The sequence below is a fragment of the Lissotriton vulgaris genome, chromosome 9 (genome assembly GCF_964263255.1).
Source record: "Lissotriton vulgaris chromosome 9, aLisVul1.2, whole genome shotgun sequence".
Classification (NCBI taxonomy): Eukaryota; Metazoa; Chordata; class Amphibia; order Caudata; family Salamandridae; genus Lissotriton; species Lissotriton vulgaris.
The window spans coordinates 480,536,620-480,608,708 of NC_141697.1; the positions used below are offsets into that span (position 1 = coordinate 480,536,620).

The 72,089-nt window shown below is 44.9% G+C and overlaps 1 protein-coding gene across 1 annotated transcript; it reads left to right on the top strand.

The window, feature by feature from the left end:
- The first annotated feature begins 22,194 nt into the window (after positions 1-22,194).
- On the top strand, positions 22,195-44,195 carry GPHB5 (glycoprotein hormone subunit beta 5). Its single transcript, XM_086936665.1, has 3 exons — positions 22,195-22,307; positions 23,442-23,711; positions 43,896-44,195. Exons 2-3 carry the CDS (start codon positions 23,508-23,510, stop codon positions 44,082-44,084), a joined length of 393 nt encoding a protein of 130 aa, XP_086792791.1. The 5' UTR covers positions 22,195-22,307; positions 23,442-23,507; the 3' UTR covers positions 44,085-44,195.
- Positions 44,196-72,089: the final 27,894 nt, after the last annotated feature.

Sequence of the window (72,089 nt, forward strand, 5' to 3'; positions counted from 1 at the left end):
CCCTAGTGCAGCGCCTCAGCAACACCGGAATCCAAGAGAAGGCACTGGAATGGATCATCTCATTTCTTGCCGCAAGAACCCAAAGAGTCCGCCTCCCCCCGTTCAGATCAGAGGCAACTGAAGTCATCTGCGGCGCACCACAAGGATCATCACTCAGCGCCACTCTCTTCAAAATCTACATGAGCCCACTCGCAGCCATCGCACGCCAACACAACCTCAACATCATCTCCTACGCCGACGACACCCAGCTGATTCTCTCCCTCACCAATGACCCCGCCACCGCCAGAACCAGCCTACACAAAGGGATGAAAGATGTTGCCGACTGGATGAAAAACAGCCGCCTGAAACTGAACTAAGACAAGACGGAAGTCCTCATCCTGGGATCATCTCCCACCACCTGGGATGACTCCTAGTGGCCCCCCGCCCTGGGCACCACTCCCAAGCCAACGGACCACGCACGCAACCTGGGCTTCATCCTGGACTCCTCCCTCTCGATGATCAGACAAGTCAACGCCGTCACATCATCATGCTTCAATACCCTGCGCATGCTCCGTAAGATCTTCCGATGGATCCCCACCGATACCAGGAAGACGGTCACCCAGGCACTCGTCACCAGCCGACTCGACTACGGAAACACCCTCTATGCCGGAACCACAGCCAAACTTCAGAAAAGACAAGAACGCATCCAGAACGCCTCCGCACGTCTCATCCTGGACATCCCCCGACACAGCCACATCTCCGACCACCTGAGAGACCTGCACTGGCTCCCCGTCAGCAAGAGGATCACGCACAGACTCCTCACCCACGACACAAAGCTCTACACGACCTTGGCCCCAAGTACCTCAACAACCGACTGACCTTCTACACGCCCACCCGCCTGCTAGGATCGACCAACCTCGCCCTCGCCACCGTTCCACGCATCCGCAGAGCCACCGCCGGAGGAAGATCCTTCTCCTACCTGGCAGCTAAGTCATGGAACTCCCTCCCCACCCACCTTCGGCGAACCCAGGACCATCTCGCTTTCAGGAAGCAACTCAAGACCTGGCTTTTCGAGCAGTAAACGGACCCCCCCCCCAGCGCCTTGAGACCCGCCTGGGTGAGTAGCGCGCTATACAAATGCTATGATTGATTGATTGATTGATGACGGACAGAGCGGGGCCTCATAAATTCCTGAGCCTGGTCCAGGAGAGGTGAGGTCTAGTCCCCGGTCAATCTGGGTGTAAGACACATCAATTGACATGTAGGAATAGTAACAGGTTCCGGTTTATTATATCCTTTTGAAAATACTTTTGAGTTACTCACCAAATTTTAGATTAACTTTATACTTTGGTTGTGAATATCACTTGCAGTGGCATTAAAGTTTAGAACAGAGGCCCTGAAGAAAGCCGAGGGTCCTTTCCCTGACGCCTGAAACATGTTTGCCCATATGCAGTTATTTTGTTTAAACTGCGTTTTTTTGCACTGTTCTTCCTTTTAATTAGGAAGAGGTCAAGCTTTAATAAAATTATCCCCTTTTTTGGCCCTCTATCCTATTTTCAGTCACCACTTTTGTGTTTTTTGCACTGCACATGGGCCCATCTATATCAAGTTTGCATGGTCTGAGAGTGATTGAGGGACGGAACCCAACTCCGCCTGAGGGTATGGTATTTTGTCTCAATGATCTAGAGACACACTATCCCTGATGGATGACCAAGTGATACAATTGATCATTACAAGACTTTGATGGGAATCCAATGTACTTTTATGGGTTTCACCTACATTCACTGATGGTCCTGTGTTCTGTGTTAATGCTCTACTTTCACGGTTAGACTACATTGTCTGTTGGTCATTGATGAACTTAGAGAGGCATCAATGACCGTTGATTGAGGTTTCTTTATATCCTCTTTTGTAGACCCATAGGGTTTCTTTGTTGTGAATATAGTCCTTGGGGGATTGTAAACTAGGCAGGTCTTTAAATATCCCTTAGACCCTTCTTTTACTGTATGTTGTTTTGTTCACACTTCAACACTGCCTCCCTTGCACAACCATACCCACTTCTCCTGCCTTATTGATTGGTCTTTGAACACCACAACCATATCCCCAAATGACACAGATCCAAAGGCACTTCCTCGTGCATGACCCCCAACTCTGTCCTAGACCCCCAACAATTCTGAAACCTGAAACGCCCCATAGAACATCCAAATCCTGCAAAGACAAAAAACAGCTACCTCAAAAACATCATAACAACACACAGGTAACACTGCCAACAATTATTTTATTAGGTTGAACGTAATGGCTTCTCTCAATGCCATTCACTCCCTCGCTGTTTACCTTACCCTTTCAGAACCCGCTCCAGAATCTCATCATCGGCAGGGTGGAAACGCCAGTACAGTTTACCATAGAATGAGACCCCTGCCAAATTTCCTCCAATAGTTGTGGGTGTTAAACCTTTGTCGATACAGAACAAAACAAAGAGTAACACACTCCTCTCTGCTGCCTCCTGATCTGGTTCCCAGTGTCACTGTGGACCGTTCTCAAACTCCCTAAACTCGCTCCAGGCCAATCTGTAACATCTTCTCGTGGATTCAGCTAACGAGCCCTCAACCAGACCCACTATTCTCATTTGCCCAGCGCCCAAATATCTGCTGGTAACAGCCTGTTGACCATATCTTCTCCTGGCGCCAATTGCAAAAATGATGCCACTGCAAACAAGATGATAAATCAGCAATGTCATTCACCCAGGGGAATGTTTTTCTCCGAAAACAATATTCAAACGTAAGCATGTCAGCATGAATTTCCTCAACAGGCGCACCACCCTCAGACCTCTAGCCTTCTGTCGGTTGACCAGTTCAACCACCATCATGTTGTTCACATTAAACAACACAGTCCTGTTTGCCAGCTCTGTCCCCCACATCTCCAGTGCCACCAACAGTTGGAAGAACTCCAAAAAGGGCATGCTATACCCTTGACTCAACGAGTGCATCGATGAGCGCTCTGCTCACCACCTCCCATCCCAAAACAGACCAAAACCCCGAGCATCTGCCACATTCGAAAACATCTGGGCGTGCCAGACAGTATTCTCATCCAGAAAACACAAGGCACTCCATCAAAATCTTCCAAAAAGTCCTCCACACCCACAAATCTGCCCTGACTGGCAATTAGATTCACACTGTGCTGTGGCAAAACCGCTCCCGGCATAGCCTTACCCAGGCGCCTACAGAATGTCCGTTCTGCCCTGACCACAAAACACACAAAGTGCAAGAAAACTAGCAACTTCTGCACACATCGCAATTCAATCTTGCGTTACCCCATCACCTCCAACAGAAAACCCTGAATCTCCTCCTCCTTTGCTTGCGGAAACCTCTCCAGCATCTGTACCGTATCTAATTCGATGCAGAGAAAAGTTGAAAAGCCATTGCAAAAAGGTACCTAAAGTTTCAAATAAAGGCACAGGAAATGGCACACCCCTTCGCCAAACCTTGTCCACATATATGGCCCCCCTCCAGTAGTGGAAAATCCGCAGGATGAATCAGTAACAAACGGAAAGGTGACTTAATGTCACATTTTGCCAGCTGTGCTCCCTGGCCGCAGTTGTACCAGGTGAACAGCAACATCTACCGACCCTTACAACACCCTAGAGTCCTCCTTTGAGATGTAGTCCTTCAACAATGCTTCCTCAAGCTATGACAGATGATGGATCAACTGACATTCCCACGCCACTTTTTTTAGGCACCACCCCCAAAAGAGAAATAATCATGTCGGATATGGACCAATCCAATAAGGCCCGGCTATTTTCCCTTCTGCCACCGCTTTGTCCTGTTTCACCACCACCCCAGAAAACTCCTTAGCAGACCGTAAATTGTCCGCCCACCTTCGACTCCTGGCACCCAATCCTGACACCTTTTGTCAAAACCCCATTCCAGCTGCAAAGCTTCCTCCCTGCCAGGATATATCTCTAGCCAAGACCCTAAGATGTCAGCCTTAATGGGAGTGATTGACATTTGTACCAGGGTGCCCCTGTTAATCCCTTCCCCTGAATCCCTTCCCCTGGATGCCATCCACTGTTCAGCTGGACTGGACAGTGTGAAGCATTGAGTGATGGGACATCTCCCCTGCACTTGGAGCACTTGTGCCTAAATTTACACGGATGACGGGAACAGAAATCTTTAGTAAAGTTCCAGCACGCCCCAACAGAGACCGTGGATTGCGTGGATAACATCCATTGCATCCAAAGTTCACGGTCCACCTCTCCCCAGGGCTTCAGACTCACACGAAACTCTTCATTGTAACTGAGCCATGCAAAACCTCCAAAGTGCATCTGGGCCTTCCTGATAATGCACATACATTTGTACTGTGCTATCCCCTTGTCCCAGTGTTTCTCACAGTATATACTGGCATATATCAAGAAAATGGACATGCAATTCTCTGAATTAATTAGTACACTGGGCCTTCTAGTCAGTTCCCACTGTTCCTCCTTAGGCCCCTCCTTCGTCTGAATTTCCCAATGTAAAAGTTTGAAAACATCCACATATTAATGTTTCCAATATCTGTTCTTGGTCTTCTCAGATAAATGAGACTCCAATGGCATCACCAGACCCATGTAAGGTAACCGCTTCTCATGTTTGTTATCGTCTGAGGTCTCAGTCCCTATTGCTGCCTCAGAGTCATCTGAACTATCAGACTGACACCTCTTCCCCCGCAGATTTCTTTCCGCTAGATCACTTGAGCGTCTCATTTCCCTTCATAGTTCCTTTAACCTTACCCACGTCAATGACTCCCTCTCCAACACCGACAGACCTGCTGGTGGCTCTCCTTTTCTTCTGCTCCCCCGCTTCTCAAATGGACCGCCAATACCCGTACCTGAAGGCAATTGCTCCGAATCCTTCTGCTCTGTGCGACGCCTGCCGCTCTACTTTGTCCCGGTGCTCTTAGTGCCTTCCCTGTCCGCACTTGACCTCTGCAAAACACCAACTGCACCACCAGTTGCACACCCTTTTCCTTTATGATGCACCTCTGTCATCTCTGTTTTGTTTTCCTCCCGAAACTCTTCTTCTTCCCACTCATCGCTACCCTCAACATAATCCAGCACCAGCGTATCCTCGCCCTCCTCAAACTCACTCATCCTTGCCAACACATCACACTTCTGCACACACTTTGTCCCACGGGACCCTTGATCCTGTGAAGTAAGAAATGCATGAGCCCTCAGTGTAGGGGTGGCAGCCGTAGACCTCTCCACCTCTTCCAGCCAACATCTTGATGCCGCAGTGTGCCCGGCGGGCTTCCCCGGCTGTCTGACAGCCTCTTCTGCTGACTTCGGCCACATTTCCCCCACCCAGCTGCACCAACAGCGAGGGTCCTGAGCACCACTGGGCACCCAGCAGCAAATGCTCCCTGCCTGTCTGGGCCCGCACCTCTTCTCCCATTCTGGCATTGGGAGTAACCTTTGACACCCTCCTCTCTGCCTCAGCCTCTTCCTGGCACTAGATAGCCTCTCCAAGCTGTCCTCAGTCTCCTGGACCAAATGGTGCTGTTCTCTAATCTGGGCCTCTATGTCTACCCCCTACCATCTGTTGTCAGGGGTGCTGCTTTACATCGGGCAACTGGCCACCAGCCTTATCTCAACACCCTTGCAGGAATCCCCCTCCCTTCATGACCCCCCACAGGCCTGTCCCTCTGCAGCATTCTTCAGTTTTTTTTAAGTTAATGTCCCTTTGGCCCAGCCTGGGCTTTATACACCCCTCTTGAAGCAATGACAATGGAAAAACCCAGCGGGCCTCCTGCCCATCTTTTTGTCTATCCGCTGGCTAGCACGAGCACATTGGGGCTAGGCCCGCCTCCTCAGGCTACCCAGAGTTGTCCTGTTTCCCAGCGGGAGCAGGGCTTGCAAGTGGGCCTGGGAGGCTGCAACGCCTCATACCCAGCCTCGCATTACCTGTGGAGCGCCGAGCGCTCCTGCCCAACCCTCGCGTGGCCTACACACTGCGCCTCACCCCCCTCGGTGATTTGCATGCAGCAACAGCCACGGCTCCACTGACCTATGCAGAACGCATCGGGTGGCTCAAATCAACCTATGCCTGCCCCTGCACACCAGGCATCAGCAGATCTTCACGGCTGGCTGCACCCAGTGAGTGCAAAGTGGCCCTGACCTCTGCCTTTGAAGGCATGGCCATGCCTTTTGTTTTGACAAAATATTGTATAAACTTCACAAACTTCATACCTACCCTTTTCCTCCCCAACCGGTGATGCTCAGAGTCAGGAAGAGGCCGTACACACCCTTCCTAATTCTTATAACCCCCTAACTCCCCCTCCATACCCCCTAACTGCCTATCAGCTGCCAAGTCCTGTTTGGGCACGAAGCACCCCGGGGGAGGAAGAATCTGCAACCTGCTTCGCCGGTGGGCCATCAATTCGCCAAATTTACTAACTATTTGCACCACTGCCAACATCACACAAATCGGCAAAAAGCAACACATTGGTGGTTACTTTACAGTGCAAAAGATATTTTTAGCTGGAAAAGTGCCCTTTTTTCTGTGCCATCAGCGTTTTGCACTGACATGCGCTGCACTACTTCAAGGAGGCATTACTGGGATAGTGAAAGCACCTTTACTTTTGATGCAAGTCCTGATCTACTAATAGATTGAGACTGGGCAGTGTGTCAAAAACATACAACTACTTGAAGCAAGTGCTAACAAAGAGAATGTTTTACTTTCTCAAAACACCTACATGGTGTATATGTTCTGAAGTTCACAGAATAGCTCCAGTGTGTATGATCCTTACATGTTTTACTATAATTTGTGCTGGAAGGGTATGCTTTCAAAACAAATTCTATGCTAGACAGCACACACTCACCTCTGCAAAGCTGCCTGTCATACAAGGCAGCCTTTAAGAGCACCACTGTAGGGGAAAACAGCAGCAGCAGGTCAATCTTAGCACACATGGCTGTGCACTGTTTTACCCCTTGCACAACGTAGTTGAAAATGAGTAAATTTCCCTGCGTCATTGTTAAAAATGGCGGGTCCAAGTAGGGACCCTTGCTTCTGCTCACACAGCTTTGCATGAGCAGACATGCTTATCCCAAAGGCAATGTCCCAAGTATTTGTACTCCAAATACACATTAACACAGTGAAAACACCACAAATGGACACCACACCAGTTTCGAAAAATAAAGTATCTTTATCTACCCCAAACAAGTCCAAAACGACAAAAATCCAATATACATGAATCAAGAATATAAGTTTTAGAACAGTTTGTTGTAGAAATAAATATCTCCACCTGGGGCTATTACGACTTTGTGGCAGGCGTAAATCCAAAGTACGGCACCGACCGTGTGGTTTACAACGTCAGCCATATACTCAAATAGACTCCCAAACAACAGTACCTTGGAAACGAGCGTCTATGGATGATGCACGGCGTCGTGGAGGTGAGGCAGTGGTGCCGAGGCAAAGCCGTTTCAATGGTTGCCACGGGGAAGGTGAGGCTTCGAGTCCATGAGGAGGCAGGGTGTCAAATCCAGGACAGGGGAAGTTAGGTGGCATTGGTGGTGAGACATCGGTTCCAGTGAGGCGATGCGAAGTCGAAGAGTTCTTGGTTACCCTCATCTGTTATCGGATCTCCAGTAATGGGATGCAGGCACTGGCTGTGACCGCGTCGGTGCAAGCACTGGTGTCGGGAAAGCAGATAACTGCAGGCGTCTGCAGCTATTGAAGAGCGTCGGAGCTTCCATGCAGGCAGGGCAATGCGTCCTGCACTTCACAAGCGGTGCCCCCAGCCTCTGTGAAGGTCACGGTGTCACTGGCGGCAGAGCTGACGGCATCAGAGTTGTTTTTATTGCTTTGCAGCACCAACAGCACAATTCTCAGGGCCCAGCAACAGGAATTGGCACCCTTTTGAATGCAGGGGTCCACAGAGAAGTGGAGGTACTGGTCAGTGGGTTGGAGATGAAGTATTAGTGGCCCTGAGACTTCAGAACCAGAGGCAAGCACACACAAGTCCTTGGATATTTTTCTTCAAGCAGGTTCACAGCAAAATTCCAGTCTTTGTCCTATTCTTGGCAGAGGCAGCAACAGCAGGCCAAACCAGCAATGCACATTCTGCAATGGGGCAGTACTCCTCCTTTCAGATCTCCAACTCTTCTCCTTGGCAGAAGTTCCACTTGGGTCCAGAAGTGATCTAATTCACTGGGGTTTAAGGTCCAAAACTTATACCCCATTTTCTCTTTGTGGCAAGTTTCTCTGAACCCAGTCCAACCCAGTTTTGTCCTCTCTGGTGCAGCATCACTACAGGAAGTACAGACAGCACTGTGCAGAGGAGACACTGCCTATTGAGGTGCTAGTGCAATCTTCTGCCACCACTCTAAATGCAGCCAAGGTCAATTCAGCCCAGCTATGAGTCACCCAGCAAAGGCAGGACACACCTCAACCCCCTTGTGGCTGTCTAGAGTAAATGCACATCCCCAGCTCCTGTCACGAAAACAAACCAGACAAGCAATACACAAAACTGCAGAGGCACACAGAATGGTTAAACAAGAAAATGCCTACGTTTAAAAGTGGCATTTTCAGACACACAATTTAAAAACCATGGGGCTTATTTATGAAAACTGTTGCATTGCTGCGTGAAAACAGCGATGCAACAGTTTTCACTGCAACCTCCCTGCAACACGATAGATGCGCCGTATTTACTGGATGGCACTCCATGTTGCAAGGAGTGTCAGATACGTCAGGAATTCTGTACGCCTGCCTCAAGGCAGGCGTAAGGTTTTGATGCAATGGTGTCCTAGAAGTGACACAGTGTAATCTAATAGATTTAACTGCGCAACTCCTATGAGAATTTGTTGCGTGGGAATGCCCACCCTGCATACATTATACCTTACGCAGGTATAATGTGGCGCAGGGCTTTACAAGGTGACGCATCTGCCTAGATGTGTCACCTTGTAAATATGCCGCAACACGGCGCATTGTTTACGCTGCCGCCTCTGCGTCGCGAAAAGTGACGCAACTGTGGTGCAAAAGTGTTGCAAGGGGCTCATAAATAAGCCCCCCATATTCCTAAAAAGATGTATTATTAAATTCTGAGTTCAGAGAGCCTAAACTCCATTTCTCCATCTTGTCCCAATGGAAAGTTATACTTGTAAGGTGTTACAAAGCAACTCCCCGGTTAGCCTATGGGACAGATAGTCAAGTCAAGCCAACCAAGCTTTGTTCTATTTCTTTTGAAATAATCATAAAAGCACACAATATTACACATCGTTATAATCATAGAGCCAAGTGTTAAAACGTCATGTATAAAATCTATTCAGATATATTGAATTCAATTATATTCTTGATTTCATATTCACATTAAGTTTTTCTACTATTAAGTACACTTTTTAAAAACAATGATAAAAACCATATAAAATATTCATTTTCTAAAAATTGTAGGGCTATAAATGCAGGGTGGCATTGCCTAAGACCTAGTGACTTTAAAATTGGTAAGATCCATCTCTTTCTATGCACCAAGTAATATTTACAAAATAAAATGACATACAGAGTTGACTGTTCGGAGACATCATCACAAGGACATATGTTCATAACTCTTGCCCAATCATTCATTGTTGGAAAACTTGTTAGTCTATGTAAAATCCCTAGTCTAAATCTGGTCAATAGAAATCTATCATATCTGCCGAGAACAATTTAGAGATAGGGCTGGATGCTATGGATTGTTAAAATATTTTGATTTGACAATACTGTTGGCTTCACAATTTCCCTGGATAGTTTGAGCGAGTCCAGCAATATCAAACACTTTTCCTTAAGAAATTTTCTTGTAACAACAGTCATTGTACTGGGCTCATTATGAAAATCAGGGTGGCCAATATCATTTATGAAGTTTTTTAACATACTTTAGCTACGGTATAGTAGATACCTGTTCAAGTTTAAAACTATCATTTAAAATGTCCGATTGAACGTAGTTTTTGATGATGTCCAGATCCTATGCCATAGTAAGATAGTTTCCATTGTTATAAGGTCTGATCTGTATGGAACCCCTAATTCGGAAAGGCATACATAAGAAGATCTACTACTTGGGACTGCTAATACAAATCTTAAAAAAGCATTCCCAACTAATTGTAATGGGTGCAAATCAATGTGGCCCCAGACACCTGAGCTGTACATAGCTGTAGAAACACACTTAGCCTGATAGATAAGTAGCTCTACTTGCAGTCGTCTGCCCAATTTTCTGGAAAAATTATATAAGGCAGCAGTCACTTTCATAAACATTAATTTCCTTTCTTGAAATGCCTGAGTCCATGTTCCATTTTGATCAAACAAAATGCCAAAATAGGAAAATCTTTTTGTTAATTCAACCTTTTTCTTATCAATATAGATATCTCTACATTTAGAACTACCAGCACCTCATCTCATAATAAAAGTCTGTGACGTATTTACACTAAGACTCAGGTCATGCATGAATGAAGACTAGTCACAACCCTTTGAAGTCCCACTTGGGTGTGTGACATCAAAATGGCATCATCCCCATACAGTAAGGCGGGTATGGGCCGTCTGGCAATTTGTGGGAGGTCCTGGCACTGGTTCACCAGCGCTTGGCTTATCCATTGATATATAGTGTAAATAAAAAGGGGGCCAACACACAGCCTTGCCTTACCCCTCACTGTATTTTAAACAAGGCCGTACCTCCCCCCCGGCGCCATAGCGCACCCTCGCCTTTGCGTCACTATATGGTTTCCTTAAAAAATGTATTATTGGAGATTTCACACCAAGGTCCTCCAAGATCCTCCATAACTTGTCATGAATTACACAATCAAAAGCTGCTGTGAGGTCTAGGAATGCTAAAAACAGCCTGCCCTGCTTTGTCAGCGTGTACTTCCCTAAAATAATATTCAAATTTAGACTCTGCACAACAGTACCTAGACCCTCTCGGAAACCAAATTGTAATTCAGAAATTATCCTATTGTGTTCGGCCTAATCCAGTAGTCTTTCGAGTAAGATTTGCCCTACTACTTTAACCAAGAAATCTAATAATGATATGGGGCAATAACAACCCGGATCCTGGCAATCACCTTTTTTGAAAATGGGAACCAGGATTGATTCAGACCAGCTTTCTATAAAATGAGAAAAACAGCTTGCTGTTACTACCTGAGTTAAAAGTGGGCCCTATAGCAGCAAAATAGATTTATATAGATCTGGGGGGGGGGGGGGTAACTGGGCCTGGGTCTTTCCCACCCATACTTGCCAAAATAGCACAGTTAACTTCTTCCAGTGTAAATTGGAGATCAAAAAGGACAAGTTGGAGATAACAATGCGGTGTCATGTGGTGTTGAATTCCCATAGATTTGTCTTGCATGGTGTTAAACATAGTAGAATAATGCTCCACCCACTGTTCTTCTTCTATTGCCATCTCAATGGAGAGAACATCCCAAGTGACCAGAAAAGGGACTTTGACTGCCTTCAAGATAAAGAGGCTTCCTGCAACGCTATCCATGCTTCTTTTCTCAGATTTTCTTTGCGCTCTTTAAGTGCACACTTATATGCCCTCCTAGCCATTCTGATATCATTGGTAATTCTCAGTGATTTATATATCTCATGTTTTAATCTGGAATATGCCTGGGTGCATTTGGTATCAAACCACACTTGCTTTCTTCTACACAATGTACTTTTCTGCACAAATAGGGTCTCTTTTATAGCTCCAGATATCTGCTGGAATGAATTTAGAACATTATCATCGGCGATTGTTTCATCTAGGCAAGCTATAAAGGCAGATTTACATTTGGTCAGTACTTTCTTTGTAATTTCCAGTGGATCCACCATCGACCAGCGCAGGGAATAACCATTTACTTTACTTGGGGCTATATTTGTGCTGCATGTAAAAGTTTATCCTTAGAGTTTGACTGTTTATTTAAAAGTGTAAACGAAACACTTAATGGAAAGTGGTCACTCAGGGCATTTTTATGGGTTGTAAAAGACTTAACTCTAGTTGAATGTATATTTGACATTAATATACAGTCTATAATCAAAAAGCATCCTCTTCCATTACAGGTATGCCTGAGGGGGAAAGGCGGAATGGCTAACTTATTGGCAAACCGTAAATACAATCCAAACATAACTTCATTTAGGAGTTCCCTGTATTTTGTATGTGGGAAATATGTAAAACTATTCCCATCCTCAGATGCAAACTCACACCCCCCCCCATTTTTTTAGATGGACATAGAACAGAGTTAAAGTCCCCACCCCAAATTATAAACACATCTTTTGCACTATCATTTTGAGTACATTTTAAATCATTATCTAATTTTTTCATTACCACCCTAATCTGTTCAGCTGGCACATTATTGTAAAAATGTATCAAAACAATACAATGCAACCTATCAACATGGAATACGATTAATTGATGATATATTTTCTCCTTTTTTAAGTTCAACTTTTCTCATATTCACAAGATTTCATACATATGTCAATTGGGACAGATAGCCTTTTAATAGAGAAAAACGTAATTTGCAGGATTTCACTATCACAACATGTAAAGCTCACCATCACAAGTCCTACCTTTAACATACACTGCACCCTGCCCTTGGGGATACCTTGGATCTGCCTGAGGTGTGTCTTACATGTCAGAAAAGGGAAAGTTGGGTCCTGGCAAGTGGGTGCACTTGCCAGGTCAACATGGCAGTTTAAAACTGCGCACAGAGATACTGCAGTGGCAGGTCTGAGATACTTTTCCAGGGCTCCTCATGTGGCTGGTACAATCAGTGCTGCAAGCTCACTAGTAGCATTTGATTTACAGGCCCTGGGCACACAGTGCACTGGACTAGGGACTTACCAGTATATCAAATATCCCAATCATGGCTAGCAAATCATAATTACAACTTACATAGGGAGCATGGCACTTTGACTCTGATCAGCAGTGGCAAAGTTCCCAAAGAATCTAAGCCAGCAAAAACGACATCCAGCATACTATCAAAAATACAGGAGGTTGAGGCAAGAAGTCAGGGGAAACCACACCAAGGATGCCAAGTCTAACACATGTCCCCTCCAGTGGGGAGAACTACCCACCCTCTAGGGAGTTCTCATCACTAAGGTGGAAAACTCTGGACAAACCATCAGCAGTGGTGTCTTCTGTACCAGGGCTATGTTCCACTGTAAAGTCCATTCCCTGTAGGGAGATGGACCACCTCAATGGTTTTTGGGTTTTTAACCCTCATCTGCATCAACCATCTGAGGGACCTGTGGTCTGTCTGAACCTGAATGTGAGTCCCAAACAAAAAGGGCCATAGCTTCTTCTGCTCCCAGACCACAGCAAAAGCGTCTCACTCAATCGCTCCTCACCTGTTTCCCTGGGAAGTAGCCTCCTACTAATGAAAGATACAGGTTGGTCCAAGCCCTTGTCAGTCAATTGTGAGAGAACTTCAACTACACCGTGCTCTGAAGCATCTGTCTGCATAACCAATTATTTGGAGAAATTAGGTGCTTTAAGCTCGGGCGCGTGCACATGGCAGATTTCAGGGCATCAAAAGTGGTATGACAGGCATGAGTCCAGATGACTTTCCTTGGCTGCTTCCTTGAAGTGATCTCTGTCAAGGGGAGAACAATAGTGTCATACCTCTTGACAAACTGTCTGTAGTAGCTAGTGAGACCTAAGAAGGCTCTCAACTCTGTCTGGGATTTGGGGGGCTACCAAGCCAAAATGGTGTCAATCTTAGGTTTAGGGGTTGCCACCTGATCGCTTCCAACCTGGTGCTCTAAGTACACCACAGACCCCTGCCCTATCTGGTACTTACTGACCTTGATAGTGAGACCTGCCTTTTGTAAAGCCTTCAACACTTCACAGAGGTGTTGCAAGTGTTCCTCCCAGCTGGTGCTGAACACTGCAATGTCATCCAGGTAGGCAGCGTTGAATTCCTCCAGCCCAGACAGTACCTGGTTGACCCATCTCTGGAAAGTGGCAGGGACGTTCTTCAACCCAAAGGGCATGGCACAGAACTGCTAGTGCCCCTCTGTCTTTGAGAATGCAGACCTCCCTTTAGCCCAATCAGTTAAGGCAAGCTGCCAGTACCCAGACATTAGATCAAAAGTGCTGAGGTATCGGGGAGCTCCCAACAGATCAATGAGCTCAGCAGCTCTAAGAATTGAGCTTCCCTCAACTTGCAGTGACTACACGGGGTACTAGCAAGGGCCGACACTATTCGGGAAGATGCGGTGGATGCGGCCATGGCCTTTTATACTATTGAATGGCCATATATGTTGGCGGTAATGCAAAAACTAGGATTCAGTCCTGGTTTCCTCAGTTGGGTACGCCTCTTATATTCCGCCCCTGTGGCTCGAGTAGTGGTTAACCACATAGTGTCCTCCCCTTTTGAGCTGGGTAGGGGCACTCGTCAGGGTTGCCCCCTCTCTCCATTAATTTTTGCCTTCATTTTGGAACCACTGGCAATGTGGATAAGGAAGGACTTAGTAATTAGCGGGTTGAGATGGTCACCCGACTGGGAGGACCGCATATCACTCTACTCCGATGATATCTTGCTCTATCTAGCTGCACATGCAGCTTCCTTAAATAGTGCGCTGGACATCTTCCAGGTCTTCCGTGAATTTTCAGGCTACACCATCAACTGGTCTAAATCGGTCCTCTATATCTTGAATGGGAAGGCCCCGACTTTGCCAAGAGGGTTTGCCATAACACTTGCCCCCAACAGTTTTAAATATCTGGGGATCCATGTTTCCAAAGATTTGACACTCTCATATACTCAGAACCTCCTTCCCCTGTTGCAGCACTTTAAGAGCGACATCACACACTGGAGATTGCTCCCTCTATCTTTACGAGGGAGGGCTGCATTGTTTAAAATGATGTCACTGCCTCGTTTCCTTTATGCGCTCCAGAATGCACCTTTCCCGGTATCACATACATATTTTAAATCAATTGACTCAGTGTTGAGGGAGCTCCTCTGGGAAGGGAAACCTCCACGGATATCTCTGTCTTAGCTCACCAGGGGTTGGTACAATGGCGGCATTGCACTCCCTGATATTAGACGATACTACTGGGCAGCTCATCTCACTGCTATTAATCACTGTACGTACGGATTGCAGAATGACCCGGGCTTCTATATGGATAGGTAGTTATTACCCCGAGAGAGTTAAAGGGGAGTGATGTACGCCAATCCATCTAGAGTGAAACTAACAGGGCTCACCAATCATTCAGTGACGTTATGGAGAGATGCCACTCTGAGTTTGGGTTGGAAGGACAAGATCACGCTGGCCACCCCACTCTGGGACTCAGTTCAGTTAGGGAACAGTAGGGTCACCAAAGGGTTTGACAGATGGGTTTATCTTCTGTGGGGGACCTGTGGAGAGATGGTGGAGTAATCTCCTCTGACCAGTTAAGAGACGAATATGACCTAGCTGCCTCAGAACACTACAGATACCTTCAGGTCAGACACGCCCTGCAAGCCGTAATACCCAGGGGGCATAGTCCACCAGAGTCATCACCGCTGGAGGACAGAATACTAGATGACCACCTTCCGGAGAAAGCAATCTCCATGATATATAAAAAACGAATAAACAATTCCCCCAACTCCCTTCTCCAACTCTGTGCTCGCTGGGACCACAACATAGCGGGGTTGGATGATGGGGAATGGCTTGAAGCGCTGGCATCCCTCAGAGAAATGGCAGTCTTATCCAGGCTGAGGCTTGTTCAACTTAAAATACTACATAGGATCTACTATTCGGGGTCCACATTGATGAAGATGGGATTTAGAGACAACACAGATTGTATCAGGGGGTGTGGGCTGGTTGGTACATTCATACACACACTTTGAGAGTGTCCATACATCCAGAGATACTGGGAAAGGGTCACAAACGGCATGACTGAAGTCATGGGGGTAACCACTGACTGTAATATTAAGCTGTGACTTTTAAACATCTGGGGCCCTACAGACCTAAATGTCAAAGATAAGATGTGGGTGTCATTGGGAATGATGGTTGCCAAATGCAATATTGCAAAGTTGTGGGGAGCAAGTGAAAAACCGTCCCTGAGGCTTCTGGAGAATGGCATGGATTATTGTATGTTCATTGAAAAGACTGTATATCTTTCACAAGGCTTCCCTAACAAATGGTCGCAAATATTGCAGACATGGAACACTTACAGGCGGGACATCTGTGAGCCACCAAGAGACCTATCACTATCGGATGCTGAGTAATGTTTTCCTGCTTGACGTCTTGAGCTACCTTCTACCCCGGCGGACGACAAGCCTTTGAAACGGAGAGTTGTCGATTTCAATATTGTACGTGATACTGTTTGTAATGTGCTATTTTAAGTGTTGATTTGTTATTAAAAAAAATAACATAAAAAAATGGATCGGTCTTCAGTCCTGGTGATGGTATTGAGCCCACAGTAGTCCACACATAACTGCATTTCAGGAGTGTCAGCAGGTGCAGCAGCTTTTGGAATCAAGACTACTGGGCTAGCCCAGATGCTTCTGGAGGGCTCTATCTCCCCTAACATCAACATCTTGGAAATGTCTTCCTTGTTGCTAGCCCTGACCTTGTCAGTCAACTGGTAAATTTTGTATTTTACAGGCAAATTGCCCCTAGTGCCCACATCATGGACACACCAATTGGTGATTCCTGGTGTCAGAGAGATCACAGAGGCAAAATGTCCCAGCACCTGGCTACAGTTCATCTGCTGCTCTGGAGTCAGGGTGGGAGAGAGGTTTACACTATCCACTGACCCATCATTATTTTGGGCAGACAGGAGGCAGAGAGAGGCTCACTCTCCTCTTCCATTCAATCGCCTGTAGCCAGGAACATAGTCACTTCAGACCTCTCAAAGTGAGGTTTGAGGCTGTTCACATGCAGCACCCTCAAAGGGTTCCTAGGATTCTGCAAGTTCACCAAGTAGGTGACTTCACACTTGGGCTCTGCCACCTCAAATGGCCCAGTCCATTGTCTTGGAGTACACAAAGCTCAACTGGTACCATCACCCACACATTTTTGCCAGGCTGAAGCTCCACCAGAGTGGCCTTCTGGTTGCACCAATATTTAATTTCCTACTGGATGGCTTCTAGGTTCGCGTGGGTGAGATTCTTGAATGGCTTAGTCTTGTTTCTGAAGGCTAGCATGTAGCTAAATACATCACGGAGAGTCTTACTGGCAGTTTTCTCCCAGCCCTCCTTCACCAAACTAAGAGGTCCTCCCACAGGTCCTCCCACAGGGTGCCCTTACAGCAATTCCAAGGGACTGAACCCTGAGGATTTCTGCTGTACCTCCCTGTAGGCAAACACCAGGCATGGTAAGGAGATGCCCCCCTTATGTCTCATGAGTTCTTTAAGATCCTTTGTCATGCTTTTCAGGGTTTGGTTGAATCTCTCAACTAACTAATTTCCTTGGAAAGGTGAATTTGTTCATTACACCCCACTCCTCCCACAAAGGTGTCTTATATCTAGATATGAAGTTGGTACCCCAGTCGGATACCACCTCTCGGGGGAACACTACACAAGAAATCCCTATCAATGCATCAATGCAAGGTTCACCACAGGGGCTGTGGTTTTACTGAGAGGGACAGCTTCTTGGTACCGGGTGGCATGGTTCACCACGACCAAGATATACTTGATAAAACTGTCTTGGGTTCCAGTGGCCCCACAATATCAATGCCCACCCACTTGAAAGGGATGCTCACCACAGGGAAAGATTGGAGGGGAGCCTTATACTTCCCCCCCACTCTTGTTGCTTGCCTGGCAAGTCTGACAAGACCTACAGTGAGTATCAGTGTGCCTTCACATCTGAGGCCAAAAGAAGTTGGTAACAAGCCTGTGAAAGGTCTTGTCACGCCCCAAATGTCCTGCCAAAAGCACATAATGAGCCAGACCCAGTAGGAAGGTCCTGAAGCACTTGGGTACCACCAGCACATGGACTCACCCAGTCTCAGCTACGTTAGGCTCGCTATATAGGAGACAATTCTGCCAATAAATCCAATGTGATCCAGACTGATCACCTGCTGCATTATCTGCTGACTGGTGCCATAAACCAACAAGGGTAGGGCACTCCATCTGCTCCTTGCAGAACTCCTCCCTCATAGCACCCCCTTCCTGCTGCCAATGGGTCAGCTCAGGTAGTTCTCCCAATTCGGCCACTTGCTACTCTGTGGGTTCCAGGGTATTCCCCTTAACCGTTTCGCTGCGGCGGCTATTCTGCCGCAGCGCTAACGGGGCGGGGCGGCCGCGCGGCGGCCGCATGCTGGTGACAGAACCGCTCCCTCACCAGCCGCGGTTGAGCTGTGCTCGTGACGGAGCGGTTCCGTCATGGCCCGCCAGAATAGAACGCGCCGCGCAGGCGCGAAATCCGCGCCACGCAGGCGCGGCGGCCGGGCCATGACGGAACCGCTCCGTCATCAGCACAGCCCAACCGTAGCTGATGACGGAGCGGTTCTGTCATCAGCAGGGGAGGGGTTAAGGTCTACCTCCTCCTGTACTGTGGGAACGTCTGGGGTGAGTTTACCACACCACCTGGCCCTCCTCAGTAAATCAAATATGCCCATCATAGATAGCCAATCATAATAACAATTTGCACAGGGAACATTGGCACTTTGACACTTATCAGCATCGAAGCCAACAAAAACGACATCCAGCATACCATCAAAAATACAGGAGGTAGAGGCAAAAAGTCAGGGAAAACCATTCCAAGAATGCCAACTCTAACAGTCAACAATGAGCACTAACTACAGTGAGCCACACTGCTAACTTCTGCACAGAGATTATTGTCAATCTGTGTTTTGTGTAGGTGAAAGTAATGCTACACCAACATTTTCAACTGTGCTTAAGTTTAGGAATACAACACTGACACCACTTCAATGAGACGCTTTTTGCACTGAGAGACATGGGCTAGATTCAGGGCTCTGAGTGAGGTACGTGCTGCTACTAGTGAGCACGAAAAGTAATATCAAGCATTGTCAAACCCAATAGGTCGGGCTGTAATATGCCAATGCATGTAAACAGAGGCACTCACAACTGCTGTGTACGGGTATTGTACACCCATATGCTATGTATCTCTTTATAGCCTGACCTTTTGCTTTTGGCCCCATCTTCAATGACCCTTAGTGCTCTAAGAATAGATGCCAGATGTATGTAGATGTCATCAATTGGTGATTGATCCTATCATGCTATTCTAAACATCCCTGTGACCATTCCATAGTGTAAGAATAGGTGCCACCCATCAGTGTCTTAGAAAACATACTTGGGTTGTCGCTAAGAGACTCACTGCCACTGTGAGTGGAGAGTTCAAATCCATCTCTTGTATCATTTTGAAGGGCAATCTAGGCTGAGGTTAGAATGGATGTTCCATGAGCTTCATGTAATTGCTGTCATGCCTCAGACCAATATTGTCAAAGCCTGGGACAACGCCAGGGAGACCAATTGGAATTATGTGGGATTTCAAACTACAGACATTTCAGCTTGGTTTCCCTGAGGGAGCAGTCATGGTTGATATGTAATTTGGACAATTTGTCTTCTCTATATTCTTTGTGTAAAATCTAGACCTAAGCAATGAACATTGAAATTTTCTTCCTACCAGACCCTCTATTCAAGTCCCAAGAATTTGACACACTGGAGTGCTGGTGGCACACAAGAATTTCCTGGATTTTGCAAACCACTGTGTTGTGTCTTATGGCTTATCTGTGATAATGCATGGGTGTTTAATTGAGTTTATCTTAGTGACCTAAAATAACTGTTTCTGGGCAAATGGCAACATAAACCACTTTCTTTATTCTTTACTCCAGTCCCGTGAAGATATTTAACCAAAGAACTAGTATAATCACACTTTATTACCATTGAAAATAAAATACAATGTGATAATTTTAGATTTTTCAACTTTTTCTAAATGGGCAGATTGGTAACCAATGAAAAATTGAGTTTCTCAGGATACTTTTTATGCATTGATCAATTACTTGAGAAGTGTAAGATCCTTTAAATTAATCCAAGCCAATGATGCAGTCCATCTAAATTTTGCATGATGTATGCGTCGTTTGCACTGTTTTTAGTTTGGTCCGTGAGAGACATTAATAAAGGTAGGGTTTCTCCAAGCTCAATTTTAAATTCACATATCACCTTATCATTTTGCACTGCATTCTTTTCCCACACAACTTAATCACTCTCATCTTGTAATGTAGACAGGAGCTCAATTTCTCTCTGGCTACTCTCACAAAACATTCTCGGGCTCCCCCATCCTTATGATGAGGTTGTAGCCCTTAGTGTCACCAGTGTGACATCAATGAGGAGACCCAGATGATGAAGCATGTCACCTGATGGTAAGTGATGGGAATCCGCTCACCTAAATAGGACTTTTGATTGTAGTATTCTTCATTAAGGTAGTTGGCGCCCACACAAGTATTGGTTTGCTCTAGAGTTCATAGTGTTCAGAGTTTTGCTTTCAGACCCTTGGATATTCGTGTTGTATGGATGTTGTGGGGGAAGTTATCCAGGTCAGGTCTCTAAATATTGCCTCAGACCTCTCCATAACTGTGTAGCAAAATCAGTACCAGGTACACAGCAGAAGCAAGTCCTTATGGCTGTTGGTTGGGGCTCCTTTCTCTTTGCTTCCAATCTATTTTTTGTTACACTAATATTGAATAATACTTAATTATTCCCTATCAGTGTAATAATAAAGTGGAGTAAAATTAGCTGGACTTAGGCCCTCCCTGGAAGATAAGGTAAGTAAAAAATGTGTTTAAACGTATATTGTTTACCTGCTTGAGAGTGAGCGTGTGGTTATGTGAGAGTGTGAGTGTGTGTAACTGTGAATGTGTGATTGGGATTGAAGCTCAAAGAGCGTGTGATGTCACTTACGCTACCCTTCGGTGAATTAACGTTCATGTGCATGTGGCCCAATTCTACTGATGGCCCCTTGGAGCGTTGGTTGTGTTTGGTTTTGAGTCAACCCGGAGTAGGCTTAGTGTAAAGGACTCACTAAATAATCTAATAGTGCCAAGAAATCCTATATTGTAGACCGACCTCTTTAAATCCACAACATACATACAAGCACCAAACAAAGGGGCATATCCACAAGAAAGTGGCAAAGCGTGTTGTTAAGGCAAGAAGGCTAACGACAAGCTTCGTCACTTTAGAAAAGCAGGTCTGCACCATATTTACTAGAATATGGTGCAGCCCTGAGTTTCTCCCTGCGCTGGTGCTAAATTTAGCTGCCTAGCGCCAACGCAGGCACCCTTGCATCATAGTGCAAGGGTGCCTATGTTGAGAGGAATATTGTTTATGTGCAGGAAGGTCCCCCTTCCTGCATATAAACAATATTGAAATGCTGCTTTGTAACTTTCATATGTGCTGCTTAATTCAGCACACATAGAAGTTGCAAAGCGGCCGTTTTTAAAAATTATTGTTTGTGTGAAATGAAGGGTCACCTTCCTGCACATAAACAATCATTGGTGTTTTGCTGCTTCTATGTGTGCTGCACAACGCACCACACATGGAAGCAGCAAAAAGGGGAGAAATAACACATTTCTCCTCGTTAAGACCAGGGTTTCCCTGGTCTTAATTTTGGTGCTTCCTCCTATTTACGCTGCTCTTGTAAATAGGCGTCAGCGTCAATATCAATGAGTGTTATGGTGGAAAGCCCACCACAAGATCCATTGCCCAACCCTTTCACGCTAAGTATAGCGCGAAAGGGTGCCTTAATTACACTTTAAGTGGCTCAACACTGCCTTGTAAATAAGGTGAAGCCTCTATCGTCCACAATGTCACTTTGTGGTAGTGGTAGGAGCTTGAAAATATGCCCCAAAGTGTCAACTGAGCTCACTTTAGGATACAGATTTTTTTAAATTGAACCGTATGTGCTAACGATTGTTGATACTTGCTGTTCTTCTTTCGAGGTTCAGTGCCTGTTGAAACAGCAGCTGTTTGCGATTTGTTGCTACCTGAAAGAATACCAGTAATGATCCCAGGCATCTTCTGCCTTACTGAATAAATACAATGGTTCCATGCTAATGCTTCTTACAATTATGTCACCCTCCCCTCAGCCCCAAGCCCTGCCAGGAGATAATGTGTTTTGTTTGAGTGAATGCAGGTAGGAAACAATGCCCTCAGTATGAAGAGGGAGGCTGGCTTTGGGATCAGCGCTTTTGATGTTTCCTGTAGTCCTTGCAAGATTCTGCCTCCCCTTAGCTTTGATTGACAAATCCCTTCCTATATATCTCAGCAATTAAAGGACTCGAGAGAGGCTTCGCTGGAGAGCCCCCGGCCGAACCTATTAAGTGCTTCTGTGCAGACGGATTCCTGACAATCTCTCAAACTTTACCTATTAGCAGGTTTTAAAGCCAGACTTCCAGCTCTGCAGCTCACTAACAAGGTAAGTGTTGGCCTGGGTCTGTGTCCGTGTTCCTGCTGCCTGGAATTTTCAAACTATAAATCACTAAAAGTATTTAAGCAGAACGCGTTTTAGAAATATAATTGTTATTATCTGGAATAATATTGTATACACCTTAGAAATGTAGGCTATGTACAAACACATATCAATATAATGTACAAGATATCGAACATTAGCCAAAATGTATAATATTGAAAAGCAACTTCTTGTTGTCCCATTTTTCTATCTTTCGCTCTCTCTTAGTGTTTGCATGAATGTGCATGTCTATGTGCGTGAGCGACTATGGTTGGGGTATGTGGGTGAGTTTGTCAATGTGTGTGTGTGGGTATACGTGGATGTGTGTGTACAGAATACACACACTGGGGCAGCTGTGCGCGGTATAAGTAAAAATAACATAAAATAACATAACACACACACACATATATATATATATATATATATATATATATATATATATATATATATATATATATATATATATATATATATATATATATATATATATATATATATATATATATATATATATAACACTATAGAGAGTGATAAGACATATAGCTAGCAAGGTAACCACGAATTTTCATTTTCTCCCTAGTCCAACATTATATTTTCGAGACATACATTGAAATACGTTTAGTACCAAAGCAAATTCATCCTAATATTATGATATATAATAACTGTTATGCAGAATTAGTCATAAATATGTGTTAATACATTCTATAGCTATTTATTTACTTCATTGTATTGTAATGCTGGCTTCTGGCAGACAGCTACCTCGTAGGACCAAGAACTATGTTGTAAGCAGTGGCGTCATTAACCAATCCCCTTTCCAAGCAATGGATGAGAGAGAAGTCCATGTTTGGACGTGGGACTCTATCATGGACAGCAGGTGCCTGTATTTTGTGTTTGAGGTGTCTAAAGTTCATACCTATAACACAAAATGTGTCCATGTTAAGCCATGACGTTTAGATAGCACAAGTTGGAAATATCAGTGGGGTTTGCTCCTCTCTGTTTCTGGCATCTTCTGTCTGAAGCGCATACATTTTCTCAGAGAAATAAGGTCACCACTGTATGTGAAATAATGTATACACTGTTTTTTGCTCCTTGGCCTTCCAGACCTGAGGCAAGAAGGTGTGCTTGGAATTGTGTCGCGAGGTGGCCGTCGGTTTAGTCCAAGCAACAATGAATCCTCACCGCGTGCTTCTTGGCTCGCTAAAGCTGCTGATTGTGACTACCTGTCTCAGTGCTCTCAAGACCTCCAACGTCAACCTGCGCACGTTCATTGGCTGCGCTGTGCGTGAGTTCACGTTCATGGCCAAGAAACCCGGCTGCAAAGGGCTGCGTATTACCACTGATGCCTGCTGGGGTCGCTGTGAGACCTGGGAGGTGAGTTTCACGTTATGCTATGTTATGCGCTTTCATCTGTCTTGTTATGTCATGATATGTTGCAAGGATCTGTATACAATAACTGCCTATATAGACGGACGGCCATATTAGATCCAATCGACTTGAGTCTCTTGTTTTTGTTTTTTTATCATCTTTTATGTGTACTATTATCTGTTAAATTCTCGCATTATATGTTATTGCGTGCCTGTTTTACTGTATTTTGTCACGATCATGTGAATCGCTCTGATACCTTCGAGTCTAGCTAGCGCTATATAAAACTTAAAAATAATAAATAAATAAATAGAAGACTTTGAGTTGGGTTTGCTTTGCTTTTTTAACACAAACCTAAGGCAAAGTCTACCAGTTGGATTTACAATCCAAAGCAAATCGAGATTTGCAATGGACTGTAACACAAAGAACCACACTGCTCTGCTTAATTTTACATCAGGGGCTGTTCCATGAATGGTGCATGGGTGTTCCCATTCAACCACCCAAGGGTTTCGCGATAAATCCCTATCAACAAAGAATTTTAGGCAAGTATTTGCAGCAAAATCCTGGGGCTTCCTGAGGCAGGTCTAACTCGGAGAATTTTTTTTAATTCTCCTCATTTCTCTCTTTATGTATGTGTTCTACAGCACACATTCAAAGAGGGAAATGCCTTAAAGTATTGTTTTTTGTACAGGGACATCTTAAGAGTTTCGGGGGCCGGGGGCCCTGGGCCAAGCATATTTTGGGGGCCCCTGTGAGGAACAGTTTTGCATTAATGATCCTATTTCAGCTCTTTCATGCCCTCATTGGCGGAGTGCACAGGCACACTCGTCCAAATTCTAAATGTGTTTACATGTAATATTCAGGGGCAGTGACATGTGTTTACAATATTGTAACACAGCAGCTGCTCGCCAAAATTATTGCAAATAATCTCTGTGACACTCTTCCATTTCTCATATGTGAGGTCCTGATTTGATCTAAAAGAAACACTTTTATGGATTTTACATGAAACATAAACACAGCATTTCTCTACAAAATGTCTGTAATACACACACAAATATTAGCCACATTAAAATAAAGCAAAGGAAAGTGCCATTTTAAACAATCAATTCAAGGTCATCAGGGCAAGACTCTGCAGAACAGAGCTGGTTCTATCAGGGGGCCCCCTGAAAGGCTGGGGCCCTGGGCAAGAGCCCACTTTGCCCATGCCTTAATACGTTTATGTTTTTGTACACAACACTCCTGGACAAAAACTATACTAACCACAGCACAGCCACCCTTGCACTGTAGTGCCAGGGTGTCTGCGTTGGTGCTTGGCAGCTTAAAGTGCGTCAGTGAACAGAGACACATCTTAGTAGATATGGCGCTGTTGTATTCTCTCCCATTCACGCAATGCAGTGCAATGCAAAATAGCGCAGCAACTTTACTTGCTGCGCTCTGTGAATTCTTTGCAATTTAGGCCCAGACTTTGCACGTAGCAGGAAGGCTAAAAAAACATAGGGATCATGAATGCATAAAGTATAGCATAGGGTAAAGTGTGATTATATAAGCAAAATAAAATGAGACCAAAAACAAAACTACCTCATAAATGCAGTGATAAATAAATGTTTCCAATTTTAAACATAGAACCATTGTCTGACAAAATATCTTTTCTTCCTTTAGTAAGCCATACTAGTGACCCACTTTTCTTATTGCAAGAAATGATCTGCCACTAGAGCGCTCTTGTAATAATAAAATAATATCTCCCATTTTATACGGATATATCAGTATTCCACGTATTACAGAATTGTTAATGCCGAAGAAACATTATAGTCACCTAAATAATTGAAATTTTGACCTACCATTTGCATCCACTGATCAGTGCAAAAATGAGAAATTCACCGACTCGAAATTACACTTTGCACAGGTCGGCATGTGGAAATGCCAGTGCAAATTGCCTGGCCACCAGTGTAAATTGCCATGCATGTTGTCCAGAGATTATCGACGCAAAATTTAAAGTCAGACTATTCGCTACTTTGATGCAATTACATTCTGCATTGGAAACATGAGAGCCAGGATGAAAGGTTTCCAAAGTGACACCTTTCTTTCTGACATTCATGTACAAAATTTCAATGTGTAAGGGATGTTTAAGAAACCCGAACACAATGCACATCTACTCTTGTTTCACAGTTAATAAAAAGCACATTGGTTTTGTCCAAAGCCGTTACCAATTTAACAGGCTTTGTCCTGCCTGCCCTCGTGTTGATTTTGGGCTCCAAAACATACCTTTCGACTACCAATGCACAATTTTAACTGTTACACCCAAAATTGATGGTTCAAATGAGATCTTCTGAATTTTTTTATCCTTAAATTTCATTATGAACAAGACAGATACAAATGGGCCTTATTGACTGTTACTAAAATAGGTGTCTGATCCTTGGCTTAACTTTCAGTTTTTCTGAATAAATATTCTGTCATTTTCTTAGAATACTTGGAACTGCAAATTAGCAACAACATTCTGTCCATTTATGTATTCCCTTTTTGACGTAGATTTGTCCTTTCATACAGTGACTGAACAGCAAACGTCTCTCATTTTCGGCAATATTACACTTTAGTCTGATATGTAAAGCTAAACGTAAAATTAAAAACTACCAAAACAGTTAATTAATACCTTAACTGCTGGTTGTTTTGTTTCCGACACTCTCTTACACAACGCAGTTTGTTCTTTACATCTACTTATCATGGTCCCTAGGGACAGATCTCCAAAAGTTCTAGACAATGCACTAACATTTCCCCAGACATTACTAAACATTGGTTCTTACTCATTCAATGTAAAGATTATGCCGTTGAATAGAGCCAATCTGGCTCTCATCTGTGCATTACTCTATTCATGACGTAGGGCCAGAGTGACTAAGTATTCATGCAACACAGCACAGTAATCAAATTCTCTGCTGTGCGAGGGAAAAACACAGCACAGAGTTATAGCCACTAAGACTGGCCTGCAGCAGCTGTAGTCCCCTGCAGTGATGCAGAAACATGTTGTCTTGCATGATGCACAGCCAGGCACCATGTTGCAGAGGTATGTGCTGTCTTGCTTAACATTTGTAGTGGAAGCTTGCCGTTCCTATTCAAATTCCCATGCCTTGATGAACTTAGCAGGATCCAGCCCATTAGATTGTTATGCAGTGCACAACACATGCAGTGTATGCTTTTTTTTTTTTAGAAATAAACACATTTTCCTTGTTTCTATTTGTTTCAAGGACACATTCGTGTTTGACACAAAGCCCAGTGTGGCTGCCTTTGTATAGATTTGGCTTATGTCAAAACCAATGAGTATTTGCGCTTCTTTTCCCCAGTAAAGTCCCTTGATAAACAGTGATACAAAGCAGCGAAATACCAGTGCAAAAACCTTGTGAGACTTTACATAATTTTACATCGTATTCTGTTGCTTTTCGACAGTGCAAACCTTTAGTAAATCTGGGCCCTATTGGTTTACCCAACTGCCTGAGTAGTAAGTATGGGCGGAAAATTTGTTCTGCTCGCGGAATTAGCACATTTTTGGCAATTTCACGATTCGCGAATCGTGTGAAATTGCCCAAAAATCCACAATTTGCGAGTTGGCGGATTTCTTTTTCTTGTTCGTGCTTCAAAATTACGATCTCACGTGCGCAGTATTGACTTACCATGATTCTGCGTTCGCTGATGAGTTTTCCTCCCTGTTTGCATGCGCTGCGAGATTTTGGTAGCTGGCCAAGCGACGCCGCAATTGCAAACACGTAATTGCGACCCGAAACAGGAAATTGTGAACGCGAACACGTCATTGCGACCCGAAACAGGAAATTGTGAATGCGCAAGATCAAGCCTCTGAGATCGAGTTGAGGAGGATTTTAATATTCTGATGGTCGTACGCTATGTGCACAAGGTCACACCACGACCGTTTACAGCTCCAACATATCACATCTCTGAAAACCTCCCTCGAGCCTCCTTTTCAAGGCTCTTGTCTGTATAATTGTGAGCTGGATAAATATCCTACATGCCTCCAATATGCATTTATTGCAACTTTTTTAGGACTCTAACCCAATTTTTATCCAAAAAGGTATTTTGTAAGGTAATATCCAATCGGATTCGTATATCCATTGCTATCAGAGCAGAAGAGAGCTTGCTATGCAAAGTGATCTGCGATCTAACACATTCAATTAATACATCTAAAGGCCTTTTCCATTTTTAATGAAATCTGGCAAATGTCCCATGCACATCTGACGTATGCGACTTCCACAGGTGTTCATTCGCCACAGCTTTTTATACACTTTACATTTAAAGTTAGTGTATAATTTGCAGTAACTTTTTCTTATTTCATTTAGCCGAGCTGTTCCATTTATGTAAAAAAAGAAATCATAATCATATTTCATTAGCAGTGTGAATACTGTGCAATTATACGTATGGTATGTGTCTAGGATAGTATTTGCATACTATATTTCTACTATGCTGAAGTCACCAAAGACAAGATTTGCACTTTTGGAAGGTAGGAGATAGTAAATATTTATTCATGGATAATGAGTCTAATGTTTTCGAGTTAGCTCTACAGTAGTAATTTGAAGACTAGGAAAAATAGTGCACTTTTGATGCAAACTGAGTTATGATTCCATAATTTAGGAGGAGGATAGTGTAATTCTTTTTCTGACAAGTGTGTTGTTGAATAGATGTTTTTTTATCTGCTTCTTAGAGTTCTGGATTCTCTTGATACTTTGAGATTTTGCAATCTAATTTGGGATATTGGGGCGGAAGGCTTTGTAGGTTAATCAGACTGTTTTGAGTGAATAGTTAGCTTTAAAGTTATCCAGCTTAACTGTTTAGGCTAGATGGGATATTTTATGAGTTGATCTCTTGATTTATCTTTACATTGTTTGAATTGGTGAATTTATCTCTGAGTTTGTTGATTATATCAAAGAAAAAGAACAAAAAATTGCTGCATTTAGGTTCACTGGGACCCCCGACTGTTGGAGGTAATATTTTATGTGAGATACTATTAAAACAACCTATTGGGACGTGTTCTTGGCCCATTGGTTTGTGATTTAAGGCAGGAGACTTCGGGTGTAATTGCAGTAATTTTGCATATTTTCCTTTGCTTTTTAAATTGATTATAAAATTTAGTAGAATTGAATTTTTTTTCAGTCCTTTTAACACTTCTCAATTTCTGTCCATTCTAACTGAGATTGGGAGATACCCATTTAAAGGATTGCTTTTGGTTGTGTTTTATCTCATGAGAAAACGATATTGATTGTTATTTCCTTTGGAGTTATATGAGTTAGGAGGAGAACATTTGAGAACGCAGCACTTGTCTTCTACGTCTCTGAATTGTTTTGTCCATGTCTATTTTTGTTTGTGGTGGACACTGAGAACAGGAAAATTACATAATGATAAAGGGAATCATTGTGTGCGCCGATCTGTACATTTCAAATGGGCCTTAAACTTGTACCAAGTATTAAACATGAGGCCAAGTACACCACCTTTGATGGATTACAGAGAGTTTGTTATGAATTCCAGGGAGTTTTTTTTAGGAGGAAAGCAAGAGCTATGAGACAGTGAGGTATGTGGGTGTATTCTATTTCGTGTTGTAGTGACTGAGAAAAGCATGTTTGTGGGAGTGGAAAGGCAAAAGGTCAGGAGTTCCTTGTGCTATGCATTAGGAAGATGGTATTCCCTGGAGGGTGATAGATTTCGGTAAATCTGTTTGTGGCCATCAAGAAAAATGAGATAGACAAGTCAGTGCTCAATGTATGTAGAAGGATATATAGGACAGATTACAATTTGAAGTGCCTTCTATACTTTCTCGTGAGAGTATACCCGTGGATGGTTCCATTTCAACTTACCTTCTTCTTTACATAACCAAAGCTATTATAGTTAACAAAATAGTGTAGCTAGGAGGAGGCCTTATTTGCCACTCTAGTGTCAGCATATCAGAAGCTTTAGGTCAAGTGGAAGTTTATTTCAAAGAATAATCCTGTGAAGAGAATCCAGTGCTCAGAGACTACAAATGACACAGAAAATGCAAGATTCCAATTTATGGGACCTTACAGATGGAATTAAAGTTAGACCATGGGAGGCGTCAATAGTTAACTAGATCCTAAATGTAGAATTCCTTAGGCCTCTGTATTTCTAAAACATTGTAGCTAAATTACAGAAAAGTCATAGAGGCCTAGACAAACACGTTGTACAGTCTAAAAGAGAGGTCACCACTTCATGGATAGATGTGGCCTTTTGACAAAAATGAAATCAAACAAAGCCTTTCAATTCTGTTCCAGGTAAAAGTAATTTATTCTGGTTAATTTAGGAATTGAGGGGTTCGGTGATAGAACTGCATTCATTTTTATCCCCATTATTTTTACGTTTTGTTCAGTGGCTGGTCTGACACCAAGTACATCCATTGGCACCATCAGCACAAAATGCAAGATTTCTGTTTGTGAGCCATTACCCTTCATTCTGTTGCAAGCCTTCCTATATACCATTGCTTCCTGGCAGTTATTGAAGTTTGTTCTACAAGTAACGGAGAGTTTCTCTTTCCTTATTGTGCTTGGCTGTCTTATAGCCATTATTGGAGCTAAACAAGGTGCTTTGTGTGTGTGGTACTTGCCTTTTTAAAGTTAGTTCGTGCTTCAAGGGGAATCCAATCTAGATCTCTCAGAATTGGCATGTGATCTCATCTCTTCAAACCAGTGACAAGGCGAGCAGACACATGGCAAACAGCTTTGCGAGGTGCCATTGTGGATTTTGGGAGATCTCAGAATAGAGTGTTACCCCATTGAGTTGTCAAGTCAGAGTCAAGTCAGAGAATTTATATAGCGCACTACATACCCAGAGGGTCTCAAGGCGCTTAGAAAGGGGTGGGGAATTACTTGTCAAATATCCACGTTTTAAGTTGCTTTCTGAATGCTAGGTGGTTCTGGGTAAGGCGAAGGTAAGCGGGGAGTGAGTTCCATGTTTTAGCAGCCAGGTATGAGAAGGATCTGCCTCCCATGGTGGTCTTGTTGATGCGAGGTACAGTGGCGAGGGCTTGGTTGGAAGAACGTAGTTGGCGGGAGGGGGTGTAGAAGGACAGTCGAGAGTTGAGGCATTCTGGTCCGATATCGTAGAGTGATTTGTGTGCGTGGGTTAGCAGTCGGAAGGTGATCCTCTTCTTGACGGGTAGCCAGTGGAGGTCTTTAAGGTGACCAGAGATGTGTTCGTTGCGTGGAATGTCTAGTATGATCCTGGCTGAGGCGTTTTGGATTCGTTGGAGTTTCTTCTGGAGTTTAGCGGTAGTGCCTGCGTAGAGGGTGTTTCCGTAGTCCAGTCGGCTCGTGACCAGAGCATGGGTGACTGTTCTCCTTGTTTCGGTGGGGATCCAGCGAAATGTTTTTCTGAGCATGCGAAGAATGTTGAAGCAAGAAGAGGATACGGCGCTGACTTGTCTGTTCATTGAGAGTGAAGAATCCAGGATGACGCCTAGGTTCCGTGCGTGGTCTGTCGGGATGGGTGCTTTTCCAAGGGCTTCCGGCCACCAGGAGTCGTCCCATGCAGAGGGGGATGTACCTAAGATGAGCACTTCTGTTTTGTCTGAGTTCAGTTTCAGACGGCTTTGTTTCACCATTCGGCAACTTCTTTCATTCCTTCGTGTAGGTTAGTTTTGGCTGTGCTGGGGTCATTGGTGAGAGAAAGGATTAGTTGAGTGTCATCCGCGTAAGAGATGATGTTGAGGTTGTGTTGGCGGGCGATGGTCGCGAGGGGGCTCATGTATACGTTGAAGAGGGTGGGGCTGAGTGAGGATCCTTGTGGTACGCCACAGATGACTTCAGTGGCCTCGGACTTGAATGGTGGGAGGCGGACTCTCTGGGTTCTTCCGGTGAGGAACGAGGTGATCCATTCAAGTGCTTTTCCTTGGATTCCGATGTTATTGAGGCGTTGTAGAAGGGTGCTGTGGCAGACTGTGTCGAATGCTGCAGAGAGGTCGAGGAGGATGAGGGCGACTGTGTCTCCATTGTCCAGTAGAGTTCGAATGTCGTCTGTTGCTGCGATGAGGGCGGTCTCAGTGCTGTGTTTTGCTCGGAAGCCAGATTGTGAGGAGTCGAGGGATTTGTTGGCTTCGAGGAAGGCGGCGAGCTGGTTGTTGACAGCTTTCTCGATGACTTTGGCCGGGAATGGAAGGAGCGAGATGGGGCGGTAATTTTTTAGTTCGGTGGGGTCCGCTGTGGGTTTTTTCAGAAGGGCGGTGAGTTCAGCGTGTTTCCAGTCTTCCGGGAAGGTGGCGGAGTTGAAAGAGCAGTTGATGACGTCTCGGAGGTGCGGTGCTATGACGGAGTCAGCTTTGTTGAAGTTGTGGTGAGGACATGGGTCTGTGGGGGATCCTGAGTGGATGGAATTCATCAGGCGGATTGTGTCCTCAGTGGAGATTGGGTTCCAGTCGTTAAGGGTGTTCACGGGGGGAGAATGTTCAGCAAATGGTAGGGTGGGTTGGTTTCCGGGTTGGTTGTCGAAGCTGTTGTGGATGTCTGCAATCTTGTTGTGGAAGAATGAGGCTAGGGAGTCGCAGAGGGCTTGAGAGGGGGTGATGTCATTGGAGTTGGCCGAGGGATTGGAAAATTCCTTGACGATGTTGAAAAGTTCCTTGCTGTTGTGGGCGTTGTTGTCAAGTCGATCCTTGAATGCTGTTTTCTTGGCCTTACGGATTAGTTGGTGGTGAGTGCGGGTGGCGTTTTTGAAGGCGTCCTTGGTGCTAGCGGTTGGGTCTTTTTTCCAGGCCTTTTCAAGGGAGCGGCAGAGTTTCTTGGACTTCTTAAGATCATCGTTGAACCATGAGGCCTTTTTGCTGCCAGGTTTGCTTTGACGTTTTTTCAGTGGTGCTAAGGTGTCGGCGGTGTTGGATAACCATAGGGTGAGGTTGGCGGCGGCTTCGTTTGCGTTAGAAGAGTGGGCTGGGGTGTTTAGAAGGAGCGATGCGGAGATCTGGTCCGTGGTGATTTTGTTCCAGTTTCTTTGCAGAGTTGGTTGGAGGTGGTTGGTGGGTTTTGGTTTGTTGTAGGTGATGTGAACGCAGCTGTGGTCAGTCCAGAGGAGATCCGTAGTGTGGCTGAAGGAGACATGATTGCTGGAGGTGAAGATGGGGTCGAGTGTGTGACCTGCGATGTGGGTGGGGGAAGTGACTAGTTGTTTAAGTCCGAGGTTGGCGAGGTTGTCTAAGAGGGTGGCGGTGTTGCGGTCGTTGATCTTTTCAAGGTGAAAGTTGAGGTCTCCCAGAAGGATGTAGTCTTTGGAGGGGAGCGCGTGTGGGGTGATGAAGTCCGTGATGTCTTCACTGAATTTTGCGCGGGGTCCTGGTGGTCTGTAGAGGAGGGTGCCTCTGAGAGTGGTCTTGGGGTCGATGTGGATCTGGAAGTGAAGGTGTTCAGAGTTGGCGAGGTTGGCGTCAGAGCTGGTTGAGATGCGGATTGATTTCTTATGGACGATAGCGATTCCTCCTCCTGTGTGGCTGGTGTGGTCCTTGCGAGTGATCTTATAGTCTTCAGGGATGGCAATGGTGATGTCTGGGGCGGAGGAAGCGTTCATCCATGTTTCTGTTAGGAAGGCGACGTCTGGAGAGATGGTGTCTAGTAGATCCCATAGGTCAATGGCGTGTCTGTGGACCGATCGGGTGTTGAGAAGGATGCATTGTAGGTGGTTGGGGTCGGGAATCTGTGTTGTGGTCGTAGTGGAGGTGTTGTCGGTGCCGATGAATTTGCAGGAGTAGCAGGAGAAAGGTCCATGGGTGTGTCCAGGAGCGGCTTGGACGCAGTTGGGGGCGCGGCCGGGGTTGAGGGCTAGGAGGGTGGCGGCATCGTAGGTAAAGCGAGAGGGCTGGGAGGAACGGGGGCCAGGGGGTATGGCGCTGGGCGCGGTCCAGGCGCGGACGGGCGTAGACGGGCGTAGACGGGCGTAGACGGGCTTACCTTTGGCGCACCTTCGGCGTGGCCGCAGCGCGTGGACGCTGCGCGTAGGGGCATCTGCCTTAAATGGTGGATGGGGGCGGAGCGTGGGAGGGGCCGCTGGGAGGCGGTATCGGGGTATGCATGGCTAAACCACACGTGCCTCTACCACGCAGCCTAAACCAGAAATGTGTCTTAATCACTCATTTCTTTATCACGCATGCCTTTACCACGTAATTATGTAGTAAAGGCATGAATGGTAAGGGGGTATGCATGGCTATGGACGCAACGCCCCTCCCCTGTCCTAGGTACAAACTCCCCACCTGCCCTCTCCCACCCTGACGTCCAAATACCCTGACCCCCACCCAACCCACACACTGTCCCTAACTCTTAACAAACACTAGCTGACCCCCTCCCACCCCCAGCGCTGTCCCTAAAACTACCCCAACCCCTTCCACTACCGTGAGCCTAAAACCCAAACCCCCATTATTAAAAAACTACCCGACCCTCCCTGAGCCTTAAAAACGACCCCACCCTCCCTTAGCCCTAAAAACGACCCCCGATTACACATTTCACTCCCCTTGCTCTGAGGCCTACAACCCTGTCCCTTAACAAACACAACCCTGACCCCCTCCCACCCCCACACAGTCCCTAAACTATAGCCAATCCCTTCCACTGCCCTTAGGCCCAATACCTTAACCTCCAATTTAAAAAAATACTGACCCTCCCCCAGCCCTGAAAACTACCCAACCCTCCCCCTGCCCTGTAGACTACCCCAACCCCTGAAAACGACCTCTGACCCCAGTCTTGAAACCTACCTCCAACCCCCAGCCCTGAAAACTACCTCCAACCCCAGCCCTGAAAATTACCTCCAACGCCAAGCCATGAAAACTAGCCCAAACACCCAGCCCTGAAAACTAGACCCGAACCCCCAACCCAGAAAACTACCCGACCCCAGCCCAGCCCAAAAACTATTCCGACTCCCCCAGCCCAGAAAACTACCCAACCCCCCAAACCCAGAAAACTACACAGATCTCCCCTCAACACAAAAAACGACCCGACTCCCCCAACCCAGAAACCTACCCAGCCCCACTTACCTCACCACATCTGCCTGAACCATGCATATGTGTGGTTAAGGCATATGCGTGGTTAAGGAAAGTGTGGTTATGCTTACGATGTCGGAACAAGCGTGGCTGTGGGCACGGTGCTCTGACTGTTTCCCTCCCATCGAGGAGAGCAGAAGGCTAGCACCTGCATTCCTGCTCTAAAGCCTGTCTCAGGGATGTAAAGATTCAATATCTCTATTAAAAATAGTTAGAAAGAGGTCGTTTCCACAATTTTCACAGTCCAAGTTGCCACAGTTAAATTTTGTTGGATAATGAACCCCAACGATTTAGCAGATGGCAACAGTTTGTGAGGTAATTTGAAGGACCCAGTGTTTGGACTGGCCATCGAGTTTCCATTGACTAGGTGAAGAGGAATTCAGTTTTTGCTGGATTTACTTTCAGAGAGAAGGAACTCACCCAGTTAGTTTTCGGAGAGTGATTTTGAAGCTCAAGTGATTTTGAGATGCATGTGCTGCTTTAAGATAGTGTTGTGTATTATCTGCAAATTGAATAGTGAGGATGAAAAGATGGAGCCACTACATTTTACCAAAAGAGCAGAACACCTGAAAAAACCTAGTTGAACAAACTGTGATCTGTCAGCGAGGAAAGACGCAAACAATTGCATCACGTATCCACTGATTCCCATTCTGGTGGATAAGGTGGAGAGTAGTGTGTCATGATGAAATACTGCCAACAGCTGCTAACAGATTTAATAGTACCTATAGTCATTCATCACCATTGTCAGTTGTACTCAGATTATCATCTATTATTTGGAGGGAGGGTTGCTGGGTGCTGCATTTAGTTTGGAATTCCAATAGATAACAGCATCAGACGTCATTGTTGGAGATGTGTGACAGTAGTTGCTTAGAGACTGCTTTTTCAATAATGTTTTTCAAAAAACAGAGCATGGAGGTCGGCCTCAAGTAATGGAGGTCCTCTGAGTCTAGTATGGTTCTCCCTTTTCTAAGTAGGCATTTACTATTTGGTGAATTAGTGGAGCAATGTCATGAGCACATCAATTCGGAAGGTTTGCAGGGAAATGATCTTCTCTATGGGATGAGGGGTTGAGTGAAGCTATGTCTAAGGTATTAGGTTTTGGACTACTGACTGTCCTTATTGTTTCTTTCTAGGTTTTTCAGATGGACTTTCGCATCTCAGACTGATTTTCATATCTATGTATTTTTTAGACCTTATTGATGAAAATGCTGCCACTATTGACAGCTATAGAGGTTGAGCATGGTGTGTTTGGGTTATGGGTTGGATGGAAGTATTGTTTAATTATTTGGAAAAGTACTCTGGGTCTGTCTAAGGTTTCCTTAATGTGTTTGTAAAGTAGTTATTTTTGTGGCAATGATGTTGTATTTGAGTTTTTTGTTGGGTTTTCAGTGCCTGTAGATTTCGATGGGTTTTCTGCTTACACCAGATTTTTTTCTAGTTCCTGCTTCTCCTTCTGCTTAAATATAAATGTGGTTGTGGGTGTTTTCTTTTCTATGTGTTTGGAGCTTGATTATTTGAGAGAGGCCATGTAAATTTGTGATCTCTCTTAGTTTAGGGACACATTTTTTTATATTCCAGGAGATGTTAAAATATACCATGAAGTTGTTGGTTGAATAATAAAGTTTCATTTAGGTAACGAGGAAATTGATATGCGTGAGGAACATCGGGTTATGTGTTACGAACAACAGATGATGTGTAGTGTACACCTTTTTTTTGTGTCAGGCTGTCTGTTACTGATATCCTTTTGGACGGCATTTCCAGCTGGACTCATCTATGACTGCAATGCCCCTCGTATTGTGTGGGTTCTTTCTCTCATTCCATCCAACATAAAGTAAGTTTGATGCTGATCCTGTAGCACTAAAGTTGCTGCTTCCGGGCATGTAATAACATTTGGGGGAATAGATGGCTTGGATTTTAGTGAAATATTGGTGTGCAATACACTTCCTGGCCCACATCTGGAAGGCAAGGAATTGGCTTTGGAGCATCTTCAAGCAACAAAGAGACAAATGCAGACATGTTTAAAATCGAAAACGTAGGTCCTCATTATGAGTGTCCCGCTAATTGGTGTGATATTTATCGCACCTGTTAATATTAGAATGTGTTGAGTCATAATTTATCAGTTGTGATAAATATACCACACGATTAGGAGTTTTTGCTGGGAACAACCTGCGGATTGTGGTTTTATCACACCACAATTGTGGTTTTCTGGTAAATATTGGCCATTTTGACCCGTCTATAAATATTCATCACAATATTCACAAATGCAATGTAGCCAGAGTTACCACTCATATTGTAACTAACTGGGCTAGTCATAAAGATGGCCAAAGAGTCCCGCACCTAAAAGAGGGTTTAAAATTCAGCTTGCATGGGGTAGACCTACAATATGGTTCTCCACTTAGATCACATTTGTTGCTCCACCTAACAGACCTTCAAACTACCAGGCTTGTCATTTATCCCCTTGTTCCAAATTGTCTAAATAAACCCCTTTATCCCCTTGTTCCAAATTGTCTAAATAAACAAGTACTCAGATTAAAATAGGATGCGAAAAGAGCGGCAAGGAAAAATATGCAAAAAGTTTTGGAAATCTGATAGAGTAGCAATGCTCCATTGCTATCTAGCTAAGATGGCTCCAGGCATAAATACATGCATAGAACTAAAAAGCCACAGCTGGTCAATTACCAGCTGAAGTTGTGATTGTGAATGAATTAATAAAGCACATGGCTACTCAAGTGTGACCCGGCGCTATATGGTCTGTGAAAAGAAGCAGATACAGATGGTGATTACTAAGAAAAAAAGCCAGGTTTTAGGATTTTTCTTAAAACTGACTTTAACCTTTGCTTGATGCAGGTCAAAAGGGAGCTTGTTCAACCATAGAGGGCCCAGAAAGGAAAAAGAGTGACCTCCTGCAGTGGTCAGACAAACCTTAGGAACCTTGTACAGATGATTACCAGAGGAGTGTAAACCCCTAGCAGGGCTATAAAAGGCAATCTTAACCCGAAGGATAGTCCGATACAGAATGATGGAGAGCCCTATGCTTTAAGAGTGCTACTTAAAAAAAAATCTGTTTTTTGAAGGGAAGCCAGTTCAAATTCCGCAAATGACAGGAAATATGTTACCATCCCAGAAAACCCAGAGCCAATCGTGCTGCTGCATTCTGAAGAGGAGATATTTTGGCAAAACTGCATATAATGCTTCAGCGTTGTCCAATCTGGACATTATCAAGGCCAATATCATAGTATTCTTCACTGAAAATGACAACGAAGATAGCTGTGATGTTGGCCCTTGCGCTGTCCAGATTGGACTACGCCAACACATCATATGCAGTTCAAACTGGTTATCTTGTTATAAACCTCTCATATGTACTCCCAACCATATGGATTGCCTTAAAGGATAAAGAACACTTATATCAGTGTTTGGTAGACAAAATCCCCTTCCACGTTTATGAAGTAATTATCTATGTGGTCTGCTATATCTCTTTGGGGATCGTGTATATTTCTTCTTCTTTCAGTAGGTCTTTCTTCTGAATTCAGTGCGTTATTGCCATAGGTCTCACTATTCATTCCATGTTAAAGTGACTTGGGCATCTCCCTTTCAGGTGATCTTGAGCTTATCTTTCCTTTAGTATATACTGCCAAAAGATTTTGCTTAACTTGTAGGGTTCACACTATTTTTAGTTCTTTCAGTAGGAATTTACTAGGAAGGTCTCTCCCTGCATATAAGCTCTGTCTCAGACACTTTTGTCTGAAAGAGTAGCCCTAACCTGTCTTCTTCATATCATGTTTGCATACAGTACTCCAGAGTCACACTTTTTAACTGGGCCATTAGGTTTCATGCTTACTGTTTAGTGCTTTCACTTAGACTGTTAGGTTGCATTTGCCTCCTTTTTAATGGGTAGAGACAGTTCTCCATTCCTAGTACCACTTATGCCACTATCTATGTCTATTGATGCTGAAGATGTCCTTGGAAATACTTTCTGGGGAAATGGGAAGGACTACTTTTCCTTCACAAGCATCCAACTTATTTCAGTCTAAGGAGTAGCAGGCCATGTAAGATTTCCACCTATAACAACTTAATGGCTGCCTGAGTGATTTGTCAATGTAAATTCAGCCACTGGGAGACAGATTCAGGATGTAAGATGGAGTATGATTTCATAACCAAATTATGAGTTAGGTGATGGAAACAGTCAGTCTCATTTTACCCCTGATAAATGTTGGCAGGCCAAATTTACCAGGTGAAAAAAACAGTGGGCATGTAGATTTTGGTGCAGTTAGTACCAATAGTGGGTTGGGCTCCATTTTCACAGACAATGACATATTTGGTGTTATTTATCACTTAAAAAAATTAGTGCACAATAACACAGGACTTGTAATCAGGGCCTTAGTAGGATTCCATATTTACCGCTGCTAGAAGACATTTGTAATTACTGTGTGGAAATCAAGGCAATGTTACTGGGGACAAAGCATGGCTTAACATCTAAGGTTACACTTAGTGGTGAGGTGTTGGAAGTTTGAGACTAATGAGGGGTGCATTTGGAGAAAATATAATATGGCAGCCTGGCTGGAATTAGGATATTCATACATAAATTCTCGGAGTCGGTGGTAAATGTGAGCAGTGAAACAGCAGGACAGGGGTGGAGGGAGGAGGGAATGTGGCCTAGCAGGGGGGAGCTTTAAATGCTTGTCTCTGAACATAATGTGTTATCCTCTTACAGTTAGAGAATAGGATCTGCGTATTATGTTTACCCCCACTTTTTGCAGGTGTTTCACTGTTTTTCCACTTTAGTCTGGCTAGGGCCCTGCTATCCAGGACCCAATCCTAGCTGCTTCCTCTCTAAATTGATTGCATGTACTATAGGTACACTCCATTTTGGTTACTAGGGTACCCTTGTGAGTCCCTAGCATATGGTACACTAGGTACTAAGGACATAGGTACCCCAGAGGCCTACCAGGGGCTGAAGCATGTATTATGCCACCCCTGGGAAGTCTTCCAAAATGAAACCAGAGGACTGCTACTGCAGCCTGGGTAAGGTGGTGCATACACCCCTTACTAAGATAGAGGCTACCTATATCTACTTTTAATCACTGCACATATAAACCTATCAGTCACTCCTATGGCAGGCCTTATCAATCCTGAAGGCAGAGTGCTTGGTTTTGTGTGAGAGGGTGCCCATGCATGAGCTGGGCCCCTCTGCAGCTTTTGGAGCCTATTCTCTGAGGCTGTTCTGTGACGCAGCCAGACCATATAATCTTAAGTGCATTATAACCTCGCGGTAAATGCTAAGTTTGGAATGGCTGCACTGAAACATGTCATGTTTGGTGTCAAACACTTCGGAATTCTACCCCCCCGCCAGTCCTGGCGGGGGGGGGGGGTAGAAGTCCACCTTTCTAGAGAGAGAGACATGTACACACTGGTCTAACCGGTAATAGTTTAAGTGACCTGGCATCACAAAACGGATGCTGCAGCCACAGACGAATCTGGCCTCCTGCTGCTGACCGAAACTCCGGCAGGGGAGGCCTGGACAATAGGTTTCCTGTCACAGGGAGATGTAACCACCTCCCAGACGGGCTTTAGTGTTTTGGGGCTGGGTGGGTGCACTCCATGAGTGCTTTGAAAGTTTGCACTGAGGGCACACTTGGTGTCCCTGTGCATAGCCCAGTTCAAACCAGTTGCAGGGGCTACCAGCCCCTGCTCTGGCGCAAAACTGGACAAAGGAAATGGGTGTAGCCACCCCTCTTTCAAGACCCTCCCATAGGTGGGTCTCCAGAGTATGTCTAACCCCTTTCTTAGGTATAAGTAAGGAACCCCTGGCAACAGGACTTTAGATTACACCTGGATGAAACTCTGAAACTGAATCCTGAAACTTTGATGCTCTACTAAAGACTAGGGGATGGAAGAATCTCCCTTGGGGTCAAGGAGTGACTCCACTGCTTTGCAGGCACCAACGAAGCATCTTGCTGGTCTGCATTTCCGAAGCTCCCGCTGTACTCCGAAGTATTTGTGATACAGGAAGAGGATTTCCAGACTTCTCAGAGGCCGACCCGAGTCCCCAGCAAAGCTGAGACCCGCAGCCCTCATGAGGGACGTGGAAACGGAACTCCTGGACACCGTGCACATTTGCTGGTGCATTGACATCTCAACATTCCTTGAAGTTGTGCATTGGGTTACTTATAGCCCAAGCCCCGAGCACCATCTGCACCAAAGATTGTGGGCCTACACTCCACGAGTGTTCCGTGAGCCCGCTTCTTGCATTTCCGCTTGAGGCTCCTTTGCGATCCCTGGTCCGTCAACTGGTGGGTCCCTATGACGGCAACTCTGATTTTCCTTGGGCTTCCCTGGTTGCTCCAGATGTGCCTGATTCCCCACCGCACGGTGAGTCCCTCGGACCTTGCTGGTCCACACCAAAGCATTTTGATTCCTGCATGGGTTGCTGTTGCCAAGGCTTGTTGGGTCCAATTCGGGCACCGCAGCACTCGACATCCTTTGTGGGCAGCTCAATTCCAGAACCTGGTTGTCGTCTTTGCCTCCTGGTCTTCACGACTGAAGAGTCAAGCTTCACCTCTTTCACCTGAAATCACACGACATCGGTCGGCATTCGACTATCGTGCCCCTGGTCACTGGCAAGTGACCCAGACTTTGTCCCCTCTGCTTTCAGGTTCTTCTCATCTTCGATCCAGGCTTGGATCACACCGGACACTTTCCGCTTGGACAGCAGCAGCACTTTGCAGTAGATCGCGATTGAAAATGACGACGAAACCCGACACCAAAAGACACCTATGCACCCAGCTTCCCTGGGTGAGGTCACTCGAGTACTCCGGTGCTCCCGTGGGTGTTGGCTCTAGAACCCCTTAAGTCTAAAGGGGTTTGCTCCAAGTCCTCTCCTAAGTCTTTAATCTTTAAATTTCCAACTGCGACTTTCCCCTTAGAAGTTAATGGTGATCCGCAGCTGTGTTTAGACACTGCACGCGCGTCCCCTGTGGGTCTCCTGTGTCAATACCTTGGGTGGTTCCTTGTGCCCCCAATACTTCTACAGGATCTAGGCCTTGTGTCAAGTCAAGTTGTGGTTCTTACACCACTTTCTTAATATATGGTTTGGTAAGTCCCTAGGGCTCAACATATATTGTGCTAATTTACTGTGTGATAATAAGTTTACTATATGTACTTTTGCCTCGAGCCTCATAAAGAGACTAGAGGGATGTGTTTAGAATAAATACATATATTTTATATATATACCTGGTGTGGCTCTCCTTTCATTTGGTTATTCACAAGGTTATAGACTGGTAAAACAAGCTGCTTTACATTCCTCCAAGACTTAGCCTGAAGGCTGCTCTCCCAGCTACCACTAGTATAGCTTTCTTTAAAGGTTGTCTTTAACCTACCATCAATAGGGTCGTTTGGACTGGTGCAAGGTGCCCGCTAGAATAGTGGAGAGCATATGCCAGGCCAACTTCTCACACGTACCTTATGAGAGGGGTAGACGCAGGCCAGAAACTGTGGTTGGGTTGCACTTCTAGCCAATCCCATAGCAATTATACCAGCTGGATTTTCCGAATGGTAAAAACAGTTCTCGTGTTTACTCACCTGTAATATCCAAGTGGAGAAATGCCGGGCCACTTATAATTGAGCAGAGATGTATCCAACGTGGAGAAACTGCTCCACTCAAGTGCTTGCTGGTGAAGGGCACTTTCTGTCATTAGTGATGCTTCTTCACTCATATGAAGGTATTTTATCATTTTTTATAATTTTCAATGCTGCTGTCTGATGCTGGAAGCTGGAAGACTGGAATAAACTCAAGGATATATTTGATCCTTTATTGTCACTGCTACATGAGTGATAGATCTATTGCCTTATTTTGTAAGAAATGTTTGACCTGTAGGATATTCATTTGTAAGAACTGGTTGACCTGTAGGATAGCTCAGCGGTATAAAGCCTGAGATTGGGAGATCTGTGTAACTATTCTTCTCCCACCATAGTGTTCAAGTAGTTTCTCACTTCATTTTATGATGAGAAATTTCTTGGTAGAAGAGATTGAAAACATTATTTGAATTGCAATATAGACGTGATGGGAGATGCTATATACATTTTGAAAACTTATAGGGGTTTGTGTGGAATTGCATACACAGAGAATCTCTATTGCCCATAAAGCCTATGGACTTGATTATGTGATGGACCGCTTAACTTGTGGTGGAGGTGCAATGGTGATAAGGGACAAGCGCACAGTGGTCTGAACACTATTCCTAGAATAACGGTGTCGAACCTGTAATCCCTTGCACTGGTGCAGTGGTTTTGAAGCAACAATATGCCTGCAGGTGCTGCTGCGGCACCACCAGGCATATTACAAGTTTCCTCACCGCAACCCTAACCACAGCAGTGAGAACGCATTTGTTAGAGTGACGGTGAGGAAACAAAGGGGGCCTGCCTCCTGGCCCATGGGATGCATGAAGGGGGCACATGGTGTGCCTCCCTGTGTGCATGCATGCCTAGTTCCTGCACGGCATGGACTTAACAGTCCATGCCATGCAGGAACTTTCTTTGGCGTTCCCATTGCGGTGCCTTTTTGTAAGGCACAGCTGTGGGAATGCCAAAGGACCGCCCTCCAGACTACAAGGAAACTTGTAATCTGGAAGGCGACTGGTAGTCGAGTTTGGTGGTGCGAGAGTAGGCAGAGCGGGGCGGTGGTGTGCCACCCCGCTCCCTTACCACCAAACACTTAATCAGACCCTATGTTCTTTAGCTATTTTCTTTAATGTAATAAAACCCACATTTTTGAGAATTTTTCATGTGAAGTGAATCCCTCTAACATGGATGGTTCTGGATAGCTTTGCATACCGTGGAAGTATTGAAATATGTTATGAGTGCTTCTTCACAATTGCTTGCAATTTGTTTGGAAAATGTACTATTTGGCCCTTTTATTTACGGTTATTTTTTCTTGAAGGAAAACCCCTCAAACCCTTGAGGGAGGAAGAGTTACTTGCTACTCTGGGTACTAACATATACCCCACCAGTTTGAAAGCTTTTGAGCTGCAATCTGAACCTCACTTGTCAGCAATGGGCACAAACATTGTTATTACATTTTCATAACAAAGCAAAACATATTCGTATACATTTTTGCTTAACATCCAAAACCTTTATTTTGCACACATTTCTTTAAATGCTCAGCTTAATTTTATTATTCTCAACAGAAACCTATCTTGGAGTTGCCTTACGTCGATGCACATCACCGAGTATGCACCTACAACGAAACTAAACTGGTTACAGTGAAAATGCCGAACTGCAGTCCAGAAGTGGATCCCTTCTATACATACCCTGTAGCCATCAGGTGTGACTGCGGGGTGTGTTCAACGGCCACCACCGAGTGCGAGACATTCTGAGTGCCTCTCCAGCTGCATACCTGCCCGTAGTGCAATACTTATAGCAATAAAAATATATTCTTCATGAATGCACTTGCTTACCAGCAATTAGATATTTAAATGATGTCTTTATACTGTATAAGGCAGTCGTTCTTAACCTTTTGACTTCTGTGGACCCTCACTTAATCATTACTGAAACTTGGGGAGCACCACTGAATCATTATTGGAAGTCGGGGACACCGGCACAACCATTTTCTATGATTTGAACTGCAAAATAATACACAACAAATACCGAAACAAATGATAAAATATTTTATTTAATTCATATGTATATATAGGAAAATGTAAATGTAATTTTACTTAGGAAGATTGAAGCGCTTTAAAATTCAATTGAGATATCTCATCGTCCATACTATATTTTGTATGATGCAGTTGCACTATTCCCACCAATCAATAGAAGAATACAAACTTAATTTTTAGCCTCCACTTTCAAATTCCTTCACATTTACATTTTAAAATGTTCAGTTGTACATTTTGCTTCATTATTGATATACAATTTATTAATCACTTTATTTAATTTTCAAAGCAGTTGCGGACCCTTTGAGTAGGCTTCGGAGACCTGCAGGGGTACCTGACCACAGGTTAAGACCTACTGTTATAGAGTATTATTTATAATCACATGTGGAATGAATTGCTTTTGCTCTGCTCTCTTGTAGAAAGTGAAAGGGATTTGGCTTTTAAAGTATTAAAATACAGCCATAAATAATACTGCAATTATAAACGTATTCTAATTCTATCTTTCCCTATATGACTGAAAGGTTCACATCGTTACAAGCAGACACCAAAGGAAATTCTCAAGAACTATGGATTTTTGTAAATATTTTAACTTACATTATCCAAATTTATAACCACGTTTTTTTTAAATGTGTGAAAAGTCTTTATGTAATTTATACAGTATGATCCGTTGTAATTTGTAATAAAATGTGCAAGGTTTCATCAATTTAATGAAATTCTGTGTTTCAATAAAAAGCCAATATTCCATCTTTTCTTATCCAAGACTAGATTAAAATTTTGGGAATAGCAACTTTCTTTGACACACCTACACACCATTCGACATCAATTTAATATTGAATATTTATATCCAAAGCAAATTAAATAGTAAGGTCCTAATTCACAAAAGTATAATTACACTTTCGTGTAAGTTTACTTCTTTTTGGTATTCAGAAACTGCATGCAGAGTTTTACGAATCCGCACTCCCTATACTTATGTGTGCGCAGTTTCCGCACAAGAGACTCAGCAAATGGGGCAGAGAACACACATAAGTATAAGGAGAGCAGAGGCGTAAAACTCCACACGTCATTTTTGAATACCAAAAGTAGTAAACTTACAAAAAAGTGCAAGTTTATCTTTGTGAATCAGGCCCTAAATGTTTAAGCTACAGTTCTTAGACTGTTTGCCTAAACAACTGCACCTTGAAAGGAATACATTACTTTAATGTCAATAATTCCACTCTAGAATTAGTAATTACTACTTTCTGGGAATAGGAAAACAGGATTTCTGCAATGAACTCACTGTTCTGCAATCTCAGGAACCTGGGACCTACCTTAGGATAATACTGAAAAAGGCACACAGGCCACCTGGATGATAGCTTACATCTCCAGGTACTTGCATCAAACTATTGCTCCTGGCTTTTGCCACTATGTCTTCTTTCTCCAGTTCTCAAATGCCCAACACTCTCCTACATCCCAGCACCTGCGACAAAATCCCAGTATTGACATCGTGCACATTAAGCCCTGGCTGTCACTGGAGCATTCTGCACGAAAGGACCCAGACATGCACCTGTCAAACTGATGAGCATGAAGGACCGGGGTTTAGAACCCAGCGGCGTCAGGGAGAACGCCCGATGCCTTCGAGTTCCCCTGTCTTGGCAAACAGAGACACAGGATACTTCTTGATGACGTCAAAGACCAAAGTTTATTGGCTGCAACCAGGAACAGAGATCTACGAAGCACACACGGGTGGTTCACTAGAGACTGCACAAATTCAATGAGCGGAGCATGGTCTTTCATGCCAAAAATCAAGCCTCAGGCAACATTCCAAATTAGCATTGGGTTCATACAAACTGACCAATGACAGTGTCACAGTTCAAAAGTAGCGTATGACGACAATCCCACTTTCCGTTGTCCAGCCCACCAGAAATGACCAAGCAAATTCCAGATTTCCTGTTCGATCAGGCCAGACAAACCCATCATAAAACCCTCAACCCAAATCAGTGATTATGTCGTAAAGGAAGGAACAGAAACAGATTGGAAGTGAGATAGAAAGGTGGGAGCAGTGTACCTTAAACTCGGGCCTGCCCTACCCTTTGATCTTTATCAGACCAGCTGCTTAACAAGGAACTGGCTCAGCGAGGTCAGCCTCGAGCAAGGAGTCAGTTCGGCCAGGTCATTCAGAAGTCAGCTAAGGCATAAGTGTCTCAAGGACTCGTTCGGCCGCAGTCTTCGGCCTATGTGAGGGCAACCATACAAAATGGCTGCCGTACACAAAATGGAACCGGAAGGTTCGAACTAAATCCTTAAATACAGAATGTTCCTATTAATCGATTCCTGTGAAAACACTCAGACACACTACACTCGTCATTTGCGGTCTGCTGACACCAAAATCGTCTATTTTCGACGACCTTTATTGAACGGGCTCAAAATCATCGAACCTCACTCACGAACCACGGAACTACAAGCAGCGAAACCCCCGGGGAAATGCATCACCTGAGTAACCAAAACTATTGTCAATGTGCATGCCGGTCAACCGAAATAACAAGAAACCACTAAGTGCTGCATCAACATTACCACCTAGTGAAGGTGCAGACTTCCTCAAGTGGCCCTCACCCTACAGTTTTTGCTTCAGATTGGCCAAAAAATTATCATATGATCTACCTATCTTACTTGATTCACACTTTCAACTATATGACACCAATCCTTAGGGATCTCCATTGTCAGTCAGTACAAGAAGGGACCAGGACTAAGATCTGCCATGGACCAATACATCTTTGTTAGCTGATGTGCCTGATTATTCAAAGGACAGACTCACCTGTCATGAATCCTCATGGCTGCTGTAGTTTAAAGACTGGTTGGTTAATTGGTTAGTCCCTCCTTCAAGCTCAAGAGATGCTGTTAGCAGACGTTTCTGTGCCCATGATGCCATTTTGTGGTGTAGCTTGCCAGAGAATATGCGTGGAGTTTCTCATTGCACGTCATTCTGAAAACTACTTCAAAACATACACATTTTTACAGACTTGTCCTTTTCTCATCCAGCCTTCGTCGGTATTTCATTTCGGGTCTTGATTGTAATTTGTAGATCTCGCGGAGCAGTAGAAAGGACTTCGGTTGGATTGGAATATTCAAGGGCAATGAAGTCTATTTTCTTCAATTGCTGGGATAACCAATAATCCCCTTGGAACACAGTGAGTTTGCATGGAGAGAAGAATTATACAAGACTACATACTCATCTAGCACAACGTCCCCCCCCCCCTCTTTTGGGAAGTTAATGCTGCCCTCCTTAGCTCTAACTTCCACATTGCGTCACCTATCTCCAACAGTCACATGCTCACTATGCAAAAGTGACATTTGGGTGCAAGCACACTCTAGTACGACAGCCAAGACTGTGATGGTTGTTTGCTATGGCTGAATGTTTTTGGAGCAATACTTCAGTTAGTCACTACTTGTGGGCCTTGAGACCCTACGGGTATGTAGCGCGCTCTACAAGTGTCACTGATTGATTGATTGGGCTGTCTGGAGAAGCTATACCAGCTGCTTAAGTGAAGAAAACTTCAAGAAAGTGCAATCAGAAATTACTTTATTATAAATATATATCCTGGACTTCCAGCTCACACCAGAGCAGCAGTTTAATTGCTTAAGTTGGAGTTCCTTGGAGCACACACACATAGGGGAAGATTTGCTAACTTTTAGCTCAATACAGCACAGTACCCAAAGCTGCTGCATAGTGTGACGAAAGAGAGAGACAGCAGCACAGAGGCATATGCATTAAGTATGGCCTATTGATGTTCTCTTCCCTTGAAACGGCACAAAAACAGGTTACCTAGCACCAGGCACACACCTTTGCAACATGGTCTAACGGTATGGGTGTGATGTCTAGGATAGGCTGTATACTGGTAGTAAACCCTTTAGTACAAACTTCTATGCCTAAACAATTTTTGAAACATTGGGTGTCTTCTTTCAGGGCAGCATACAAACAATGTGAACTGTTTGGAGAAATAATATATTTCTACAAGTTTGCACCTGTCTCAAGGAGGCATTATATTTTTGTTCAAAGTCTGGTCCCACAATTTTAGTGGATAAGGCTTTGTGTCAAGAAAGCACATAGGTGCTTGCGCTGGATGTGTCACCCATCTGTCAAACCCTTTAACGCAGAGTGGCAGAAAGCAGCGCAGATCCCTACTTGTACCAAAAAAGGTCTCTTTTCCAGTGCAAAGATTAAACACCTTTTCAAGACTGCAGGGGCGGCTCTAGGCTCATGGTGGCCCTGAGCAGGGAGCGTAGGTAGGGGCCCCGGAAGAGGGGGTCCAGGCTGGGCGGAGCGTGGAGGTCAGTGAAGAGGGGGGGTCAGGGTGTTAGGAAGTGTAACAGAGCCGGAGGCCGCCAAATCCCTGCCCGGGGCCGCCTCGTAAATATGTATCCATCCTCAGAAGATTAATATATTAAGGATATATATTGGCGTGGTGGCCCCTGGGGTTTGGTGGCCCTGTGCAGGTGCACAGCTTGCACATGCCTAAGGCCGCCCCTGAAGACTGCGATGTTAGCATTACTTTGCAGCAGCTCAAAGTCATGATAAATCTGCCCCCTACTTTTTTCAAACGTATCATCCCACCTAGATTCCACCATCCCATCCTTCAGATGATGCAGCACAAGAAACCATTACAACAGTAGCATAACACAAAATGATGGGGCTCCCCAGCAAATTGTCTTGAAAGGCCCCTGAGGCTCTCATGACTCACAGGACTTTCATCTTAATAGGAGGCCTCCTGAATGTTGGGGCTCCCCTGCACCATAGGGACGCCCCGTATTACCACTTTAGAAAACTGTTTTAGTATGAAAATCTATATGCAGACAAGTTGTAGTTTCCAAGTAGTTCCTTTATTAAGTTTCAGTTATAAATGTAGAAAGATGGTAGAAGGATTGTAAATATAAGGGAAGTAAGATAGTAGAGCAGCCCCACCAGGAGCAGACTCCCTGTCCGCTCAGCCTCTCATCATCAACCGCCACTCTCACCAAGCCCACACACAACATTCCGTGACATCGTACAACATTCTCCAGTCATTCAGGCTCAATAGAAGGGAGAGTATTGATGTAAAGAAAGAAGAGAAGAAATAACCTTACAACAAAAACACTACTAGGAGATGCAACACATGAAAATTAGCCAAAGTAAATTGAGAGTACCTATATACAGGAATGATAGCATCACGCCCACTTTGATCAGCAATGCCATCATATGGTTAAACAACTGTTCCATCCTTAGTCTTCCGATAGCCCCCACACCCTCCCCACACCCCCAGCCCCATCATATCCTGCTGAATGGAGAGATGAAGAGTGGAAACTACATCTTCTCTCCATATTACTAGTTTGGCTGACAAGGTAGCAAGGACAATCCAGGGCTAGCAGCTGCTAACCCATGCTACCCTAGTTGTCAGCCATAGAAAGCAGGGCGAGCAAGAGAGAGAGTAGACACATATTACATTTATTTTTTTATCCTACCCTGATAGACAGCAGTGTTGTTGAAATAGATTACTTGGTCCAGTGCACCCAAATAAATTCTGAATTGGCAAACAAAGGATTCACTGTTGGTTTTCTAAGGATTCAGAAATGTTCAGCAGACTGCACTTGTCATTAGATTAGATAACGAATGTAAAATGGTGTCATCTCTTTCTTCTGCTTCGCTGCTTACAATTAAAGAATTATTAATCCAGTGAGTGGTTCCAGGAGTAATATGACAAAGTATATTATCACTTCACTGTAAAATGTTCTTTGACAGATCCCTGGCAAAATATTAATCTAACTAAACGTATCAACAGAAACACTACTTAAACAATACATTTTGAATTTTGTTGCAAAGAACGATGCAGTTTGTTGCACTGTTTGCTCAAATGTGCTCATTCTTTATTGCGCGGTTTTGTTGTCTCAAAAATAAATTTAACAGGTGAAGTTTAAGCTGTTAAAAATCAATAATTAATCTAATCAATCTCACAGCTGATTAGGAACTCTGTTAGGTAATAATACACATGGTGATGCCAATCAGCCCATAGCTAGAAACTACAGAATAAGCCCTTAAATGCCATGGCTAGGATGCAACACCTATAGAGGCGGGCTTCCATTGTTGTTGCGTCACATTGATTGACAGGTACTTTGGGATCTTTTCAATTGCCTTTACATCACAGTTTCAGAATACCAGGATCATAGAGACTTTGCATATATGTACATTGTACAAAATGTCATTGACTTCACACACCCTTTGATCCCCGAAGATATCACAGCCCTTGTCCATGAGCAACCCCTGAAAAGCCTACTGCTAATTGATGTCCTCGACACCATGGAAATGAAACCAGTCACAAAATACATTTTAGAAAAGTATATTTGCATTGGTCATTAGGGATTACATTATTCAAAGTGCCCCAAGGGTGAACGGGTATGTGCACCTGGGTTTTCTGCCCCATGCCACTGTGGTATTACAGAATGGGCTGCAGATGCTTGCATGTCCCCTTCTGTATTATGGATTGTGCGGGAGTTAAATGTCTCAAGAGGGTGTTTCCATATTTGCATCAGGGCGTGCTCACTTGTAAATCAGGAAACTCTTTGGCTTTGCACCTGACTTTATTACAGAAGTGAAAGAGGCAAAGAGGCTTTTTAGTCCCGGCCTGACAGCCTTAGCTGTTGACTGTTCTCTGACCATATCCGGCCATATTGGGCCCCACTTCGATGCTTTAGCTCGAGGCACCTATCCTCCCTTTCTCTGTTTGCCTTTTTAATGCCTCTGGCTTTTTCTGCCTCTTTCTTTTTCACTTCTCACTTTCACCTTTGACATTTTCCCTCCTCTCACTTTTGCTCTGTTTCACACTCTTTGTCTCCACTTCATTCACTTTTTCCTCTTTCTGCCCGCTATCCACTCTTTGTCTCTCTGTGTCACTTTTTCTCACATAAGTCCCGTTCGATCTTCTCACCTTTGCCTAGTTTTGCCCGTTTTTCCACTCTCACTCTTCAGTCACTATTCACTCAGTCTCTTTCTAGTCTCATTTTTGCCTCTTCTTGGCCTTCTTTTTGCCTCTTTTTTCCTCCTTTTTGCCTCCATTTGCCACCCTTTGCTTCATTTTCCCTTCTTTCACTACTTTTTCATGCCTTTCACTTACCTTCCATTCCTGCGCCATGTTTCCTGCTCCTCGCTCCTGCTCTGCCACCTAGCCCTGCCCTCTGGATCGGCCGTCCCCTCTCTCGGACCTTCTTGATGGCAGCCACAGAGTGTCCAAAGTCCTACATGCCATGAACACCACGTGCTCATCCATGTGATGCACTCAGACATTTCCCCCCCCCCCCCCCCCCCCCCCGGGCTGAAGATACATTCTTCTGCCACTTCTCCTGCTGCATATCTGCCATCCTGCACACTCCGACTTCCTCCTGTGCCTCCCCAACCTGCTTCCCCTGGCCACTCCCACCTTTGCTTGCTGCACACACAACCTTACCTCTCAAAACACCACCAGGCTTAACCCAAACGCTACCCTCACCTGTCTTCTCTTCAGTAAACCCAGTGGAAGACTCATCATCATGTACAAGAGAAACTTAATTGCTCCATTACTTCAGCGAACCCCTGCGACCGCCTAGAGCACCTACCCTTCAAACTCAGGACCTTGGCACCATCACTCTGAGAGCAGCACTGCTCTAGCAGCCGACTAGACCAAGATCTAACTTTTGCACCACTCTCATGGAACTCATTGCCCCCCGTGCTCGCCTTCAACTCCTTCATTTCACTAACCACAACTTTCAATTGGAGGATCACACCAACCCCAACAACACCAACCTCTTTGAAGACTTGAGCATATTAGGACTCACCAAACAAGTCAGTGACCCATACATGTAGCCGGACTCCCCTCTGCCCTGTATTCACCAACTTTTCCTACATCACGGTGGACAAGCCCACCCACTCACTTGGGCCAACCACTTCTTTGTCTGCTTTGGGAGGCACCTGCCCATATCAACACAGAATCAATTATACCAAGACTACTCAACGTAACTGGAATAAGATCTCCAAAGAAATCTAGACATAGAGGCTCAACCTCAACGCCTGCATCACCATAACAAAGTATCACCATGAACTTCAACACATGGATGCACCACCTGGGCAGGCTCCCTGGCACCCTTAAAAACCACCTTCTCCTCTCAGTCAAAGCTACAGGCAAGTTGGTACAAGAAAGAACGAATATTCACCAAGTGCCACTGTAAATAGCTAGTACACTGATGGTCCAATCCCCATGACAACAATGACAGAGACACATACAGAGCAGCCCTCCATATCTTCCACCGGAGACTCAGAGACATCAAGCCCGCAGCACTGAACAAACGGATTTAAAAAAGCTTCAAGTCCTCGAAAGGAACGCTTGCCAGAGTGAATGAATTCCTGTTCCCTGCTGCTAGCTCCATGATAGTCACCCCCTCACAAGAGCTCTGCATGCAACTCACAGTCTACTTCTATTACAAAATCAAAACCATTTTTTTTCCCCAGATTTTTATATAGCACGAACTTGACCCGAATAAGATATCCGAGTGCTTTACATAGCACCCTTTGCTTACATGAGGACACACTAATTGTTTAAGATATTTTTTAGGAAAGGGAGATTAAGTGATTTGCCCAGAATCACAGGATGTTCAGCGTTGTTGCCGAGACTCGAACCCAGTTCCCCAGATTCAATGACGACCGCCTTAGCCGTTAGGCCAACTCCTCTCCCCATTTACAACAATTTGCACCCCAACTGAACCTCTCTACCCTTGCTATCTTCTAGTCCAATAACAAGAACATCCTGAAACCACCCTAACCTGCTGGCCAATAATCACCCCTTTAGAAACCTCAAACACCATGAGCTCCATTCAGTCTAGAGCCCCTTCGGATCACTGCCCTATCTTTATTTTCACCAACTGACTTAACCCTATATTCACAGCCTCACACTACTCCTCAATGTCTCTCCCACCACAGCCACATTCATGGACCCCTGCAAACACCTTATCATTTTCCCACTCCTAAGGAGACCCTCTGCTGACCCAAAGACACAGGCTAACTGCAGACCTCTCTCCCTCCTCCCTTACATGGCCAAAGTATTAGAAAAGTTTATGAGCAACTGACTGGCTGACCACCTCAGTGCCAACCACTTCCTGGACCCCGTCCAATCTGGGTGCAGACCTAACCACAGGATGAAGACCATACTCAACACTCCCAACAATATGTGCTTATACATGGACAAGGGGGACACAGTGGTACTCATCCTACTCAATCTCTTGCCCACTATTGGCACTATCTGCAACCCCATCTTCATGCAACGCCACAACGAGACCCGAATCCGGGATCACCACTCTGATGAATCAGCTCCTCCCTCTCAAGATGCATCCAAACAGTCAGTTTAGCCCTGTACTTTTCCACTGCCTCCACGCTGGTCTGTGAGGTCCCTCAAAGCTCCTCATAGAGCCCTATGATATTCAACATCTGAATGGCCTCTCTCACTAACTTCTTCAACACTCACAGGCTCAGCAGCATCTCCTATACCGATGACACCCAGCTCATCCTCTCCTTCTCTGAAGACACCTCTAACACCCAGGCGAACTTCATCAACTGCACGTTTGAGGTCTCAAACTGTATGTACGCCAACTGCCTGAAACTCAATACAGACAAGATGTAAGTGGTCCTATTTAGAAGACACCTCTCTCTTGTCCTTGGCTTGATAAATGCCCTGCAGTGGCCACAGGTGAGGGGTTGAACCAAGTTTGAGGGATGGAGGATAAGTGATTCTGTACTAATCTATCATTGGGAGAAGCCCCTTTTCTGAAAGTCCAAGAGGGTGTCACTCCCACCACATCTTGAAGGGTGTCTTCACAACGAAGAATATCCCAATTTGTTTTCAAAATCACCCTTAAGTTATTGGCCTGTGTGCTAAATGCGGTAATGAAGTAAATGGATTCCTTTGATTTATTGGTTCTTGCAATTCCTGTCAAAACTGGTTTCTAAAGAATGGCTTCCTTACTCATCATGTTTACTCTGTTGAAAAAATATGAACTGCCCAAGATAAAAATGAAAACGTAAAATCCCAAAACACATTACAAGCAAAATAGATGTTGTTTTCTATGTAATATTGTGCCCATGAATGAAATGCATGACATGCTCTACTTTGTTAGTAAAGAAATACATATTGGAACATATGAGAGCTATAACAAATGGAGGCATGAGTTACCGCACAGAAAGGCACTTTAGATAATCACATGAAATTCTTTGGTATTGTCTGTATTCCCAAGACCCCTACCGGAGTTGATAGAAGACTAGCCCTTCATAGAATGGAGCCATATATATACTAGAAGTGAGATGACTGGCTCCAAGTGGAATGAATGTAGGCAAAGAACAGCCTGTACACCTGCTTGTACTCATAAGAAAAAACAAACCTTTTCAGACCCTGTAATGCCATCAGTAGTTACTAATAGGAAGTTTTTTCAAAGTAATATCAGGTGATTTTTATCTAATTAGCATATAAAATGATGAAGACTGTTGTATTCTTTGGTTCTGGACGTACATTTTCCTTTCAGAGATATAAGGCATGGTTGTGTCCAATTATGAAAATATTTTGAATCTTCTTCCGAAGGCACTTGTGTTTTTAATGATGAAAATAATTTTGAATCTCCTATCACAAAATCCATTGATTTATCGAAGTCTTTTATCCGGTGAGACTGTTGATATTGTGGCAACCACGGCCATGAGATGGACGCTTTACTGAATGAATGGTGATTTTATCTTTTTAAGCAGCTATTAATGCCATAATTATTTTCCATCATGGTATGCCCAATGGAGTTGTAAACGTTACTATAGCTGTAATCAATTGCACAATGTCATTGAAGGTATAATATATTGTGCTCTACTTTAATTATAAAATTGTTTCTCCTCGCATATATGAATAGGGAAGGACTATCATGACTGTGATGGACAAACATGATTGCAATTGAAGCTAAGTGAAAATTGTGACACAATCAAGTATAGACATGGGAGATTTAAGGGACATTTGGTTAGGTGGGATTGTAATTTTTCGGCGATATTTGAGGCTGAGATCATAATCAGAACGAATACAGGCATGCATTTCATTGTGGAACCTCTGTTATCATTACATAATCTGTATCTGCCTTTTGTGATAACTCACTCGATGATTCAAAGTCTGTTTTCTATGTTCATTCCCGATCTGTAACCAAGCAACAGCTTGAGTGTTTAACAATGTTAGCAACACAAAACGACACACAGTTATCCTGGATCTAAGTGATTCTCTGTAAAGTATATAGTTTAATTGATATTCAAATTGTTTCTATTAGAAAGGTGTACCGTACAATGAATTAAGTATGGGCAAATTTTGTGAATTTGCGAATTTGCGGATGTGCGAATTCGCGATCCGCAAAATTCGCGAATTTGGGCGAATTTGCGTATTTTTTGTGTGTTCGCAGGGAGATTTGCGTGTTCGCATGGCACTTTGCGTGTTTGCTGGGGTTTTTTTTGTGCGAGACCGCTCGTTGTCGTGCCCTTCTGCCCTCTGCCCCACTCGTTTTTGTGCCATTCTGCCCTCTGCCTCATTCGTTTTTGTGCCCTTCTGCCCTCTGCCCCACTCGTTTTTGTGCAATTCTGCCCTCTGCCCCACTCGTTTTTGTGCCATTCTGCCCTTTGCCCCACTCGTTGTTGTGCGATTCTGCCCTCTGCCCCACTCGTCGTTGTGCCCGTCTGCCCTCTGCCCCACTTGTTGTTGTGCCCTTCTGCCCTCTGCCACACTCGTTGTTGTGCCCTTCTGCCCTCTGCCCCTCTCCTGTTTTATTTTAGAATGGCGCCAGCAAGCTGCCAGCGTCATTCTAAAATAGTAACTAAGTTAGCTTCATCAGGAAGCACTTATAGATAAAATAAAGCAGGTGCTCAAATTCAGTTAAACTCGAGCACCTGCTTCTATTAGTGCTTCCTGTTGAAGCTAACTTAGTAACTATTTTAGAATGGTGCTGGCAGCTTGCCGGCGCCATTCTAAAATAGTTACAAGCTTGAAGTTTGAACCTTTGCCCCCCGGATCCGTTCCGCTCGCGGATTCGCAAATATTCGGCAAATTAGCGGATTGCGAATTTGCAGAAAATCTGCAAACTCCGCAAGTGGAACGGATTTTGCGCCCATACTTACAATGAATTAAGGAATCCACATCAATATACACATTTGGGTGATGGATGAGTGTTGAGTCCACTGTTTGTCTTAAAAGCTTGAATAGGCACTTTGTTATTTTTAATTTTGATTTGTAGAGCGCTTAATACCAACAGGTCTCTAAGCGCTTTAAGAAGAGCAACGTCATTTCCAGGCAGAGTAGAGTGCAGTTAGGCCCAAGCTTCCATAAATAGAAGGGTCTTCAGTTTGTTTTCTGAAAGGGAGAAGGCGGCTTCCCCCGCGGAGCTGGCGCGGCAGCCTGTTCCAAAGTGTGGGTATGAGGACGGAGGAAACTCGGCCCCCTTTGGAGGCGTAATCGATTTGTTTGCATTTTAAAAGGCCCTCCATGGAGGACCTTAGCGAGCAGCTTGGGGCGTATTTCTCAAGACGTTGTTTGATGTAGATTGGTGCCTGGCCGTAAAGTGCCTTATGTGCGATGCAGAGGCCTTTCAATTTGGCCCTCTGCTTTATGGGTAGCCAATGGAGTTGTTGCAGTAGGGGTGATGCCCGTGTGCGCCTAGGTAGTTTGAAGATTAGTCTGGCGGCATCATTCATCACTATCTGGAGTTTGTCCACCAGGGAGTCTGGTAATCTGATGTAGAGTGAGTTACCATAGTCCTGGCACACCAGGATCAGGACGGCTACGACTGTCCTCATGGTTGAAAAGGAGAGGATGGGGGAGAGTCTCCTCAATAGCCTGAGTAGGCACACGCAAGTTCCAAACACAGTGGAAACTTGATTGGCCAATGAGAGTATGGCGTCCACTTTTATTCCTAAACTTTTTATCTCTGGGGATGGAGCATCACCCAGCTCATGGGTCCAGTAGAGGGAGTTCGAAGGATTGTGATCATTGGTCACGGCTAGGATCTCTGTTTTGTCCGGATTAATCTTGAGTTAGTTGACCGTCATCCATTGAACCATGAATCGCAGAATATCTTTCACCCGGGAGTGGGCCTGTGAGGTATTTTCTATTTGCAGAATGATTTTTGCGTCGTCTGCATAATTGAAAACGTGGCAGTCCATTCCCTCGAGGGTATTTATCAGAGGTCTGAGATATATGTTAAATAGGAGAGGGAGAGAGCAGCCCCCTGTGGGACACCCACAGGGAATAGGCCCCCTCTCTGAGACCCAGTCGCCCACCTGGATTCTCTGGGTGCGGCTGGTCAGGAATGAAGTAATCCGTTGGAGGATAGGCCCACCAATCCCAATATTTCTTAATCTTTCCAGGAGTAGGGCGTGGTTGACCGTGTCGAACGCTGCTGACAGATCTAGGAGGTCTAGGACAATTGGCTTCTTGTTGTCAGCTGTCATCCTGATATCCTCAAGTACTGTTAGCATCACAATTTCTGTGCTATGGTGTGCTCAGAAACCAGCCTGTCTGTCCCCCAGGAGGTGGTGGTCCTCCATGAACCTGGATAGAGTCTGCAGGACATATTGTTCTATGATTTTGGCCAGGAATGGAAGTTGGGAAATGGGTCTGTAGTTCTTCATATTAGAAGTATCCGCGCCTGTCTTCTTGAGCAGGGGTATTATTCTGGCTTCCTTAAAGTATCTTGGCACTTTCCTAGTCTCCAGAGAGAGGTTCAGCAAGGCGAGGATGTCTCCCTCAATCTCTGGGACAGCTAACTTAAAAATCCTCGGGGGCAGGGATAGGCGGGTGAGCCAGATTTGATTTTTGTAGCAATGCATCGGAAAGTCTTGGTGTCAAGAGTTTGGAAGGAAGAGAGCAACTCAACCCTCTTTTCCTGGGTTCCCTCCTCTTCATTGAGGGATTGCTCAAATGGGGATTTGTTGATCTCAATAAGGTTGTCTTGTATTTTATTGGAGAAGTATGATAGAAATTGATTACAGTGTTCCTGGTTGGATGGTGTCACCAGTGACTGTTTTTGGCTTAATTCCTTCAGGATTTTAAACGTTTCTTTTTGTTTGTTAGTTGCCTCGAAGATCCTGTTTTTATAGTTTTCCACTTTCCTGCTAAGGAGCGCCTTTTTGTAAATGGATACTTTAGCTCTATACTCTGTGAGAACCTGTGGCTCATAGTCTTTACGCCACTGTCGTTCATGATGACGGAGCGTATGTTTTAAAGCCCTGAGCTCCTCCGTGAACCACGGTGCACCCTTGCCTTTGGCTTTCGCACAGTTATGTGAACAAGACCCAACTAGGTCTGGAGTGTCCTGCGCTATTTGCCATCACGAGTGGAGAGTGAGGGAAGCTCCTTTTGAATATATATACATAAATCCATATATATTGACTGCTCCTTTTGAATATATATACATACATTCATATATATTGATTGCTCAGGGGCCCATGAAGCTCTTGAAATGTAACAGATCAAACTAGTGCACAGTATTGCATTTAATTTTTTTGGAGTGAGTACACTTCTCTTTGTTTATGTGTGTTTGAGTCTGTGAAAGAGAGAGTGTGTGTGTGTTTGTGTCTGTGACAGAGAGAGAGAATATATTAAATTGACAACCTTTTAACCAGTGCTTAATTTGTAAAATATGAAGTGCAGGTGCTGAAATGTTTGTCGGAGGCCACACCTACGTTTCTCTGGCTCCACCACCCCCTCAACTGGCTCCACCCTCTTACTATATTAGCTCCACCCACATCTTCAACTGGCACTGCTAAAAGTCTGATGTAATACCTGATCTGAATTTCAGACCGGGGACGAAGGCCAGCAAGCATGGAAATGTCACACATAAGCACCCAGGCGATAAACCATGGAAATGTGTGTGTTACACAAAAGCATCCATTCCAGGCCATAAACCATGGAAATGTCCACATAAGCACCCATGCCAGAAAGCATCGAAATCTCACATAAATACTCAAGACAAGGAAGCATGGAAACGTCGCACAAAGGCCCCCAGGCCAGAAAGCATGAAAATGTCAAAGAAAGGCACCCAAGCCTGTAGCACTGGAACAATTTTCAGAGTGTTGGTGCTGCCCTCAATGTTACATCACTGAAGAAATCATAAGATTGTGAAAAATCTAAACATCACGCTAAAGACAAACATAGCAAATTAGCCTTGCCCATTCCGGCGGAGGTGGTGAGAGTGTGGTATGTTGCAGTTGAGCATTTTGAAGCCCACTGCTTGTTTTGGTGTCGGTGAACTGTATGAACCAAATCTTTGCACAATCCTAAACTCACCAACCCCAAGTGCCTCAACATCCTATTCTAGCCAGTGCTGTGGTAGAATTCCAGCATATCGGCTGATGCTTTGGACAGCTGAGTAGCTACCAGATATCGCTAGTTGATATTTGTTAATGATATGCATGTAGGAATAGGCTAGCTCTATGAAACAGAAGTGAAGCAAAGTTAGTCCTGTGAGCAAGGCAGGTTGTATAGGGACCCTACTACTGCCGTCACATTCGGTATATTTACTTTGGTACCTCTAGGGCTTCGTACTTAAACTTCAAGCAATCACAGGAATGGACTGGCGAGGTGAGCTCAGCTGGCCTCCCTCGAAATGGGGAAACCTCACTTACCCAGATCGTAAAAGCAGACCCATGCCTTGGGAGGCCTCAAGGGCACTTTGCAGGCAGCATGTTGGCCAGGCCTGTGTTTAATGATAAGAAGAGTGAAACTGCAAGCTATCCCGATTCCTGAGCCTATCCCAGAGATGCAGTGCTGGCAGAGATTCTTTGCTGAGCTTCCTGCAACAGCTGTGTGTTGTAGCTACTATTAGGTGTGTCTCAGTGAGGGACTTTACATCTATGTTTGGAGCACCTGTGCAGACTAATTTAACACATCAAACTTGCACATTTGAAAAATAAACTTCAATGTAATGACATTCGGGAGGGGGAATCCAAGGCCTAAAGTATTATAGATAATTTGGATTAGAGTTTTGTTGCAGGCCACACTAGAGTAATATTTTTTCTGTGCAGCAAAACAGAGTCCATTTTCACCACAACCTTGTTGTCCTAAACATTACAAACATCGCTCAAAGTTGTTGAACAATCACAGACGTGTAACGTTCTGTATTCTTCCACTCTCTTTTTGCTTCTATTTTTCTCTCTAAACCCCACACCCTCTATCTACCTTTAACACGGATTGTCTTTACTTTCTCTCTACCTATTTCTCCCTCAACACCTTGTCTTCCTATGTATCTTTCCTTCTCTCCTCACCCATCTCTTGCTCCGTCATCTCTCTCTCTCTTGGTATCTGACCTCGCGGTTCACCCATCTTTACTTGTGTCCCTCTCTGCTGCCTACCCTTTCCTCCCTACGCTCTTCGAAGTTATTCTTCACCTCAACTCCCTCTTGCTACCATGATTGTGCGGCTGGTAGTAATAATGAAGTGAAGAAAGTAGAAGCATAAATAAACATCATTAAGCCCAAGGTATTCCCTTAGTAGACACATACTGCAGGTCTGCCGATCTCCGCAATAAATACAAGCAAACAATTCTTAGGAAAACTAAATCCGCACAAACTACTCAAGAAAGCCAGTGGCAGGAAGAGTCTACTGGACGGGCCGCCTGTTTTAATCAAATGCTTAGGTTATGCGCGAAGCACAAAATAGATTGTTTCGAAGTTCGAATTCAATTAATGGAGGATACTGCGAGGGCGACTGATGCTGACCTACTTGTCACTTGTTTTTGCACATAATCTTTAATACATACTTAAGGCACGGCACAATTACATTACAAATTTACAAGCACAAACATGGCACACTGCACACTTAAAGAGCCTTTAAGACTATGGGCTCATTCATTAGGTGTGCAACTACTTACTTACTGGTAGAAAAAAAGGCAACCAGTTAATCTAACATCCTGCTTTTCATGATACTCAAGGAAGCTGGAGCTAAAAGTCTTCCAAGGCAGTACAAGCAGGAACCTCCATCCGTTAGTCTACAGGCCTCTCACTGATGTTTTAATACAAGAACCTAAATATGTGGATTCATACTAAAGCTATCAACTGCTCAAATATCAGGCAATGGAGCCATGGTCGTCACCCATCACCCACAGTTAGAGTTTCTAATTTCCTGTCTGTGCCTTTCCCGATAGTGGGCTTTCCAGCCAGGACTGCCAGAGCAGCGAGACTGGATGATGGCACATGTACTGGATGGCATGGAATTGGTCCGGGATATGAACTTATGATGTGGGGAAAACATCATTTTGGAAAGGAAAACTGATCAGTGTGATACAGATAATAATACATTACTGTCTCAAATTGATGAAATTTGACCCCATTATTGCAAGTTGGCCTCTGCCTACTTAGGTCTCGTGGCACAGTGGAATTGCGGTCTGTGGGCGAGAACTAGTGAGCATGGACAGGAGTATGGCCTGCAGGCAGCTTGTCAATAGAAACAATTTTTTTTCCCTACAAACGGACTAGAAAACTCTCAAAAGAGTGCATTTGCTCCTTTGAAATGCATTCTTCAAAACGTTCCAAGGTGCCAAGGCTGTGCCCCGTGTGCACTAGAAACTCCCTAACCTTCTTATTAGACCATTTAATGGGATCGTTGGTAATCCAGTGTGATATTCTTGAAAATGGACATTTAACACAAAATAAGTGTTCGTAGCAAATAATCATGGGAGGGCCACTTACAAACTCACAAAGACTCAACACCTGTCAAACCTTTATAAGACTGTACATTTTCATTACACACATTTATTAAATGGATTACTTTCTCTGTAGACATTTTATTTTCACCAGTTTTACATTTTGAAGTACCTGCCTTTCTTGCACTGACATGTATCATTTGTCAAATTGTTTTATAAACCCGTTCATGAGATCAGCTTTCCGCGTTAAATATTGCTAAAATATGCATGCTAACATTGCTAAACTCTCTAGTATGAGCTCCACTGCAAATATACTTAGCCACGGAGTGCATTCTGCTGCTGTGTACTCACAACAGTTGCTGTTGCACCAGTACTGTGTCTGTGCTGCATTTTATCCATGCTCAGTCAGTCCCATGCTTACAAACGTTTTGGAAGAAGTGCTTTCACAACGATGGGATGTCAGACTGCTGGTGCGTGCACTGTCCTTGCACAAGTGTTCAACTTTTAAGTCTAGAATATGACCGGTCAGGGGAACTGCCAGGAATCAGGATGCCACCAAGCATTTGAGCGAATTGCGAGTGAGGGTAAACTATTCATTAATAAAATTATTTTGGATGCGCTCGAGTTGATTATTGCAGCAGTCAATGTGTTTGACGTGACGCCTCAGACATTCAGACGGAGCGTTTTTTACAGTTAATGATTTGATTTTAGTAACGAGGCATACTATACATAAGTGTTTGTCGGTACCCTGATGGAAGTTAGAGGGAATGCATCTGCTTGCCTATCCTTTAGACAACGCTCGGAGTTACTCCTAGCAGTTTGTTGACTTAACTGTGAGACGATGGTGACCATACCTGAGAAAGTGAAACCAAACTGTGGGAACCGAATTCGTGTGTGGCTGCGCGCCATGTTTGGACAATTCAGTGATCCTGCCAGGGGTCTTTTAACTTAAACCCGGCAGGCTAGTACTGTGGCGCTGGCCCTATCGAGATATCCTCCAGTCACATAGGGCAGTGTACAGCTAAGGGCACTCGTATCTGATATGAATAACATCTTATGGAGCCGCCGGAGGCAAGCTGCCTGCCTGCCTCCCACAACTCCGGTGATCTGACAACCGGGCCGTCACGCCACCACTCGCACAAAAAACAGCATTGGTTTTGCAACGTCAGGCATGGCATATTATACTCCTTAACTTCTTACCTGAGTGATAAGGATTAGGCGGCCTGGTGCTTGCTACCACCAGACAGTACTGTACTGCTGTGGCTGATCGATGCCCGCACAGCACAGGCTGCCCTGCCCTCTATGTCGTCGGTCGGTCGGGTCGGTACCGGGCTGACTTGAACGACGATGCTGGGGCGTGGCAATGTAAAAACAAGCATTTACAATGCAACGGTTTCGCCTTTGCAAAAGTTAGAGCTATTGGCATTGTAAATGACAAAATTTTTATTTATGTGTTGGTTTTGAAAACAGATAAATAAAATGCATTGTCATTTACATTGCCAATAGCTTAATCTCTCGCAAATGGGAGACCTATTGTACCCTACTGGACGAGCTCAGCAGACAGCAATTACTACCACACACATACACCCAGAGCCACAGACACCCAGAGCCACACACACACAGCCAGCCACACACACCCAGAGCCACACACACCCAGAGCCACACACACACACCCAGAGCCACACACACACGCCCAAAGCCACACACACGCCCAAAGCCACACACACGCCCAAAGCCACACACCCCCAGAGCCACACACACCCAGAGCCACACACACCCAGAGCCACACACAGCCAGAGCCACACACACACCCAGAGCCACACACACACCCAGAGCCACACACACCGAGAGCCACACACACACACCGAGAGCCACACACACACACACACCCAGAGCCAGACACACACACACCCAGAGCCACACACACCCACCCAGAGCCACACACACACACACCCACCCAGAGCCACACACACACCCACCCAGAGCCACACACACACCCACCCAGAGCCACACACACACCCACCCAGAGCCACACACACACACCCACCCAGAGCCACACACACACCCACCCAGAGCCACACACACACCCAGGAGAGCAAGCACAGCGAGGGGGCAGGGAAGCAAGCACAGCGAGGGGGCAGGGAAGCAAGCGCAGCGAGGGGGCAGGGAAGCAAGCACAGCGAGGGGGCAGGGAAGCAAGCACAGCGAGTGGCAGGGAAGCAAGCACAGCGAGGGGGCAGGGAAGCAAGCACAGCGAGGGGACAGGGAAGCAAGATTTCCTCACATTTTGAATTCTCTAGGGTGCCAGAATGGATCCAGAAACATTTCCGCAATTACTCTTATGTGCCTACAAGTCTCACCACCTGACTACATGACTGCCTGTTCCACCTCCAGAAGTAACGGCACAGAGCAGTCTATAGGTGCTACCCCTGCAAGCTGTAAGTTCCTTTTTTTTGTAAGCCCTTCAACTCCGATCCAGAGTTACATGTCCAAACATGTGTTAGTTCTTCACCAACACAAACCTCCGAAATGCTTTTCTTGACGGTGTGTTAGGGTTATGTCCGCTCTGAAGCCTACCGACTTCCACCCGTGCCACACATAAAGGGAGTAGTTATCAATTATGGCCGCACACAACATCCGAGATTAGTGTCTCAGATTCAAGCATGACTCAAAGCCACGCAACAAATGCTCCCTAATGCAACAAAGAAGGCCTTCAGGGAGAAGGAGGCAAAGCTGCATGTTGACGAACACAACAAACGAGGTCAGTCACACCTCCTGCTTCCTATCTCTTGGTAGCTCAACGTAGCCCCAGCGATTCCCTAGGCCCTAGGCTTATTCACTTTCTGTGTAGTCCTTATACCACTATATTAGTATATGGTTTAGCGTGCCCCTAGGGCCCTACTGTATTTTGTGCAACTTATTGTATTTTAATTGAATATCTTGTATTGTGCTTGTGGCTCTGACCTCATAAAGAGTTCAGAGGATTTGTCTAGAAATAAATAACATTTTATATATATCCTGTGTGGTGTCCTTTCATTTGGTATTAAAGGGGTTACATATGGTAAAACAGCTGGTTTTAGCCTAAGACTGCTTTGTCCATGCTACCACTAGGATAGCTGGTCTATAAGGTTGACTTTACAACCATCGCCATAAGGGTTGCTTGGACTGGTGCAAGGTGCTCACTAGAATAGTGAACATCATATACCAGGCCAACTTCTCACAATTAGATTCCCCCTCTACTTTATTACAGGCCATTTCTGCCGTCTGCTACCCTCCTGCTGCTATCAGTGCCAGGACGCCCCTTTGCTAGGGCAGCTGTGCGCTCTATAAAACTACTTTACTTATACAAAATGTATTTTAAACAGACAAAAATTGTTTAATTGATTTTTTTTTCACTGCAGCTTTTAAGAAGTATTTACATTGCACGCCAAACCAACTGGCTTTGTCAGTCCTTGTTTTATAGTTTCGTTTTGGAGCTACTAATTGGTTATGAGTTTTGGACAGCATGATGGGTCGGTTTTGTCACAAAACTATTTGGAGATTTGGGACTGCAAAATAGTTCCATGTTCTTAAGTTTGGATTTTTCAGGTGTTTAAATGGGTTTCAACATTTTGATCTGTATGCCATTACAGCTCAAAGAGGCATTTTCTAGTTGTCCATGAGAAAGTTTCAGTGTTGGCTAAGACAGGGTGTACACTGTCTGATATTGTGACTGTGCCACTTTGATCCATGGTTCCAGTAGACCAGCCCGAGGTTTTCTGGTATAAATCAATATTTTCGGGCGTATCAGACCAACTGATACAGAGGAAGTATCCAAAGACCATAGCTTCATGAAGAAAGTTTATCGGATTGCTTCGTTACTGCAATGCTCCAGTCCTGGGTTTCCCGTTACAAATCATCTTGTTCAGATGTGTTTGGTTTTTACTAGAAATCTTTTGGTTGGTAACAGAAAACTAAGGACTGGAGCGCCGCATACTCGGTGACATGGAGTCATCTGGTAACCTTAACCAGAACATAGTAGGTTGTCAAATGAAAGGTCAAGACTGAAAGGAGGTTACTGGGATGCAGTACTGACATGCACAAGAGCAATGTATACTATAGAGGCGTCTAAGTCGCCAAAGTGGCGTCTCCTGAACATATGGGGCGAGTCCGATTTAACCAGCGGGGAGCGCCTTTGCGTGACACTGGGGTTCATGGTTGCTAAGCGCAATATTGATAGGAGGTGGAGGGCGGTGTCAACGCCAACGCTGAAAGAATGGAGAGCAGAGCAGATATGGAGCGGTGCATGCTTACAGAGAGAGCAGTATACGAGAGCAGAGGCTGCCCACACAAAAGGACAACAATCTGGGGGAAATAGAACGAATTTCAGGGGATGACATGCAGACAAATTATTTGAGCGAGACAGGATTGGAGGGTTGACGAGTGCTGATGACTGAAACGGGTGGGCAGGGAGGAGGTGAAGAAGAGGGATACGATTTGTACAGTTTTACCAACTGACTTATCACCCACTGTCGGATTGTCACTTTGATGCAAATTGAGGGTAAAATAAGTAATTGTAAATGCAAGGCATGCTTTTGCAATAAAAAGATTTATAAGAAAAAAAGGCAGAAAAGAGGCCATGAGGACACAAAGCAAGGTGGCAACCAAAAGATAAAGAAGACAGTACCATCTCAGGAAGAAATTGAAGGCACACCTTTTTCAAAGAGCCGAGCTAAGAAATTAAGAATCATAGGTCCCCTCGTTCACGTCCTTCAAATATCGAACTTGTTTCACCTGCAAAGGCAGACAACAATCCTGGAGGTTCTTACTGTACTTCTGTTCACTGGGTATTGCTCAGGGCCGAACTGAGAACACAAAGCAGCCATGGCAATTATATGGGACCGGCGTGAGGTGGGGGGGGGTTAGTGGGGAGGGGGGCAGTCATGAAGCACTGCTGCTTAACTAAAATGTCACCCAACACTTCTGCTTTTGTTACTGGGCGCCCATAATTGCAGCACTGCTGCGAAACCAGCCCCCACCCCCCACCAAAGCGGTCCCCACCCTTCCAGCCTCGAGTCCCGAGAAAACGCCTGATGCCCGCTACGGCCAGTCTGGCCCTGGTATCACTGTTTATAGGGCACCATTGCAATTAGTATGGTATTTACAGCACATTAAGGCAGTCCGGGCTATAAGTTTCCAAACTTTTCCATTGCAGTTCTGGCACAAAGCGAATGTTTGTTCAATTTATTGCGGACCTGTGCATTGTAGCAGAGGGTGGTAGCAAGTGCTTCTCCGTACATTGGTAGCCAGGTAGTCAGCCCGTCATTGTCGCGTGCCACTGCGTGCTGGGGAGAGGGGTGTCGTGTTGGATAGTGCCGCTGTCGGCACGTGATCGACCATTATGCATTTGATCAGTGCTCCACCATGTTTCAGAGTTCACGTTTAGCATATAGTTAAAGAAGGGTGCGCGTGCTGGGGAAGGGTGCAAACCCCACGGCTCACAAGGCTCTATCTCTCTCTCTCACCCAAGGAAACCCACAATGCGGAGACACAATCTGCTATGCTAGTTTAGGACAGTATCCATGGCAGCCATTGCATTGAATTAATAATATGGAAAAACAAGTGACATAACAAAAACTTCCAACCTGCACGTTATGGCTCGCATCAGATGAAGTGGCAACTTCGCGTGCACAGTAACAATATGACAAATAGTATACTGATTACACAGGCATCTGAAGCACATTCGTCAAAGGCGTAGATTAGTTACTGACTAAACATGGGGTCTGTTTCAGGCGTCTAGCCTACGGTCAATTCAAAGTTCCTTATTTTTAATAAACACATGGTCTGTCTAGAGTAGATTCTAGGGTCTAGACCTACGAGCAGACCCACATTTCCGCACCAACTGCCTGCCTCACGTTGCTAGTTTCTCCCTTTCACCAGCCACGTGCTCACTGAAGGTGCCCTCGGCGCTCGAGCTCACACCGAGATTTGCCTTTCTGCCTTCAGATCCCCAGCTGCCACCAAGCCTGCAGTCCTGGACTTTGCCTTCGCTTCGTCACAATCCAGGGGCGGGCGATACTTACGTTGCCCCACAGTCTACAAACTTTGCACATCGTGAAAGTTACAACGTTGTGCGAAGTTTGCATAACCTTGCTCGCAGAAGAATTATTTTGCAACAAAATGCATTTTACAAAAAATCTCTCCCACTAAATGCTAGCTTCGGTTTGTTTTTATCCTACAAACCCTTCTATTTAAGATTCTTATTTTCAGCAATTTATCACTTACCAGCCTCAGAAAGGTTGCGTCATTTTTATGGAAGCTTCACAGGATTGAGTAAAAACTTCCCACACCCCTAAACAAATAGCGCCCTGGTTTTGCTTCACTTCTTTGATTTTGTGCCAAGCCGACTTTTTTCCTCGAGGGCTGTTTACGGCACCAGATTACCAAGGCATCAGCGGATTCTTTTTTGCCAGAGCAGCATAAAAACTTAAACGGTGTGCACGGCGTAGATCTGCCACAACACTCAATGCTTTCTTTATAAAGTTATTATAATGCGAGTTCGTACAACCGTGTCTACGGAAACAAACGAGGTCTAAAACTCCCCCCAGGAAACTAATATGTCAAAGGAAAGCCCAGCGCTGCAAGCGCAGGGTCAGCCCGGTGGAACAAGTTTAGCCGCAGCCACTGACCGAGGCCCTGGTGCTACAGGATACGGGAGCTCCCGCCCCTCGCCCAGCTTCAAAGGCACACAGCCCTGTGCACTCTGGACGGTATTTCAACCTTTACCCTTTTGACGTAAACCGAGGACCCGCTGGAGAGAAGAGGCTCCTCGGGGACCAGTGGCAGCCCTGAATGCAGCTCACCAAAGAAGATGGTTCTGCGTCAAGCACTATATAGATGATTTCACACACATTCTGCAATAGTTAGATGCTTTCCCGCACCAATCAATAAATATAAACTTTATTCGGCTTTACAGATAAAAAACATAAAAGTGCATCAAATCATTATATATACACACATCAGTTACAAAGCCGACCTGAAAATGTTCTTTAAGAGATACCTAAAAACAAATACGTCATACAAATAAAGCCGTATTTTAGTGGTTCACTTGGCAAGCTCCCTGAAGACCTAGGTCGCGGCGCCACTCACGGGATCCAGACAGGTTCAAATCAAGGACCCAGGCCGAGGATGAAACGGAGGTGCACTGCGCCGCTCGTGTCCACGATCACACAGGCAGGCGCCCAGGGGGGGGGGGGGGGGGGGGAGGCGCTGTTCACAAAGAAGCTTGCACAGCGCAGGGCGGCCTCTCTCTGCCGCTGGGCCTGCTAAGGTTGCAGACTTCCGCGTTTGTCACGGATCATCTCAGCATTTATTGTGTAGCATTTTCAAGAATAAAACTAGGCGGGTGGGAGGGACATAAAGTACTTTCCTGGAGCTGGTCCTATAAATCTCTCTGACAAAGGTGCCTTCTGAAGAAAGATAACCCCTGCCCGCAAGCAGCGGCGCCTTTATCGTTACACTGATCATCAGACCCCCTCACGAAACTGACAGGATGTTGCAACATAGATTCTGAAAACAATCAGTACTTCAGTTGAGCCCTTTCCATCTTTTTAGGTTTCGGCGAATAAACTCAAAACAAATGTGCTAGGAAGTCCGTGATGTTACAACAAAAAACAACGGCACAAACGGGGGCAGAGGCTTACCTCATGGCCTCGGTAGACGCTGCTCCGAAAGCACAGCGTCCTGTAGGGATTCGGGGGCGTGCTCTCCCCTTCCCATTGGCTGGAAGGTAAAATTCCAGCCAATGGGAAGAGGAGAGGGCGGGACTTAAAAAAAGACCCAGAAACGCCCCCGAATCGCGTCAAGGCGGGCCCTGAACTCAGTGACGCTCCTCTCCTCCAATGGCTGGCCAGCATTTACGAGGCCAGCCAGTAGAGAAGAGGGGCGTGTTCAGGCCCCCTACTACTAACAAAAGATTTCGGCTCCGCCCACTGCTTAAGCAGTGGGACGGTAGCCGAAACCTAAAAAATCTGCGCAAGCAAGCTACCACGCACACAGCCCCTGCCCCCATCAGAACCAAATAAATCAATGTCAGTCAGTGTGTGTGTCCTGCCTGCCCGCCCGGCGCCCACCTGCAAGTGGCAACAGTGCAACGCTGACTGATTTGAACTAAGGGCCGCGGCCGCCATGTTCAACTTATTATTTAATATTATTTATTTATATGAATCTTCTCTTGAGCACAGCCACAGGCAGGCTAAGTGACTAAGAAGTCTCACAGCCGCCCGCAACACTGTTGACCGCCGTTAGCTACTCGGGAGACGTGAAAATCACGCGCAGAGTATAGTAATGTAAATTTTATAAAACATCAAGCTGTGACATGCGTAGACCCGGCCCTGATAATTAGGTGCCGGTGCTAAGCACCAGCACAAATTAAGCACTGCTTTTACCACCTCTGGCCACAATCTGTTGGTTCTGTGGCTTAGTTAGGACTCATGAGGAGCTCCTTTAAATGTGTCCAAGAGGTGATAGGGGGCACATTTGCGATCATTTCATGCAGCACAGCAAAGAAACTTGTTGCATTTTATTGTGTTCAAGGGAGACATCAAAAATGTGCCATATTTACAAAGATATGGAGTATTTCTGCTGCCTTCTACCGCTGGCGATTGTGTTCACCTTAGCACCAACGCAGGCACCCTTATTCAAAAGGGCAAGGTTGCCTGCATTATGAGCTGGATTGTTTTTGTGCAGGAAGGAACACATTACTGCACAAAACAATCCTTAAAGTCATTTTCCTTTTTCTATGTGTAATGTGGAATGCATCACACATAGGAAAAAGGAAGAAACAAGGAGAAATAAATATATTGTTATGCCTGGGTCAGGGAGGCGTACTATTTTGATGCATTTCAAGGTTCAACAAGCAACGTTGTGCAAGAGCAACATAAACCGTAAGTCAGATTTATGAAGTCATGCATGGCCACTATGCTTGGCCCTGAGTGGCTCCATAAATCTGGAGTAAGATAACGCAGAGCATATTGCTTTGTTGCCCTACTCTGCCCTGGGAAGGCGTTGCGTGGGTATTGTGTAAATCAAGGAGAACTAGCTATATTATCGATGCTCCTAGTGTATGCTTGTACAGGGGAAACACATTTGTGCTTTTAGACGATCCTCACTCATCAACCTAGTTGGTGACATGCTTATTCATTGAGCCACATCGAAGGTACCCAATACACCTTGGCCCTTATTTATGATGCCTTGCGTCAGTTTTGCGCCGCCGGTGCGTCACTTTTTGTGACGCACCAGCGGCGTACAAAATGCGCCTTGTTGCGCCATATTTAAAAAGTGACGCATCTAGGTAGATGCGTCACTTTGTAAACCCCTGCGCCACATTATACCTGCGCCCGGTATAATGTATGCAGAGGGGGCGTTCCCCCGCAAAAAGCCTCGTAATAGTGACGCAGTGAAATCTATGAGATTTCACTGCGTCACTTTTAGGATGCTGTTGCGTCAAAATCTTGCGCCTGCCTCACAGCAGGCGTAAGACTGACGCAAGCCCTTTCACATGGGGCTTTCCCCATGTGAAAGGACGCATTGCTGGAGTTGCGTCACTTTTGTGACACACTCCAGCAATGCGTCACTTTTTCGCTTACAGATGCGTCAGAAATACTGACGTATCTGTAAGTCCTTGCGACATGATGCGTCATACATTAAATATGACGCATCATTGGTGTCGCAAGGAGTGCGCAGTGAAAAGTGACGCATCGCTGTTTTCACGCAGCGATGCGTCACTTTTCATAAATGAGGCCCCCGGAGTGTGCTCCAACGCCTGGATACAGTGGAGCAGGATTTGTGAAGTGTGCAGTGAAGGTGAAAGAATGTGAATTAAAAAACTGTCCAGAGGGTGCCAAGTAACAAAAAGGAGATTATTTTAAGGTCTGGGCCCTAGGCAGTGGTTAAAACGAGAGACAGATATGAGCGGAGGTTTTTAGTCACTCATACTGGTCAACATGTTTCAGCCATGCTCTCTTTACTTGGCTGGCTTTTATCAGTACCTTATGTGAATGGGTGTTAAAGTGGTGG

Bases quoted from the DNA above. Each gene is read 5' to 3' on its own strand.
- GPHB5 (XM_086936665.1), top strand. From the start codon at position 23,508: ATGAATCCTCACCGCGTGCTTCTTGGCTCGCTAAAGCTGCTGATTGTG. The intron at 23,712-43,895 runs GTGAGTTTCACG...TATTCTCAACAG, and splicing joins GTCGCTGTGAGACCTGGGAG to AAACCTATCTTGGAGTTGCC.